Consider the following 72,089-nt stretch of genomic DNA (forward strand, 5'->3'; position numbering starts at 1 on the left):
AAAGAATCTTTATATATATATTTGAACTCAAAAACACATAATAGTTTAGAAATACACTTCTTTACTTTTTACTTACAACACACACACACACACACAATTTTTCTTTCAAGTTTTAAATAGAAAGCAATCTCTATTAACTCTTTAGTACTTGAGTCTACCATCCAGGTAGTTATTTATACTGATATTGTTTTATATTAACATTAAAACTCTGAATAAAAAAGGTAGGTTGTTTTGAGTAGTTGCATTTGTGTTAAAATATGTATTAAAATTGACTGGTAAGGTAAGACAACATAGTATTATTATCCTGTATAAAACAATCTTAACTTTCTAAAGAAACATTGTACCCTATTTGTACATAACTTTTTAAGAGTTTTTCTCCATGGAATATGGTTTGTTATTATAATAACTACATTTTAATAAAAAATTTTTAGCATATCCAACAAAAAGATTACATTATGAATATTTAGGAACATGGTGGAATATTTAAAATTTACCATTCTGCTTCCCCTAAACAATTAAAATGTTTCCTGATTAGTTTTAAACGTCTTGCAGTTTCCGCACAAAATTTTGTAATTATATATTCTATTGCTATTTGTGAAAGCAAACTTTACCTTTTGGTTTCTACCTTTAATCCAGAAAGTTAGATGAAGTAAAGATAGAAATATCATTGAGGAAAGAAAGGGTGATGCCAAAGTATTGAAAATACACCAGCATTATAATTTTAAAATAAGTTAAGGGGATCTTTATTGAATCCATACTCTATGTTCTATTAAAATATACATTTTATATGGTTTTTGGTTGTTACACCCCTCTCCTTTTAAAATATGCATATATATATATGTATATATATATATATATATACATATATATATATGAGTTTTCTATCTCAAGCTGATAGAAATTGATTCCTTTTCCAATAAAAATTATTTCTTTCTTTAGGAACAATTACACAGAGAGGGATATTAACCATTCTCAAGTTGTCATTTTAATCATGCCCTCTTTTCTCATCTTCTCAGCAAATACATCAGTGTTCTCTAAAGAGGAAAGGATAGCAGATGTGGACTGCTGCACAGTTGTCTCTGCAAATATAAGAAGGTGGCTGGGAAACCATTTTGGCAAATTATATTCCAAATTATTCAGCCCCACCAAATTAGTTAACAAGAAAAAAGATAAATTTTCATTTTGACATGTTGAAGGATACATTTTTATGACACAATAAAGTAGAAAATAAACAGTACCCAGCTATTTTGACAGGTAAATGTTGCTAATGTCCAGAATTCCTCACAGGATACAAGGCTCATTGTTGTAAAAAATTTCAGGTCTAGGATTTCATGATGACAGAGATGTTCTGGTGTCCCAAAAGTTTAATCCCCATCCCCACCCACCAACCCCTGCCACACACACAACCTAAAGTAAATAAGGAATAAAAAATAAAAATGGATGGGAGTAGGCTCTAATTATGGCAATTGTCCCTTTTTTTTTCTCCCCCATTTCCCTAGTAGCTATGGGAGGAGAATCTATTATTCTGAATATATATATACGTGTGTGTGTGTGTGTGTGTACATATAATCTTGGAGATACAAAGAGAAACTTAAATTTATTTATACTCTATTGCCCCTTAAGATAAAAATAAGTCTTTAACAGATTTCTAAATACTCATTTATCATAACTATCTAATGCCTTCAGACCAACACTGAGAAAAGGCCGTGTATATCCCTCAGGATTTTTTCTAAAGCAAAGAAACAAAGAGAGAGAAATAAATTGTTGACTAGCAAAAACTGATGAAGGTTAAAATTTGATGCAGAGTTGGACATAAATATTTGAGAACAAAGCCTTTAATAATTCTTTCAGAATGGGAAAACCTAGAAGCCATTTTATTTGACTGAATTCAACTTTGATGTGCTATGCTAACTAAAATAGATTTATTCTCCTTTACTGTTACTAAAATAATCAAAACCATAAATTATTGGTTCCCATATTTTTGGAGGTCAAGAACTTCTTGCAGCTTTAAAAGTAAGTTTCAATAATTTTTTTTCTTAATGTCGAACGTGAAGGTACATGTACCCTTCAATTTAGGCACAATAAGCAAGCACAGGTGCACTCTGAAATAAGAGTGGTCTTGGATATATAGAATTTGATATTCATGGAGAGGGCTATGATAGAAGAAAAGTAAAAATGTTATATTAATATAATAAAAGAATACAGTTGAGAGATATATTCTAATAGACTATTTTTATTGGTTTTCCTCAAAGGTATAAAGCTTATATATGGTTATAGATTTTATCCTTAACTAGCTTTATTTTCCATGGAGAGAAAAGTTGTTGTTGTTTTTTTTCATCTTTTATAAGTTTAGGATAATGTTAAACTAAGTTTCAAGTCTACCAGTGAAATTGTAACAGATATTATTTAATGATAAAAAAACTGAAACTCAGAGAGTGTAACTCTGAAGTGGGGTACTTAATTAGTGAGAGATCAAGTTGTCTAATCTTAATCTTAGTGATCAAAAGCCTCTTGCTGCCTTTCAAGAAGACATGTTCTAGTAAATATTTTAATGAAATTAATAGAATTTGTCAATAAGGATGGAACCTGAGAAATAAAATGCATAGGAAAGGAAGGGAGGAAGGGATGAAAGAAGAGGGAGAGAAAGAAAGAAAGGAAAGGAAAGAAAGTGCATGCATGTCAGGTTTGGCCACTTAATTACCACAACCATGAATTTCTGAAGTTTCCATTGAGCCAGAACAGCCTTAATAAAGAGAAAAATTCTGGTTAACTACACATCATGTCTAATCATTAAAAGTATTTCAGGTACTTCCTAAGAACTGAGAACATCTGTGACAGTGAGACACAAAAATAAAATTTAGACTCGGTTGCCTAATTAACAAAGAAGAGCTGCAAATTTATAATGCTCTTCCTTCTTTTAAACCAAGCTTTTCCCAAATGGTGCTGTTGATAAGCTGCTTCACTGAATTCTGCTGAAAGCCAAAAGTAACACACATTTATATTGACCCAGGGACTCAGAGAGAGCTCCTGAATGCTCAGTCTGGTAATTTTCTCAGTAAAACAGCCAAAGCAAAAAGAAATAAATGAAATTGGATTTATCATGCAAAGAATCTCTTAATGCACACTACACTGGATTACAATTTTTTACCTCTCTCGGGTCCCCATAAATGAATTCCTTTATAAAACTTCATTGCAGTTCTGTATAAGCTAACAGAATGTTTACAACTTAATGTGTATTTGAGGCAGTAGTTCTCAATGTGTTGATTGAGCACCCTCAAAGTCCCCACAACACTTATAGGGAGTACACAGTGCCAATAGTAAGCTTATAATAGCACAAAGACATTATTGTCTTTTTTTCACTGTTTTGACATTTACATCGCTGGGGCAAAGGCTATGGTGAGTAAAACTTTTAGTGTCCTAGCATAAAGCAAGACAGTGGCACCAAACGGTACTAGTACAATAGTTATTGTATTGTCTGCTTCATTTGTAATTAAATAAATGTTTGCTTTATTTAAGAATGCCTAGATGAAATGGTAAAAATTATTAACTGTATTGTCTCCATTTGGAGTATACATCTTTTTAAAATACTTTGTGACAGAATGGTATGAGCTGCAGACCAAAATATGATTGCCAACAATAAAATGCATTTAGTAGATCATTTGAGTTACAAACAATTTCATAGGATATGATTTTTATCAAAGGAAACTTGGTAGACAAATTATAGTTATTCAAATTTGAGTATCTGGCAAACTCTTATTTTTTAACAATCAAAGCGATATTTTCTCTTAAAAGTAAACAACCAGCACTCTTTTAAATTAATGGTAAAATTAAAACTTCCAAAAAAGATTAGAATTTAGAAAAACCTGTACCTTCTACCATGGATACCCAATACTTAAATTATTCTGATGAAATTGATTGCAGTATTAACAAATGTGATTTTTTGATACTGGACCATTTTTAAGGGTCTGTGTCCCTTCAAGAGTCAGATTTTGAACTGGTAACTTTCATTAACTCAGAATAGACTGTATTTGGAGATAGGGTCTTTAAAGATGTCAAGTTAAATAAAGTCAATAGGCTAGACCCCCAAATCATCATCTAATGTACTTATAAGAAGAGATTAGGACATGAACACGCACAGCAGAAGGGAAATGTGGAGACACAGGAAGAAGACAGACATCTAAAAGCCAAGGAGAGAGGCCTCAGAAAAATATCATTCCAGCACTTTTTTTGATCTTGCCCTTCTAACCTCCATAATTATGAAAAAATAAATTTCTGTTATTTAAACCACACAGTTATGTGGTACTTTTTTATGACAGTCCTAGCAAACTATAAACGTAGTGAAATGTGTCAACATTTGGAAGATCTACAAGTCTCAGTGAATCAATATTTTCCAATAAAACCTACTAACATTATATGATTCATAAATCAATAAATTTTAATGTAACAGGGTATGAAATATTTATTGATATTGCTTCAGTTTAGTTTCCTCACTAGCATGCAACTAAAAGTTTGTTAGATTGCAGCTAACGTTTTAGAAACTGTTCAGTTTTTGTGCGACTATCAAGAAAAGAATATCGACCCATTAAAAAAAGGTTACTAATACATCGTATCCTTTTCCATTTTTGCCTCTGGCTAATGTCATATTTTCTTCACAAAATTACAACAATTAAAACATATCACAGAAGGTTGCTTTTAAAAATTATTTTGGAAATATGCTAACTTTATAACAAATATTATTTATTAATATTTGTTTAATCTGTTTATTGTTATTTCAAATGAATTAATATATAAATACAATATGTTCTCAACTTTAAAATATATCAAATGCTATAATTCACATAAACGCAATTTTTTACTTCTCAGTATCTTTAATACTGGAAACAGTTATTGAGAGCAAAAAGTTCAAGAATTGCTGATTTGAGAAAGAAAAACAATAAGTAGCATTATCTATCAATGTGGAATTTGTACTAATATGCCAGCTACTTGCTAAAAATGTCACATTTGCTTTCTCAGTTTCTCAGCACAAATATTCACAAGGCTCACATAATTATCTCTCTTGAGAGATAAGGATTTTGAAATTCTATATAATTTCACATTAAAAAAAAAAAATTAAAACCAGTATGTGTCCCATATTGAAAAACCCAGATTATAGAATTCCAAAGCCAAGAATATCTGACACATTAGACCAAACAATCATTTAATAAACAAAGGAGACTTTAAAGGAGTTATTTTGGCAATAACAAATCAGGTGAGGAGTTTTGAGGATTTCTGCAAGAGATTTAGAAACCAGTAGCCACCGAGTCTCTTGTCTGTCTCATCCATCTCTTGGGTCAGTTTTGGTGAAGTAACAGTGCTTTTCAGTATGCTTCACCAAATATTTCTCTACACTAGAAAATTTTATCTTTTAACTGTGATTCTCAAAGACATTCTGTAACAAACGAGTGTTAAGTAGATTTAAGTAGACAGGAGATATAAACATTTCTCCTTTCTAATAATTAAATTGTGTAGACTCTCTTTTATTGCTTAATTTCACTCTTAAACTAAATATTACAAAATATACCCATATTTGGCAGATTTTTCTCAGGATTATTCAAGCTAGCACAAAGCTTATTGAAAATGTATCTCTGTAAAAAGGATTTTGAACAAAAGAATAGTAGAGTAATTTGAGATGATGAATGATTATTCATCTCAAAAATTAATTGTAACTATTATTAATATTTTACTTCCTACCTACTGTTTCCTATTTACCTTTCAACAGAAGATAGAATATGTTTTAAAACAACTGTGGTATCAATTTGACCAAGGAAAGATGAAAGCAAAATGCCTGAATAATAATACACAAATGCTGGAAAGTTGAGGATTATTAAAAAGTATATCCTATACTTATTAATTACATAAATGTTAGTTATCTTCCGACATTTCTTGCATGCAATCAGTTGATGTTTCTTGAGTTTCATGAATCTGTGCCAATCATAGTTTTCATTATAAATTTATAGTTTTACTTATTGTCCTATATGCCAAGTGCTTTCACTAAATTGAAATATAATGTTGAGAAAAAATGATCTAAATTTGATTTATGTTGTTGATTTAATTATGTTTTCAATATCTTCTTTTATTTGGGAAGATTTTTAAAAGAAGTTTAAGTGTGAACAGTAAAAATTTATAGAACTTTGAAATTTCTAAAACTATTTTTAAAAATTTAAAAAATAATTCTGCTTTATGCCACAGAGTATTGAAAAATAATCAAATTTTGCAGTATGAATTTAAAATCATTATAATAATATTTTAGGCACAAAACAATGATGGTCATCCATAATTAAAATTAAAACAATTGCTTTTTTGCAAAGGGAATGTGAGAGTGGGAAACAGTAAAGAACAGAAAATTTTCACACTGAAATTATATTTGTAGTGGAGAGACTTCAAATGGATATTACATAAGAGCGAATGTTTCTGTATTTTTGAACCTAAAATATTAGTTTAAATTGATGTATAAATCAATCCAAATTATAAAATTGTATTCTAGAAGTTCACAAGTCAGAGTGTATTATCACACTAACTTTAAACTTTCATGATTTGACAAGATTTATGTAAATATTTTAAGCACAAAATTGATTAAAATTTTAATCATAATGTATATTTTATTGTTATAGGATTAAAAATCTAACACATATTATTACACTTAGATAACTATAACCATGTATATATTTCTTTTTTTTCCAATCTATGCACATGAAATATTTATTTAGGTCTTCTAAAATTTCTTTCATTTACCTTATATAAATTTCCAACTAAAAATTTTACATATTTTAATGTACTTACCTCAGTATTTAATTTTTTATTTTTTGGTTTTTCAATTACAGCTGTCCCATTTTTTCCCCATTGCTCAGCCCACCCAGCCCACCCCTTCTCCCACAGTCATATCCCTCCCCATTGTCCATGTCCGTGAGTCATTTATACACGTTCCTTGACTAAACCCTTCCCTTACTTATCCCCCTTCTCTCCTTCCGTCTCCCTCCTCCCCCCTAATAACTAATTCTGTTCTTAAATCTTACTTTTTAATAGGTAACAAATAATCCATATGCCATAGTCTTATTAACTTAAGCTGCTAGAAGTACTGCCTGCCTATAATTCATCTACCTGCATATTGGTTTTCAATTGATTAAAGGTTATGTCTATAGCAGTTGTTTTCTGTTGTTTTGTTTTTTTAACTGAAGCAAGATGGGTTGAGATTATATGTAAGGAAGAACTTTCAGGCAATGAAATTTATAGCACAATGACCTAACTGTGAGGGAGATTATAAAATATTTTTGAGAAAGCTTTTAATAAGAGGCTTAGTTATTTACCATATTTTCCTCTCTAGATAGCATCTTGCCTTGAAGAGAGGGGTTGGAGCTAGTTTAGTGAGTTCCAAATGTTAATGGGCCAACTTTACAAGATTTCCTATGTCTGAGTGACATAGAAATGTTTACCCAAGATACTCCTTCAAGTTGATTTATTTTAACTTTAGCTTTTAGTCATTTTAAGCAATTATACTCTCAGTAAAATCATAGTTTGATGGGCTAACTATATTTTATTGGTGTGCACTAAAATATACTATAAAAATAACATTCATTTTTGGTGTATCTTCTAAAAAAGTATATGTTCAAGCCCTAATCTTTTGTACATGTAAATGGGATCTTCTTTAGAAATAAGGTCTTTGCTTGCAGAAGTAAGCAAGTTAACACAGGTCATGCTGGATAATGGGTCCTAATCCAATGACCAATGTCCTTATAGAAGAAGGAAATTTGGATACAGACACAGATACACAGGGAGATTTCCATGTGACAATGGAGGCATTGATTAGAGTGACATGTGTACAGCAAAAGAACACGAGGATTATCTGCTACCACTCTACCTAGGCAGAGGCGAAAGGAAATCCTGTCTTAGAGTCTTCAGAGAGAGTATGGCCTTTCTGTCACCTTGATTTCAGACATCTTGTCTCCAGAACTATTGAGGGTATACATTTTTGTTCTTTTAAGCCACCAAAATTTGTGGTAATTTCTGCAGCTTTAGAAAAATAATACACTAAAGTAACACCTAAACTCATTCCCTGTTCCAGCAATGGGATGCATTTAACACTTGGAGAATGCTGAGCTGGGAGTTCTGTAAGGGTCCTTTTCAGTAGTACTCTGGTTGAAAGACGATTTACAGGTTTCCCTTGCTATCTAAAAGTAGAGCAATTCTGTGAAACCTTTTGTAAGCCCAAATAGCATAGAGCAAAGAAGCAATAACCATTAATTTACATGTAAAAGTGTTTGTATTCCCAGACCCAACATTCAACAAAAAATGTCTTTATTTTATTCACCATGATTAAAATAATTACATCCAGTTTTCTGCCAATGGTAACACATTTACGAGCTCTGGCTTAAGGCTTTTCTGATACCTTAAGATACATTTTGCTAATAGATGAACAAAATAAATCAAGATAAAGCACAGATGCTCAAAGACACAGTTCAAAGCCCTGGCTAATTCATGCTGAGATGCGCAGTGTAGTTCCAGGGAATTAGCTTGGCAGCGCCACCCTTGCTGCTAGAGGTGCACACTGCGCCTATAATGGCTTGATGAGAAACAAAATCGGTATGCTATTTTCTCTTTTTGCATTTTCTTGTAAAAGCAAGAGTCCTCGTTTCTTTTGGTTAGCAAAAATAAATCATAACGTAGGTACGTTGTAAAAGCAAAATGGCGTAACGTGTACTTCTGAAAAGAGGGGGATACCTGTGTCAGACATATTTACATTGTTATGATGTAAGTGTAAATCCCCTTATTTATAAAGGTGAAGAAAAAGCTGTTTTAATTGAGTTTGAACGAATTGATCTCATCAGTTCTGAAAGGCATGCTAGTATGTGCTCCTGAATGCTCTGCATTCACTCAGAGCCTTCCTCTTATCTACAGGAGCTGCAAAGCCACGGCTGAGGCTTAGTGAACTGTTTCAGTGGTTGTCCACCAGGGCAGTCTTGGGAATCACTGGTGTACCTTAAATCTTTTTAAAAAGTATTTCTTTACAGCTTCAATATTAAAATACTATTTTCATAATTCAAACTTTTGATTTATTTTGTAAATAATGTAACATTTTACTCTTTATTGAATGTTAGGTATGCAGAAGCCAATTTTGCACACCTCAGAAGAAGAAAAGAATTTCCCATCTGGAAGTGAATGAAGGTTTCTTTTTCTTCACAACTTTGCTAACACTCATTGTTACTTTCTTGTTAATGATAACTGTTCTAACAGGTATGAGGTGGTACCTCATTGTAGTTTTGATTTGCATTTCCCTAATAGCTAGTGAAGTTAAGCATCTTTTCATAAATCTGTTGGACATTTTTATATCTTTTTGGGAGTAGTATATGTTCAGGTCCTCTGCCTATTTTTTAATTGCATTGTTTGTGTTTCTGTTGTTATTGCTGTTCTTGTTGAGTTGTAGGAGTTCTTTCTATACTGTAGTTATTAACCCATACTGGAGTTGTTCTTTGCAACTATCTTCTCCCATTTGTTTGGTTGTCTTTCATTTTGTTGACAGTTTCTTTTGCAGAAGCTTTTTAGTTTGATACAGTGCCATTCATTTATTTTTGATTTTGCTTCCCTTGACTTTGAGGTCAAATTTATAATAATTCTCTCTAAGACCAAGGTCCATATGTTTAGCACCTGTATTTTCTCCTATGTAATATGAAAAGTAGCATGGAGCTTCCTTTAAAAATTAGATGGTTGGATAAAGAAAATGTGGTGTATATATATACAATGGAATACTACTCATCCTTAAAGATGAAACAACATGAATAGATCTTGAGAATGTTATGCTGAGTGAAATAAGACAGAAAAAGTTAAAAATCATATGACTTCACTCATATATGGAATATAAAATAGAAAAGAACAAATGAATAAAATACAAACAAAATCTCATAGATGCAGACAATAGTATGGTGCTTATTAGTGGGGACAGGGATGGGAGGGAGGTAGGAAAGGGCAAAGGGGGTCAAATATATTGTGATGGAAGGTAATTTGACTTGGTGTTAAACACACAATGCAATACACAGATGATGTATTATAGAATTCCACACTTGAAACCTATATAATTTTATTGATCAGTATCAGCCAAATAAATTTAATAAAAACTTACCCTAATTTTGTAACAATTTGGGAATTTTTATCAACCCTAAAACAAATAACATTTTATAATAGAAAAGCAGATATGTGTTATTTAGAACTATGTTTCAAAACTATATGGAGGAAAGAATACTTGTTTCCCAATTTTTTTCTCCCTACAATTAAATAATAATTGACACACGAACAATGCAGGAGTTAGGAAATCCAACCCCTGACACAGTAGAATATCCACATGTAACTTTTGATTTCCCAAAACTTTACCGCTAAATAGCCTATAGTTAACTGGAATTCAGCCAATAACATAATCAGTTGATTAATGCATATTATGTGTTATATGTATTATATACAGTATTCTCACAATAAAATATGCTAGAGAGAACATTTTATTAAAAACCATGAGGAAGAATGAGTACCTATATAATATTTTTTTAAATCACATTTAAGTGGGTCATCACACTTCAAACCCATGCTGTTCAATGGTCAGCTATAACTATAGATACATTACTATTGCAGACATTTTGTATACTTTTCATTTTTTATAATATAAAATGGAAAAATATCTCTTAGACATCATTAATAAACACTAAAATGGGTGTTTTTATTTTTAAAAAATTTAAAAAAATATTATATGTTTTATTATAAAAATCATGGCTCTTCACTTAAGTATAGCTTTCCTTACCCTAGAGAATGTGGCCACAGAGTCATGGAAATTAATAGGGATTTTTGCTTTTTAATACAATACTTTCTTTTTTTAGACCTATAGTTTAGAAGATGTCAGGGTTTATAATACATTATCATTTAGGAATCCCTTATCCTTTAATTAAAATAGTAAATTGTGTTCTCATATTCTATGCCACCAAATAAGGTTAATAGATGATACTTGAACAGAATTCTACAATTTTATTTGATTGGTAATATCAAAACCTTTATCTTTGAGAGTTATCTATACTCAGTTTTACAGATGAACCTCTAAAAATTTATTATGTAAAGTATGCTATGTTTTACATTGAAAATTTTTATAAATTAAAGAGTGAAAATATTACCCTTGCAAATGCATTAGTCATTACTATTCAATATAATATATTCACCATCTGTTTAGATGACTTCATAATACCAGTTACAAAGGCTGTAACGGGCTTGACCTCTCATGTTATGTGATCCTAACAAAGTTTGAATTGAAACTTCAGATGCACAATGATCCTTTGATTGATTTGAATTCTAGCTTTACTATGGTTATTCATACTAGTAATTTAATAAACTCTAGAAATTTGCCTTCATGGGTATGATATTTTAAGGACAAAATCCTTCTATATTTGCAAGTCTTAACCTATACCTCATCTCTCCTGAAAATGAAAAAAAATACATTACTTAGAATTTGTAATACAAATCAGATTATTAAAAATCTTAATGGCAAAGAAATATATAACTGTGCATTCCTAATGGCCTAATTTAATATGAAAACTCTCTTAATTTTGGAGAGTCTAGGTCCCAATTTTTATATACTCTTTTGTTGTTTGTTAATATTTATGGTACGCCTGTGAGGTCCATAAAATAGAAGTAAGTTATTAGAAAATGAAGAAAATATACAACCCTTTCTCTCAACTGCTTACAATTTAGCAAAAGCCAGATGATAAAGGAAACCATGATAATGAATAACATAATGCAGAGAGATAGGTCGCAGTGGGTTTTATGGTTTATAAAAGTTCTGATACATAAAAAGGATTATTGGAAAAATAATTAGAAATAAAACTTTTCAGGGCCCTACCAAGTATTGCAAGTGTCTGTGATATTTAGTGAATGTTATTGATTTTCCATCTATATACTGTAGATAAGAATACATCAATTTTCTTCGAAATCATGGCAAAGTTAATTTCTGCAGTTATATTAATTTAGGTTTTGTAAACAGGCCATAGATAATTGTCTGTATAAAACCTATTCATCTCAACAAACATTGTTAAAGACTCTTTTCCACTCTCAAGCTGCCCTTCCAAATGTAATTTAAAACACAGAGTAGTAGTATATCATGGATGCATTTCTAGAATAAGGTAATAAGAAGAGTAGTTTCACAAATAGAAGCAAAAGCTTTCAGATATTGGGATACGTTAAACCTGGGTGGAGAGACAAGGATAACAGTGGTGAGAGCAGATACCAGGTTAGTTCAGGTAAGAGGTAACATTTACTACAGGTCTATTTCATGACCAAAAGAAGGTAAAACAAAATAAAAAACCTACAAATAGCTTTGGCTAGTGATAGCTGAAATTTGCAGTGGAAAAGTGAAGAGTTGTAGAAAAGAGCGTCTTAGTTTAGTTGAAATGGAATGAATGAATTTGAGGTAATTTCAAATAATTAGTAAATGAATATGTATTGAATATATAATTTTATGTATTTTTAAGAGAGACAGAATTTGCAGTTGGGAAATTTAACCCAGATATTTCTTCTTTCCTTGTTCTGATCTTACTATTCAACATTTGAAATATCTATGTGTGTTAATTTTTTAAATTTTATCTCTTTTAGTGGACTATAAAATTAGCATGGGTTTAAGTCATACTAATCTTTTCATCTTTCTCCTAAATCGATTTAAAGATTTCCATCCTTCTCCTCATTTCTCAATTTAAGAAGAATAAATAAGGCCAACTTCCAACTACATCTTACCAAAGACTTTCTTAAAAATAAGTTTTAAATGGGAATAGACTTTTAAAAGGTGAAATGTCTTTATCCCATTAATTGCATTTTAATGTCTACAGCCTGGCAAGCCTTGGTTGGATATGAAAACTTAAGTTACTAAGCAAAGATTGTGTAAACAAGTCTTTATTTACTTAAACTTTATTTAATCTAAAGAATTTTATTATGTCTCCAGGGCATGTAAAATATGAAACATAAGAATATAGAATGTTATTATTGAGGTGTTGTTGAAAATCTCTTAATTGTGAATCTAAAAGCAGAAGGAAAAGTCATTATACCAGCTCCTCCTGATTTTTTTTCCTACCTATGGAACTATACACCATGGATCTTTAGTTATCTGAATCTAGAATCAATCATTAATGTTTCAGCAATGAATGTTTTATCTGTGTATTTAACTCATCCAGATAAAATGGTAATTATGAAGTTGTGTCAGGGTTAAGTAGAGTGCTATTTTGAGTCATATTAAAATCCTTAGTACACAAATTGACTTAATATGTACCTTTATTTAGTTTGTACTAAATTCAAGATATTGTGCTAGTCTTCTGGTATGTAGAAAAATAAGATGTAATTCTTGTTCTCAAAGGGTTTTAAATCTAGAGAGGCAAACAGACATATGAAGAATTAACTATAACAATGGCTAACTTTAATAGGTCCTAAATAAAAATTGCTAATAAAATGTCTTGGGAGTTCAGAGGACTAACAAAATAATATTGATTTAAAATTACTTCCATCAGGGTCAAAGTGTAAATAAAGTGACAAATAAAGATTACTCCTCAATTCCCCATGTTTTCTTTGCATTGTAAATCCTTGCTTAACTTCCTTACAACATAAAATGAATACATGTGTTTATATTCTCTCAGTTAGTCTCAGCTCTTTAAATTTTTTATCCTGGAGAGGTTTTGTTTGTAATATTACAGAGGTATGACATCATAGTTATATAATTTAATTTAGAACTTTTAAGAAGTCAGGACCTAGATTTTTTATTATTTTCAGCCACTTGGATATTTTAACTGTCCATCTGGTAATAGAAATTTAAATCTTGTAATTTGCTTTTAGCTTTTTTATCAACCCTGTACTGTAGTGTCAGTTATCAAATTTTGCTGTCTGGCAAATAAAAGAATCAACAGAGACATATTTTTTACTTGTTCTTATCTATCTCATATATTAGTTGCACTATTTAAATTTTGGTGAGTCTAAATTGTGTACAATTTAAGCTAGTGAGTCTAAATTGTATACAAAATAATGCCATCACTAAAGCCATGCTAATCTATTTTGTGTTCACCTGATTGCTATTCAATACACAAGTGTTATCATTTGTGAATTCTATCATTATTTTAAAATTTATTTTTGTATGTAAAAAGAAAATCTTTTGTTAAGATAGAATGTGTTCTAAAAACTAATGTGGCCTGCCCTGGCCTGTGGCTCAGTTGGTTGGAGTATCATCCATACAACAAAAGGTTGCAGGTTTAATCCCTGGTCAGGGTACATACCAGGTTGTGGGTAAGACCCCTAGGGATATGGGAGACAACTGATCAATGTTTCTCTCTCTTGTCTGTGTTCCTCTCTCTCTCTCTCCATTCCGTCTTCTCTAAAATCAGAAAACATATCCTTGGGTGAGGACTAAAAAAGTTTAATGTGGCCCATTTGGAGAGGGGACTAAAAAAAATTAATGTGGCCCATTTGGAGAGGGGGATAGAAAGAGAGAGAGGACCAGAGATACTTACCTTGGTTGAGTTGGCAGTACAACACATTAATTATCAGTCAACGCCTATAATTGTCACAGTACAGTGATTTTTACCTGTAGGCAAAAGTATTTAATCACTTAATTATGTCTTCTTGTGTAATAATGACTGAGAGTTTAAACACTGAAATGTGCATTATTTCATAGAAAATTATTTTTCTTTGTTCCTTTATAGAATAATTAAAGCATAATTTTGACCTTTTTATACTATGGGACTAGGTAGACTATTTTATCTATGATTTTTATGTTTGGGTATTATAATGTATGTATTTTAAAAAGGTTTTAAGTCTGCCAAAGAATTCTCTGCAATTCATATTCATGTATGTAGTACAGAGCTTGGGGAAAGGAAATATTCTGTACCTGTGTTTGAATTTGTTGTTGTTGATATGATTGCCCCATGGAAGTTGACTCTCTTCGAACTCACCCTTATCCCTGCTAAGTTTATATTAACTTTCCCTTCTTCCTAGATTTATTAGCAACCAAATGGCCATGTGGTCACCCTGATCATATCCAAACAGACTGCACAGGTCAAGTCTTATAGTCAATAAGGATAAACAAGCATATGATTTGATTAGTGTCTTTTAGTACTGAAATGTTTAAGGAGATATGGTAGTACATTAATCCTTTCAGAAAGGTCAAAGATCAAGACTCAACAATTCAAGATGACTTTGAAAAATTATTTGGAGTTCTTAATTTATAGATTGACTGAGTTATTCCCTGTCACATTCCAACAAAGTATATATCTCAGTTGAAAAACTATAGCTGTCATGAAAGTGTGCTCATCCTATGCTCTTCTAGAGAGAACTTGCCAATCAGTTGCTTTTAGGATACACCAGAACATTTGTGTTTAAGTTATACTATTTCTGGGTAGTTGCATTTCCCAGCCAAAAACAGAGCATAGTGGAGATAATTTCTGCCCAATGTAACACTTCATATAAGGCAAACTTCATGTCAGAGCTACTCTTTGGGCTATAGTTGTACAGTAATCCTTCTTCCTTCCTCTCCTCCTTTGAATAAAAGAGGTCAGATCTGCATCTTTTCCTTGTTTATTTTTTGCAGGCATAATCCCCAGTAAATCTCTTACATACTATCTACTTTCAGGAAGATTCAACTAGCCCAATAACAATGACTGAAAATCTTCCATTAAAATAGCATATACAGCAGTAAGGAAGCTTAACAGAACAAGATTTGTAAGAAGCTTCTGAAAAGTCACTTTGATCAAAACCTAAGTATAGTTTTGAAAAATAGGACTAAAAAGTTAGGGTTAAATTATTTTTAAAGTAACTTTTGGTCAAATGATTTTTATGTAATTCAAAAGTATATGGAGCACTATTTAAAAAATTTAATGTGATACTATAATTAGATGATAAGAATTACGTTTAAAGAGGACAGGATTTTCAATGTGTGATTTTGGGTTAAGTTATAGTGCTATGAAATAAGAAATCAAGAGATTAATTATGAGTATATAAATGCTTATAGATCAAAATGGTGATGCATTGACATAAGGCATTGCTTGCACGTGAATAGTTGAGAAAGTAAAATCAATATGATGAGGATCAATTAGTTCATGGAAGAAGGAGTTTTGGTGTCATAGGGAGGCATAATGAATTAATGGTCCCAATTGTAACCTGGTGAATTATGTCTAATGTTTCTAGTCACTAAGAGTTGGATATTTGGAGAGAAGTTGACCTGCTTTGTGGGGAAATTGGACGTTCCAACACATGAGTATATAGAGATGCAAAAAGAAGAATGAATCAAGGATAAAAATTTATTATTGGAAAAATTACCATTTTTTTTTTAAGTTGGTAGTAGAAACTATTCATGGAGACCAATATCACTGTTTTCTGCGGGCCATTTTCAAGCTGTTTATTGTAGTTAATTTGATCAGAGCAAGATGAGATAAGGGGCATTATTGAAAATATATTAAACATTTTAATATGATGACAATTGATCATTAAATAAAGGATGAAGGCCTCCCAAACCTAGGGTTCTATGTGAATAAATAGGTCTCATGCCCATGAAGCCAGCACATGAGTTCCCCTGTACTCAAAGATTTTCATACACCATAGGACAATGATTTTCAACTCTACCAGACCCAACATATCTTCTATATGACAAATATCACTGAATGTTTTCAAGACTAATAAATGGAATTACAGATAAAATAATTATATAGAAATGTGTACAATTAAAAATAATTACTATGATGTCTCAAGTAATATATAAAAGTAAAAATAATTTATAATTATACAAAGAATGTTTAATTATAAATAAATTAGATGATATAATGAAATAACCAGATAATTACACTCATTTAAAATAAGTTTAGCTTTAAGAGAAAAAAGAAAAAGCCATTTCATAGAAAAGTTACAGATAACTGAGAGAATTGTATTATGGATGGAGGACATTAAAGTAAAAACAGGTGATATGTTTGATGTAGTCCCATTTGTTTTTCTTTTGTTTTCCTTGCCCCAGGAGATGCATCAGAAGAAAATATTGCTATGAGAACTATCTGTGATTTTACCACCTATATTATCTTCTAGGAATTTTATGGCTTTGAGTTAATATTTCAGTCTTTAATTCATTTTGAATTTACTCTTGTGTATGTTGTAAGAAGGTGGTCAAGTTATATTGTTTGCATTTATTTATCTGTCCAATTATCCCAACAGCACTTACTGAATAGACTGTCTTTACCCCATTGTGTGTTTTTGCCTCCTTTGTCAAATATTAATTAACCATATAGGTGTGGGTTTATTTCTACATCAAACTAAAAAGTTTTTGCACAGCAAAGAAAACCATCAACAAAATGAAAAGACAACCTATTTAATAGGAGAAGATATTCACCAATGATACATCTGCTAAGAGGTTAATATCCCAACTTTACAAAGAACTCAAAAACTTACCAGGAAAGCAAAAACAAATTAAATATGGGCAGAAAACTTGAGTATAAACTTTTCCAAGATATATAGATGACCAATAGACATTACTAATTATCAGAAAAATGAAAATCAAAACAATGAGGTACCACCTCACACCTGTCAGAATGACTGTCATCAATAAATTGAAAAAGAAGTGTTGGCAAGGATGTGGGAAAAAACAGGAACCCTACTGCACTGTTGCTGGGAATGTAGATTGGTGCAACCACTATGGAAACACAGTGTGGATTTCCTAAAAAATTTAAAAATGAAATTGCCATATGACCTAGCATTTTTACTTCTGGGAACATATCCTAAGAAACTCAGAACACTAATTCAAAAGTATATATGCACCCCTATGTTCATTTCAGTGTTATTTACAATAGCCAAGATTGGAAGCACTCAAGTGACCATCAGGAGATGAGTAGATAAAAAAGCTGTGGTACATTTACACAATGGAATATGACTTGGCCATAAAAAGATGGCATCTTACCACTTGCGACTACATGGATGGACCTAGAGGATATTATGCTAAGTGAAATAAGTCAGAAAAATTCAAAATCGTATGGTTTCACTGATATGTGGAATGTAATGAACAAAATAAACAAGCAAGACAGAAACAGACTCATAGATACAGAGAAAAGACTGACAGCTGTCATAAGGGAGTGGGGTCAGGGGGCTGGGTGAAAAGGTGAAGAGATTAAATAGTACACATTTATAGTTGCACAATCGCCATAGACATGCACATTGCAACATGGTGAATATAATCAATAATGTCGAGAAAACTGGGTATGGGGCCAAGTGGGTGCTTGGGGGAACACTGCATAGTATATCATTTTCTGGCCACTTCAGTGTATATCTGTAACTGATACAAAATGATATTGAATGTAAACTGTGGTTGAAAAAATAAATATAAAAAAAAAGAAAAAAATGGAAAAAGTGAGTCTTTTGAATTAAGTTAAGCAGGAATAGTCAGAGTTAGGAGGTGTATAATGAAGTAGTGTTTTACCATATCAGTGATTTTATGTTTAAATGGGAAACTGGAAAATATAAATAGAAGGAAATAAATTAATAAACATGTTGTTGTGGTAGACTAGAAGAGGAGGAAAAAATTAGTTTTGAAACCCAGAGTTTCTTGTCACCGTGTGAATAACTTGAAAATTATGATTGTGACGAATACTTTTAAATAGAGTTGGTCAAGATCTCCTGGATACACATACAGGAACACAGATCTTGAATTTTTTATTTAAAGTTTTATCAATAGAAGACTATAAATCTGCAATGTTGGCATCAAACAGATATAATATTAAAATAATTATAGATTACATACCACAGGCATGTTGTATTACATATGCAATATTTAAAATTTATCAGTCTAGGATATTTTAACTGAATAAATAATGAATCAATATCCATCATAATTATATTTAATACTTACCCAATGTAGTTTTTTCAATCTTCTAAAATGCCATGGAGAACAATAAATTTATTTCATCTATCAAGATTTATTTTTGACTCTTGTCTCCTTAATTAAGTTAAATAATCTTCAAAGATAAAGAATAGAACAAGTGAGACTAACTGACCTAAGATCAAAGTTAGAATCATAACTATTTTAAGGACTGTAAGGTTACATAGGCTAAATTTTTACTCAGGATTGAAATAAAATGTCATTTCCTAATGCCAAAATTTCCTCTTTATAAAAATTAATGTGCCTACTTCCACCCATAATCACATGTATGAGAAGGAAGCAATTTAAAAAAGAGAGGGACTTTAGGATGCAGGAGTAGTTGAAAAGAGGACCAAGAGCTAAGAAGCCCACAATGAGGTCTATTAGTATAAAAAAAGAAATGAGAGATAATTATCTTCCAAATACATATTTTAAAAACAATAGAACATATATTAGTATCAGATTAGGACAACCTGGAATGAAATTTTTTTAATGTTTGATCAAATTTTCAGAAAGTGAGTTAGGAACAATAGTTGATAGGTTTTCTTGTCAGAATTGGGAATCGATACATCTCAAATAACATAGCAGTAAAACTAACATGATTAAATGTAATGCATGCAAACATACATCCTGCAGCCAAACTAGAAGTGAAGACAAATGTGTATAGTTTTACTAGTCAACATCAAAAGACTGGAGAAATATTCTGAGAAATATTCTTGGACCTTGCAAGAAAAATGGCTGTAATCATCAATGTTAGCTATGTAGGCTGGTAGGGGGCAATGATGGTAGCTTGCTATGTTGTTTTATTCCTGATTTTAAAAATACAAGATATGTAAAACTTAGTTTAACAGTAAATAATTTAAAAAAGCAAATAAACATACAAGCAACAATAACAACAATAGAAATATTATAATTGTAACCACAAGCACAGTGAAAGTTAACAGTCCAATGAGACTCACAAATTAAATAAAATATTGACTTTCATTAATAGAAATATATCTCCAGAATATACTTCAATTGTTTTGTTTGCTGCTTACCAGCTGTTTAATTGTGTGCTCTATATTTTGAAGAAAATAGAGATATGACTGTAATAAATATCCTTTGCGAAATAGTTTTTGCCCTGAAAAAAGTTATTTGTTGGTGTGTTTATACTGGGAACATGAAGACTTGGAAGCTCAAAATAGCTACTTGCAAGTATTATGAAGCAAAGGATGAGACTGATTTTGTATCCTCACAGGGACAGAGCCAGAGTTAATAGATGGAAGTTAAAAATTAGAGTTTGAGCCTTAAAGTCCCTTCTAGCCATCTTTCAGTAAAGCAACCTTCATTCCTTCCCTGGAAAGATTGCCATGGACCACACAACCAACCAAGGTACCAGGACTTTTTTCTTGTGGGCTTTTATTATCTTTGAAAGTCAATCCCAGTTCCTCAGGGCTTTTTGGTAACAACCAGAGCCCAAGCATGTCTCCTTTAGGCATGACATCCAGTCAAAGTCATCAACAAAACCTCTATTAACAACTGGTCCTATTATTAGTTTTATGCAAAGAACCTTATGTCATTACTTACTTCTTTAGAATGCCAAATTCTGGAGAGATCAGATAGGGAGAAAAATATACAGTGTGAAGGAAAATCCTTGTCCTTCTATTATTCACTAAAGTTGCATCTCCATACTTTAGGTTTTCTTTTGTTCACTTTTCTAAATGTGAGGTATTTTTGGGGGTGGGGAGGGATTTGCTGGCTCATTCATTAATTTATTTTGCTTTCATTTTCTTTCCCCCACTAAAATTTTTTGTCTGTTTTTCTATTACAGCTGTCCCATTTTTCCCCTATTGCTTCCCAGCAACCGGCCCATCCTTTCTCCCACAGTCAGTCCCCACCCAGTTGTCCATGTCCATGGGTCATTATACATGTTCTTTGACTAGACCCTTCCCCTTCTTACCCCTTTCTCTCTCTCTCCCCTTTCCCCCTTGTCACTGTTAGTCTACACCTTGTTTACATACCTCTGGTTCAATTTTGCTCATTTGTTTGTGTTGTTCATCAGAGGTCTGAGAGAGGGAAAACCTAAAATATTTCCCTCAGCCTAAGCTAAGAATAATGGACAAAGGGTTTTGGACAGGTGAGATGTGCCTGGCACACCTTCCTCCAAAGAAGCCCTTCTTTTTTCCCTAACTGGGGACACTGAAAAATTAATACCTGCCTTTTGTCATCTAGTGGTTATAGACTGAAAGATGTCTTTTAACCCTGTTGCCAAATTTGTTGCCTCTAGAATACAACAAGGACACCAGCCTGTTAAATCAAGCACGCTGCTGTCCGGGAACAGCCAACTGACCTGGAGTCTGCACTATCCTTCCCCATGTGGGAAGGCCACCCTCCCCCCCACACCCCCACTCTTATTAGGGAATTATGGACCCAAGGGTATGTAGACGATGACCACACCCAGCTTGAAGCAGCTAGAGGAGCATGAGACCTTCACCCATTGTCCTTTATAAGATTATAAATGGTCTTAAGTCTGAGAGGGGTAATTGTTATTTTTTTATTGTTATAAAAAATTAATTAATTAAAATTTAAAAATAATTAGAGTTTGAATTTGTTGTCATTATATATTTATTGAGAGACCGCAATATGTGAGGACAGAATATCTAATAAATATAGGGGGTCAGCTGTTCAACAATAACTTGTAATTTCTTGGAATAAGTGAGGTCTCTCTTCCATTCAAGAGATTTGTATAACCTTCTTCAGGGTATTCCTCTACTGCATGGAAGTTGGTTTTTAAGATAACTTCCATGCCTAAAATTAAATTATTGTAAAGCTCTATTTATTAAATATAAAAAGATATTTATATAATATATAAATATAATATAAATATGGCTATATGTTTATGATACATGTTTATGAATCACTGTGACAATTTAGGTGTTTTAAAGTAAAATATGTATATATATATGAAATGGTTTTAAATTTCATCAGTAATCTTTTTAAAAATTATACTTGACATACAATATTAGTTTCTGGTGTCCAATATAGTAATTCAACATTTATATACCTTACAAACTAATTCCAATAGTAAATTTAGTACCATCTGTCATTGTACAATTATTACAATATTAGTACTATATTTCCTGAGCTGTATATTTTAATCCTATGACTTATTTTATAATTGGAAGATTATACTTCTAAATCCCCTTCCCCTTTTTTAATATAATATTTTAAAATTGATTTCAGAGAGCAAAGAAGGGAAAGAAAAAGAGAGACATTGATTTGTTATTTCACTTACTCATTCATAGGTTGATTTTTATATGTGCCCTAACTGGAGATTGAACCCACAATTTTGACATATTGGTATGATGGCCCTAACAAATGGGGCTACCCACTGAGGGCTCCCCTTTCCCTTTTCTGGCCATCTCTCCACTTCCTTTTCCTCTGGAAACCATTGGTTTGTTCTCTGCATCTAAGAATTTGTTTCTGTTTTGTATTTTCCCCATTGCATATTCTTGTCTCTTTTATTGTAGATCTCGATGGTGTTGCATATCTGACATCACTAAATTCTTATGTTTGTATGAAGTATTTGACCTTACTTTCAATGGATTCTATATATCATATTCATAGTAGACAGGTTTCTTAGCTTCATTTCCAAAAAAACAGTAAAGAATGAGATGGATATAACATTGCAAAAATATTTTAAAATAGCCACTTTATAGTTTCTTGAAAAAAACAAAACAAAACAAAACTAAGCTTCTAGGGTTTTACTGTCCAAGAACAGATGTGGAAAACAGAATTTAAGACAGCTACACATAATAAATATCTGGATAAGTCCAGGCAAAAGTTATTGTCGATTTATTTGGGAGTTTTTGGCCTGAAACACCATCTCAATCCTCTTTCTCACTTGGGCTGTCAAAATAGTATTTGCGGTTTATCTCCACAACGCCAAGCCACTTCTTAGATAGCAACTGTAAACGTCAATGGAGTGTCTGCGAAACTGGTTGTTTGGCTAAAATTAACTCACATTGGAATAAAACAATCAGCTCAATTCTACTTGAATTATAATAAAGGATACATTTTTGTTACTAGAAAACTCATTAAAGTAGAATCAAATCATCATTAAAATTATATATTTAAAGTCATTTTACTAGTTTGCAAATTTTGAAATTCATGTTATACATCTCAAACCAGAATAATTTAGAAAATTCATCTTTTAAGTTTAACTATAAATTGAATTTGCAAGTGCCATATTTAGAATTAATATTCATTTTAACCCAATTTAAGCACTATGTTTATCTATATTTTATTTTATTTGTTGACACCACTATGTTAGGCAATAGAAATAAATTTAAGAATAAGTCATATTCCTGCTTTTGAGGAATTTATAGTTTTACACAGCTGTTAATTTAGAGAAAATATTTTTATATAAAAGTGATCCATTGAACTTTATTTTTAAGATTTTTCATTTTTTAATTTTAATTACACTATCACTACCACTACCTGCAAAACACCCAGAATTATGTCATGGTTTGTTTCTTTCTCCAAAGGTGTTATATAACACTTGTTATTTTCTGTAGTTCAAGGGGTGGGAGGTGAAATGGAACAAGTTGTATGTACATATTTTTCTATTGAGTTCACCTAAAGACAGAGACAGGATATGCAGATTTATAAATTGTGTGGAGCATGATTGCCAAGCAACAACATCATCCGAGCCTTATGGGAATTAAATACTATAGTAGAAACACAGATTCCAGATACACTGTAATCCATCTCTACTACAAGAGCCAACTCGGAAAATGTTGGTATTTATTATGTTAACAACATTAATCTTCTGATGATTTTTTTCAGTAAGAAAATTGTAGAACTGGAGGAAAGCAAGAGGACATTAGTTAACAGTTTAAACCATGACAATGTCTTTTTAGATAGTTTTCTAACACTCTGGGGTGCTTCCAAGTTCACTGGGTTAACTTTTAATTGACTTTGAAATTTTATTTAACTTAATAATTAATTAAAATTATTTTATTGTATTTTTTTCATCTTTTCCCAAGAGGTAAGCCCATTGATTTTATTTTATATTTTTAGTATATATGTATTTTTAAATTATTTATTTATTTGTTTGTTGTTTTGTTTATTTATTTTTAGAGAGAGGGGAAAGGAGAAAGAGAGGGAGAGAAATGTCACTGTGTGGCTGCCTCTCATTTGCGCCCCCAACTGGGAACCTGATGTGCAACCGAGTTATGTGCCCTGACTGGGAATCGAACCAGCAACACTTGGCTCGCAGGCCGACGCTCAATCCACTGGGCCACAGCAGCCAGGGTTAGTATATTTTTTATTATGCTATTACAGTTGTCCCAATTTTTCTTTTTTGCCCCTCCATTTGGGACCCTCCTCCTTTCCATGAATCCTCTCCCTAGTTCATGGCCATGGGTTATGCATATAAGTTCTTTGGCTTCTCCATTTCCTTTACTATACTAAACATCACCCTGTCTATTTGTACCTACCAATTATGCCTCTTGATCCCTGCACTTTTTCCCCCTTTCTTGCCCTTCCCCCACTCCATTGATAACCTTCCATATGGTCTCCATATCTATGATTCTGATCTTATTCTAGTTGTTTGCTTGGTTTTGTTTTGCTTTTTATATTCAGTTGTTGATAGTTGCGAGTTTCTTGTCATTTTACTGTTCATAATTTTGATTTTTTTTTCTTAAATAAGTCCCTTTAACATTTTTTATTATAAGGACTTGGTGATGATGAACTCTTTTAGCTTTACCTTGTCTGGGAAACACTTTTATCTGCCCTTCCTTTCTAAATGATATTGTTGCTAGATAGAGTAATCTTGGTTGTAGTTCCTTGCTTTTCATCACATTGAATATTTCTTGCCGGTCCCTTCTTGCCTGCAAAGTTTCTTCTGAGAAATCAGCTGATAGTCTTATAGGAACTCCTTTGTAGGTAACTCTCTTCTTTTCTCTTGCTGCCTTTAAGGTTCTCTCATTATCTTTAACCTTTAGCATTTTACTTATGGTGTGGTTTGGTGTGGTCCTCTTTGCGTCCAACTTGTTTGGGACTCACTATGCTCCCTGGACTTGTATGTCTATTTCCTTTGCCAAATTAGAGAAGTTTTCTTTCATTGTTTTTTCAAATAATTTTTTAATTTCTTGCTCTTCCTCTTCTTCTTCTGGCATCCCTGGTTCAGATGTTGTCACTTTTGGAGATGTTCCCAAGTCTTCTTATTCTCTCCTCATTTTTTTTTTTTGAATGATTCTTTCTTCATTCTGTACTGGTTGACTATTTATTTATTCTTTATGTTCCAATTTATTGATTTGAACCCTGACTTCACTTTGCTATTGGTTTCCTGTGGATTTTTCTTTATTTCACCTAATGTAACTTTTGTTTATTCCCTTATGCTTTTGCCGTATTCAATGAGTTCTCTGAGCATCCTTATCAACAGTGGTTTAAATTCTGTATCTGATAGGTTGACTATTTCCATTGCATTTAGTTCTTTTATTGGAGTTTGGATCTGTTCTTTCATTTGTGTGATATTTCTTTGCCTCCTCAATTTGGCGGCCTCCCTGTGTTTGTTTCTGTGTATTAGGTAGAGCGGCTTTGACTTTCTGTCTGGGTGCACCTGTTACATTGTAAAGGGTGGACTCTTAAGTACTTGTCAATGCAAGGCAACCTGCTTCAGTGCTTTGTGGTGCTGTATATGGGGGAGGGATCAGAGAGGGAACAATGTTACTTACTCTGTACTCACCCCATTTCCAGTCACTTCACTCTCTTCCTGCCTGCACTGGCACCTCTAACTACTGCCTTGGTGGTTGTTCCCAGGGTGGGTGGGCTTATGTATGCACTTCCCTGAGAGATAGGCAGTATCTTCTGCAGTCCTAATCCCCACTGGTTTTCACAGCCAGAATCTATAAGACTTTATTTTCCTGGCGCTGGAATCCTGGGCTGTGTGGTCTGGCTTAGGGCTGGGATTGCTCCTCAGGTGTCCCTCGCAGCTTTTATCCACCACATGTGAACATGGGACCACGCATTCTACCAGCTGCCATCACTGCCTTGCTGCCTTGCTACCACCACACTGCATCATCTCCATCTCAGCTCCCTGTCTCTGCCCCTCCTATACACCTGGATGAATATTTCTTTAAATCCTTGGTTGTCAGACTCCATACAGTTTGATTTCTGACACTTCTGTTTGTTTTTGTTTTGAGGTTACTTCTGATCCTTCTTATGGTTGTGCAGGGAGGAGAATCATGTCTACCTATGCCTTCATCTTGTCCATAATTAATTAAAATTTATTTTCTATCTTAAATGCCTTTCCTTTGCTAATGTCTATGATTACAAAAAAAATATGTAAAGGCTCTCAGACATTTATTTCTTTTCTGCCTTTTATTTGTATTGAGCATGAAGATTCCTTAATACTTGGCTGATAGTCATAAAAACTAAGGCTGACTATACTTCACATGTTCTATATAATGTTAGGAAAGTAATTTTGTCTTGCTATATTTCAGTTTCATCATTTTTAAAAGGAAGATAATAACTTACCTGACCTTCATAATCTAAGAGCATTTAGGGTAAAATAAAAGGAAGATGAAAAACTTTAACCCATGTACATAAAAGTTCTCCCATAAAACAAGATCTTTTAAAAAGTTTTAAAAACCTACTTCCAAATGGGAAACCTCTTGGAGCTCTAGATTAAAAACTAACTCCTTATATCATCTAGTCATTTTTTCCAGACCTCATTGAATAGTCTCACCTCTAATCTCTGGCACCATTCAACACTCAAAGCACTTAATTTTAAGAAAATAAACGATTTTCATTTTTTGGAAGAAAATATAGAAAACTGCTATAAAGTTTTATACACACACACACACACACACATATCCTAAAAATTTAAATAGGTAATGATAATATTAATTTTTTTTAAATGCAGCCAACCAGTAGACCATAACCTTTATAATCATTTTGAATGCCTGATTAATTTTCCTTTAAATGGATGAACTAAACTTTATTTAAATCATTTTTAATGAGACAAATGTTGTTTTTGATTATTTGTTGTAAGGAATTTAGTGATAAACATTTAAATATGAATCTTTTCACATATTCTCATGTTCTTAAAATAAAATTCTAGAAATGGAATCCCTAGTTCAATTGGTAGGCATTTTAAAGACCTTTCTGTTCCTATTTATAACTAACTGCAAGCTATGAAAGTACAATTTGTGGGACTTCCGGCCAAGATGGAGGCTTAGACGGACATGCTCGGTCTCCCTCTACAACTAGAAAGGAATACAACTACTTCAAAACAAAAGATAACTGGAAATTCCAGAAAATAAAACTACACGGAAGCCTAATGTACGAAGTTATAAACCAGCGGCGCCCTTTGGGCAGGTAAGAGCGAAAGGGGGCGGTGCTGTTTGCGGTCGCACCTGGGACAGCAGCAGGGAGAACGATCCCAGCGGCAGGGAGGACAATCCCAGCTGCAGTCGAACCCCGGCGGCTCGTGACCCCAACGCTGGGAGAAGAAGCCACCACATCGCCTCGAATAGTGAGGCCCAGTGGGTGGGAGGATGGATCCCAGTCTCCTAGCGGAATAACTGTGTGAATCCATCTTGGACCCCCGCCCCCACACAAAGCGCCACAGCGCTGCAAAATAGGTTGCGGATAGGTGCCAGTTGCTGGGTTGTGACCACAAAGCACCACAGCGCAGCGAGAAAGGTTGCTGGACCACCGCCGGTCGCTGGGTTGTGACGACAAAGGGCCACAGCGCGGCGAAAAAGGTTGCGGATTGCTGCAGGTAGCTGGGTCGTGACGAGTACACAGGCACTGCCCCCTATAGCCGGCCCAAGAAAACAAAACGCATCTGTCAAAATGAGGCAGACAACTATAGAAATCCCGGTGGCACAGCTCACCAGGCAACAGATGAAGAACCTGACAGATGAACAAATAAGAAACCTGTCAGAGGCTCAGTTCAGGGCCATTGTTATCAGGTGGCTTACAGAATTAACAAAAGATCTGGAAAAAGATGAGAAAGAATCGAAAAACACTCATAATGAAAGGAACAAAACCACATACGAGACAGATGGTGAGGAAATAAAATCCAGAGTTCAAATCAACAAACCAGAACACAGAGAAGGAACAAACAGTCAACCAGTGCAGAGAGAAAAAAACGGGAAGCAAGGAAAATGATGAGAGGATCAGAAACCTCTGGGACAGCTATAAAAGGCCCAACATAAGAATCATTGGTTTGCCAGAGGGCAAAAAAGATGAACTAGAAATTGAAAAATTAAGTGAAAATATAATAAAGCAGAACTTCCCAAACTTGGGGAAGGAAATAGACTTACAGGTCCAGGAAGCACAGAGAGTTCCAAAACAACTGGACCCAGGGAGAACCACTCCAAGACACATTATAATCAAAATGTCAAAAGTTAAAGATAAAGAGAGAATCTTAAAAGCAGCAAGAGAGAAGAAAAGAATCATGTACAAAGGGGTCCCAATTAGACTATCAGCTGACTTCTCAAGGGAGACCCTGCAGGCAAGAAGGGACTGGCAAGAAATATTCAAAGTAATGAAAAGCAAAAACCTACAACCACGAATACTCTATCCAGCGAAAATGTCATTCAGAATAGAAGGGCAGAGAAAGTGCTTCCAGGACAAAACAAAACTGAAAGAGTTCATTAGATCCAAACCACTGTTATATGAGATGTTAAAGGGACCAGTTTAGAAAAAGGAGGATCAAAACTATGAACATTAAAATGAAAACTGTATCACAAGAAACAACAGAAGCTAGGGAATTGAAACAAAGGCAAACTAAATAGGCAATGAGAGTGGAAAAGAACTATAGGTATGGGGAACATATTGGGGGGAGGTCAGCAGGGAGGAGGAAGGGGGAGAGGGAGGGAGATGATATAAGAATTAAGGATCATGGTAGGAGGGAATGGAATAGACAGAGAGAGGTTGAGAAGAACTATATGCACAACTAATGGACATGGTCTAAAAGGGGGGGACAACTGGAGGGAGGGAGGCCACCGGGTGGAGGGGAGAAGAGGAAAGGGAAATTGGGACAAATGTAACATTATAATCAATAAAACACATTAAAAGAAAAAAGAAAGTACAATTTGTGGACAAAGTTATATCATTAGTATATCAATTTGCATTATTTATTAAGTTGAAACTTTTATGTACTTTTTCCTACACACTGTCATATTATGGCCTTTGCTTGATAATTCTGGAGGGAAAGATTTCTCAAAAAAGCAAAATAACAACAATGAATGGTAATTTCCTTTGCAGAACATTTGGTCCTATTTAAAATGTCCACCGAGAAATTTGATCCACAACAAAAAGTCCTTGCCATTTTATCCTGTCCAAAACATCCATAGAGATATGTGGTCCATGCTGATCCATCTACCAAACACATGTGCTATGACAAGCTCGGCTGTTAAAGCAAGAAGGGTTATTACTGACAATACAGTCTCAACACAATTATTGAGCCAATGAAGCATGACAGCATTTTTTAGGTAGTAATCCTCTAAACTAAAAGTGTAAGTAAGTTATATGGGCTGTTTGAAACTAGGAATGTTTCCTAAGCATGGACTTGTTTATAGATTTTATTTATTTATTTTTAGAGAGAGAAAGGGAGGGAGAAAGAGAGGGAGACATTGATTAGTTGTCTCTCATAAATGCCCTGACTGGGGATGGAACCCGCAACCCAAGTATATGCCCTGACCCTGACTGGGAATCCAGTGGAATGACACCCAACCAATTGAACGACACCAGTAAGGGCTAAGGATGGATTTTTTTTGACAGAACGAAATATCAAGGACCATTTGGTATGGACCAAATGGCTCCATGGCCATTTTGAACAGAACTAAATGTTCACAAATCGTTAATTTCTTCTTATGTGTAGCCACCAAAAAGACCAAGTAGATCTGAGAGAGGTGTATTAAATTTTTTTTCTCTTGTGATGAAAACTTTGCCCTGGTTATTATTCCTAGAATAAAAGGTTATGACTTGTGTTCACAGTAGATATAGCAGTTCGATTTAGTTTTGATGCTTCATCATGTTTCTGAAAAATAGAAATAAGACTTCCTTCTGAGAGTTTAGAAAGAGCAATATCCCTTCCTCCTTGAACCTTTGTTCAAATACCCGTACTTTATGAGTCTCAGTTTTCACATCTCTGAAATGACCAGGTGTTGAAGGGTAAGTAGGACAAGGTTAATTTCAATGATTTTTAGATTGTAAGTTCCAAAGGGGCTGAGATCACATTTATTTTCACGCATTCATTCAAGAATGGAAATAAACACTTAAACTATGTACCAGCTACTGCGCAAGGTGCTAGGGGCACCAGATAGTTGGTGGATGGGTTGAGAAAGAAAGAGAGAAAGGAAGGAAGGAAGGAAGGAAGGAAGGAATGAAGCAAGGAAGAAAGGAAGGAAGGAAGCAAGGAAGAAAGGAAGGAAGGAAGGAAGGAAGGAAGGGAGGAAGGAAGAAAGGAAAAGAGAGAGGGAGGGAGGGAGGGAAGGAGGGAGGAAGGAAGAGAAGGAAGATCCTTGAATGCTAGTAACTGTAATTATGGTAAAATTATATTAAAATTAGAGATTGAATCAAAATATCTTCTCATTAACAAATTGAAAATCATAACAACCAATGTCCACTCTCTCTAAGCAGGCCATTCCTAAACCAAGCAACTGAGTGACTCTCTGTATTGTGTTAAAGGTTTCTAAAGATTCCTATACCACTGTTGACTCATTCTTAAAGCTGACAATTTTTCCTAACATATGGCATATATTGTAGATTGTTTCATTTGTTTAGCACTATTCAGTATTCAGTTCCTTCACTTTTGCCATGCTTCTCTATAGGTAAACTGTAGTAGGTTGAATAATAGTCCCCAAAGATATCAGCTTCTATTAACTGGAACCTTTAACTTTACGTTATTTGAAAAAAATATATATTGGTCTTGGAAGATGTGATTAAATTGAGGATCTTCAGCTGGGGTGATGATCCTGGATTGGTGTGAGGACCCTAAATGTCATGTATCTTTACAAGAGAGAGGCAGAAGGGGATTTGATGCATACACACAAAATAGGAGTCATTGTGAAAACAGGCAAAGATTGACATGATATGGCTGCAAGTCAAAGAAGGCTGGCAGCCACCAAAAGCTGGAAGAGGTAAGGAACAGCTTCACTGCCAAAGCCGCTGGAGGGAGTGCTGCTTGGCTAAAATGTCTTGATTTCAGCCCAGTGACTAAAATTTGGGATGGGCTATAGAATTTTGAGGAAATTGACTTGTGTTATTTTAAGCCATCCAGTTTGTGGTCATTTGTTACAGCAGTCATAGCAAACTAATACATAAACTATATTTTCCTGCCTCATTGATTTTGGACTTTGCCATGTAACCTGCTTTGGCCAATGGAATATGAACAAGTAGTATAGCTTTCATGTTTAAGCAAACACTTTAACTGCATGCTTCAGCAGTCCATCTTGCTCCTGTCTTCCTCTATTAACATGTCTCACATAGAAGCTACTCCTTCAGCCTAGGTTCCAGACTCAAGCCCAACAAAGCAGTCAAGTAGAGCCAAACTCAACCAAGTGAAGCCAAGCTTAGCTGGGCCCAAAAGTACTGAAATAAATGTTACAAATCATTGAGATCTTGGGGGTTTTGTTGTTCAAGTCAAAGATGAATGATAATGCACACAGAGAGCCACTGGTGAATATTTTACCCACTCTTATTACCTCCTTTCTTTTGATTTTTAACTACTATTATTTATTCTATTTGCCTTAAACTACAGAGAGGTATTTCTTCTACTTACATGTTGTTGTTGTTATTGTTTTAATTCTCTAGGAAGATGAATATTCAGAATTCTCAGGATAAGCCCCTGGGTGGTGAAGAGGACCTATAATCATTTCTTAGTCTTTCCTTCTTTATCATAACTGATGTCAACTTTTTCAATGTTTCCTAATTTAAGCAATACTCAACTATTCTGATATTCTGAGAATGTAATAGCCTTTTGGAAATGTGAAATCTCCCCTATCAAATCTGTGATCATAATCAGCTCAGTTCCTGTTCAAGGATATCTTAAAGACATTAGATGAAGCATGTCTACACTCCATGTCGCTTACTCTTCTCCCTTCATTTTTTTGTCCAATCCCTATTTTTCTCCTTCAGATTCCTATATTTAACATCTTGCTACATTTTAATGTCAATTTTCTTGTCCATCAAAATTGCATTTTTATTCCTGGGGTTGATTCCAAGTGCATAATTCTATTTTTACTCCTAAATTTCCAAAGTAAAACCATTAATCTTTTGTTGATTAATGTGCCTCATGAAATATCTGACTTTTATTGAACTAATTTCTACTGAGCTGTGGCATCTTTAATAGAGGAATTATGTGTAACTGTGGGTAATTATTTTTAAAATTATCACACAGGTATATTGACTGTGTATAGATTGCAACCAGGGAAGACCAGTTTCAGAAATCTGAACAAGGTATCAGGGATATCACACAGGGTTGTGCAGCTCATCTTCTGTATAAGAGCACCCAGCCAAAAGGGGAAAGGGAAGGCTTAAATTCAGGCTGCCTGCCATTTACCAAGCCCTAAAACATTACCATGAAGTAGCAACCATGTGATGGGAAAAGAGGTATACTTTTCGATTTTGCATCTGTGCAGTCACCAAGATGTGCCTCTGTGGACTGCATCCACCTGCCTGGAATAGGTGCCAGAGAGAGCAGTTAAGAAGCAAGGCTCTGTAAGCCAGGTCAGACCTACTTCCCTCTGACTCCCTAAGTTAGAATGTATAAGACTGACACCATTGAATTGGTCTGTTGGCTCAGAATAGCTAATATTGGCTTGTTCATTACATTTTCTTCCAGATGCTGGTGTTCCACTTTCATAGGCATTCATTATAGATTCAGTCAAAGCCCATTGAGTCTTGGTTAAAACTGAAGCAGAAATAGTAATTCTAGGGTGCTCTCTGGTTTTCAGTGCCTGCTGCTCACCATGGTCTTCTATTAATCAAGCATTATTTTTCTGGCCAGAGATTTCATTATAGTGTCCCTCTTCATTGACCTGGGCTTAGCCTCAAGGACTATTGCTAAAATTCACAAAACTAGATCTCTCAGAGACTACCCTGCTCAGGTCTTTCTCAAGCACCTTCAGGGGCCCATACTCTTTCTTTAGGAGAGGCTAAGTCAATGCATGACCATTGCAATAAACACCAGGGAAGAGGTTAGTCTCTTTCCTTCCTGAAAGCCAAATGGCCTCCAAGGCCTGCAAGGGTTATCCAACAGTGCAGTCTCTAAAGCTTAGATGTTCCAAGTTAGAGACCTGAGAAGCATTACTTTAAGGGGCTATTCCATTATTTAGCCACAGACAGAAAATTTCCACCTAAGTCAGGAAAGCCCAGAAATCAGATACATGGAATTGGGTTATAACAACTACATTTGTTTTTTCCTTGTTAATAAGAAGTCAACATATTCAATACATTAATAATAATGATAATAATAATAGCATTATGCCCCATTAATTAACAAAACTGCTGAAGAATAGAAGAATAAAAAATTATTTTTGAAATAGGCTTTTGTAATGATGTGTGTGTGAGTATGTATGTTTGGGTTTGGAAAACACTGCGTCTGTAATTGGGATTTAGAATTTTTTGAGAGTCTGCCAAACAAATAAATTTAGTTCTGTGACACAACTCAGCTTTTGTTCCAAATTAAATTTAAAAGCAAGAGCTTGATAATATACTAGGCGTGTTAACCAAAATAGTTAGCTTCCTTTGAATTCTGTTGCAATGCTAAACCTCAGCAATTTAAAAATTTGCCATTTTGCACTGTGGAAGCTTAAAATGTTTTCATAAGTTTCTAGGAATAGGAGGGTGGCTGAATTTAAGAAATTTCATAGTATACCCATATTAAATTTCACTAGAGTATGCATTGGATTTATCACTGGTGTTTGCTAAATTCAATAATGTGTTCACTGAGTAAAACCAGTGATTTAACCTTGAGTCAGTGGCGGGCCAGACTGGGAGTGGCCAGGTGCTGAATATTAATAGATCACTTGGGAGCTGATGGTGGATACAGGTGGTCAGGACAGGTTTCAACAGCAGCAAGTACAAGGCATTTCAATAAGAACAGCATGTTCTGTGAGTGGTGGGCTGGGTCTTGGTGAATGGGACAAGGGTAATGGGTGGTAGTGGGCTTTAGCAATCAGTTTCAGAAGTCCAGACAATATGTTCTTATTACTGAGAAAATAAAAATAGCAATAATTTATCTTACTATCTTCAAAGAATACTGAAATTACTAAAACCCAATAAAGTTTGTGTGATTATTACCATTTTATAGATGAGGAAATTAAGATTCACACAAGTAAAGCAACTCCCTTAATACGCACAAGTACTCAAAGAGTGGATTTATGCTTCTAACTTAGGCTGAACCCTTGGAATACAGTGGGCTAAAGACACAAGGGGACTAAGATAGCAGGCAAGAAATCAATTAAGGAAGTCGAGTATAAATGTATAAGGTAGGGTGTGGTTGCCACAAAGTACAGGGGACAAGTGTTATAAATTCCAAGGCTTTTTCTGCTAAGCGTGTTTCAAGTTATTTTTCTAGCCAACCAGGCTCATTTGTCCTTTCCTCCCTGAGGAAATTTGTTATATATAAAGTTCACATCTTTCCTCATTGTTGTATTCATTCAGCGTACAAATACAAATACTACTGACTCAACTTGTGCCTTTAGGGAGGTCCTTTTCAGGTAGATGCCCCACACTAAGTGCAGAGAGAGATTCTCCTCAGCTTTTCTCTCCTCCCCCTTTCCTCCAGCAGGGTATGCTACTTTTATACAAGCGTACAGGTTCCTTTCAGTCTTACTGTTATAGAAACAGATGCAAGAGCAATTATGGCTAAGCTACGTACCCTGTGGAGTTCTTAAAATCTGTGTTTCCTGAGTATGTTTTAATAAGGTATGTGTGAGCACGCCATATCGTATTCTTACTCCCGAGTGGGATGCGTCAAACAGCTTGTCTTCTGAACCATTTGAGTAAGGGCTGCGGCAGCCTCTGCTCATTTAACTGCACTGAAAGTGCAAATCAGGGTGTAAGAAAAGAGTTAGGCTCACAGCAGCACATTGGCATCACTGAAAACCTCAACCCAGGCCCAATGGAGATTAGCTCTGCACTCTACCTCCACTCCATTGAATGACCCAAGGCACATTCCTCACTTCAATGGAAGGGACATGATGGTCAGACAGGAACCTGTCCTCATTTGTTTTTGCCATGTGCTTGGCCTGAGGCAGGACTGAAACTGCAGGTGGAATTCAAGTGCCCCCAGATGCAAATGCTGGGGGGGCTGGAGGGGCCGGGAGCCAGGCCGGTCATTACACTTAGGATCCTACAGTTTTCTGGTATAGTCTTAATTGCTACAGATTTCCTTCCCAATTAATGTATGGAGAAGTTTTTCAAAAATGTGAATTTTTTATAACAATGTATATAGTTAAATGAAATGTTTTATAGAAAGAACATTTTAGGAACATTATAGGGTGAAACCTATTTCACATGAGTGTAATGACAGTATAATTTCATCCTTTTTTTTTCCCCCTCAAGCTTTTTAGAGCGACTAACCATTGGATAATTAACTCATCCAACTAACATCTCTTCAGGTGGTGTCTCCCATTTGAACACCTACTTTTATTTATTATGTTCTCATAGATCTGAAGTTTTCTTTACATTTTTAAAGTACTTATTTAGAAACCTTTCAGAATAAGCATTTTTAAACCCTGATTGATTAGATTGTTTAATGTTATAGCATTGTGGACTGCAAACTTCCAAAACATTATTTTGTGGTATGCCTTATGTCTCGTCTCTAGATAAGTAACAAAGGAAACTGACATTTATATACACTTATTTGTGCTACCTTAGTTGTTATATTTGTAGATTTAAATTAATTAGAATTTTCAGAACAGGCTGGTATATAGTAAATCAATGGCAAACAGTGAAAGGACTTACTTTTTAAAACAAGTTAGTTTGTTTTATTCTCACATATTTTATATTTTATTCTCACAACCACTAAGCTTCAGATAGGCTAAATGATTTATATTAGAACAGATAGCTAGCAGATATCACAACTGGAGTTCAAAGCACATCTTCTGGGTCTGTGCCTATTATTTATTTTAGTGTAAGCATTTTTAATGCTACCAACTGGTAAGTACTTGGATACAAAATGACCTAACATGATTGTTCTCTGATGAAGCAGAAGGGAGTGGGGAGTAGGTAGGAGTAGAATGGGCATCCCATGGGATGAAAACCCTGATCATGGAGTTAGTTTCTTCATGATACAGATGCTCACATGACTCACAATGCTTTGAAGTTACCAGGACACTATGCATTCTTCCTCTCAGACTGGGGTAAATCATCCTCTTTGAGTATTCCACCAGGTGCCAGGGGACAAGCAATGCCATAGGATATAAATTAATAAAGGACACAAATAGGTAATTTATCAAAAAATATATGTAATGGCTTTTGAACTTATCAAATAACACATAAATTATAGCAATAATGAAGTGTTGTCATTGAGATTGGGGAAGCCAAAATTTTTCTAAAGCATTATTGGCAAAATATAAGGAAATCATTAGTGTAATATGACAAACTATCTTTGAAAGAATTGGTAATATTAGTCAGAGTATTAAGAACACTTACTATTTGCATTTAACTTCTGGAAATATATACCATAATATATGAACATCTGCAAAAAATGACATAGAGAAAATATTTACAACAGTACCAGTATATTTTTATGAATACAGATTAAAATAATTTATGGTGCATCTGCTCAATGGAATAATATTACAAACACACACACACACACACTCCTATATGGTAGATATGCATGTACTGCTAATAATACATTTTAGAGATTTTTAAATGAAAAAATAAAACAATGTGAAAAATAGTGTTTAGCACACAGATGGATAGAATACTCTGTAAGCATATATAAGAATCTTTAAAAATATTGTTGCAAAGACTGGGAAAGATACCAAAAGTAGTGGTAATGGAGATATTTATATTACATTATTTGTCTTCTTTCCTTTTCTTTTACATTTACATGTATTTTAATAAAAAAAACAATAGCCAATGCCAAAAATATTTAAAATGAGCAAATATTTATTGCTGTACTAGCTAGGGTTCTAATATGGTCTCCAAGACCTTACTTCCTGGTGCACGTGCCCTGTATAATCACAGGTGATGCCTATCAATATGACAGATTTTATTCCTGTAATTAGGTTATATTATATGGTAAAGGTAAAGGAGTTTTACAGATGTAATCAAAGTCCCTAATCAGATGACTAAGTTAATCAAACATGAGATTTCTTGAGTAGGTCTGACTTAATCAAGTGTGCCCTTTAAAAATGGATTTAGAGGTCATAAAGATATTTCTGCTGGCTTTGAGGGGCCCGTGTGACTCGAACTTGAGAGCAGCCTTTATCTACTGACAGTGATCCCTGGCTCACATATCGGTTGCACCCTTGTGATACTGACAAGAGAACCCATTTTAGCTTCGTTGGACTCTTGGCCCATGGAAATTATGAGAAATGCATTGGTGTGGTTTTGATTCACTAAGTCTCTGGTAATTTTTAATGCTATTATAAACAATGAATACAACTGAGTAGTTACTATGCACCAGGCAAATAGATGTAAGCACAACATGGTAAAGAAATTTTTCTCTTCTACAGGTAAGGAGAATCGAAGTTCATGAACTAAATTCTCATACTACAGCATCCATGCACGGGGATATGGAGATGGCCATAGCATGTGTCAAAATAGAGAGTGGGCAGTGAGAGAGCAACCTTGCCCTGCATATTGCCATACAGATTGGTTGAATTTAACCTCTCAGAGAACATTTACTTTGATGCTGTCAGCTTAGCTGATACTGTAGAAAACACCTCCACTTGTGGGGGCCTGTTTTGACAGACAGGCAGCAAAAAGGAAGGGAGTCAGTCTTACTCTTAGAGCCGTCATGACCTGGAAAAATAAATAAGGACCAGAGTAAGTGATAGCAGCTGTGAAAAAGTAAAACTGTAAAAATGAAGCCACAGAGTCATAGTTCTAAAACTTACAACTTTATCATCTGATACACTTTAAAAAGCATAGTTTTTTCAATTCTAAACAATCCCAGTCAGTGTGAATAAGATCTAGAATGAGGCACAGGAACTAGCATTTTAAACAAGAATGTTAGGTGATTCTGATGCAGGGGTCTAGGGACCACAATATGAGCAGCACCTTATTAGCGCTATGGGTCTCATCCATTGGTTACAATCTATCAGTGGAACATGTACCCAGATAGACTGAAATAAAGAAAAGGAAGTAAGTCTACATTGCTTTGCGAAAAGAGACTCTAGGGAGTTCAATAAAGGAATTATTCTCTCTAAACTAAGGGAATTTTATTTGGAAGATATACCTATAAATACTGTTCTCCCCTAAATTTAATAAAGGTACTATGAATAATAAAATGTAATGAAATGTATGCAGAGTTTGGGAGAGAAAGATTTTTTTTTGATCAATAAAAGATCATTGTTATAATAACATTTTAAGTTATGTAGTATTATACAACTACCTTAAAATGTGACTTCCCCCCTATGGCTTTGACATTTCATGGTTAGATAACACCTTTATGCACACAGAACCATTATTTATCCTCAACAACAAGAATAATTGGCTTATTATTTACTTGAAGGTTAGTACTGTACCTATATGAGCCTAAATAAATTGAATAATTAAAAGAGTTATTTTTGTGTGTGTGTGCTTTGTTCATACACAGGTGGTAAGAACATAGTATGTGCCAAGCACACCAAGAGACTTGACAGCAAAGTATTGCACAGGTATCTAAGAATGTATAGAAACTATATGTATAAACCTTAAAGGCACAAAAGAAATGTGAATTCTAAAGGATTGGCAATTAAAAGAAGTCCTCACAGAGGGAGTGAATATTAGCAAAGTTAAGGTATATAATAGTAAAGACATGCCTCTTAAGAGTTATGGGAATTTGTTTCAATTAGAATGCTTTTGATGGCAAAGAACAGAAGACCCATCTAAAATTGTCTTAAATAATGTGAAAACTGTCAGCCCTTATAATAAGATTGGAGGTAGTCAGTCCAGATTTAATTCAGTGACTTGAGGACATCATGAAAGAGCCAAGTTTTTCTTTTGACTTTGAGTTCTTCCCCTAAAAGTGTTTAGAATATCACACCTCCCAAGTAACTAATAGTAGGAACAGAGGGAAATTCCTGTCTCTGCAAAACTGTCTTCTCAGGCAGGAGGATAGGCTAGGAGAGGAGTGAAACAATGTACTGGGCTCAGACTTACCATGTTTATCTCTGAGAGCTGTGGAGGCACCTGGTGCCCAGGCTCAACTCCAAGTATTCAAATGCTGTGTGGAGGAAAGAAAAAGAAAGAAAGAAAGGGAGGAAGAAAGGAAGGAAGGAAGGAAGGAAGGAAGGAAGGAAGGAAGGAAGGAAGGAAGGAAGGAAGGAAGGAAGGAAAAAATTAGATGTTCATTTTTCAAGGAAAAAGAGGCTGAGGATAATAACTGTTAGAGTCAAACAGAAGTTTCAAACAATGTGTAAATGAATGCAACCATTAAGAAGTATGCACATTTGGAAAACAGCAACTAATTCAATATAACTGGCTCATATGGACCAAGCCCAGCTTGGCAGGGCACGGGTCAAGGAGAGTCTCACATTTATCCTAAAGCAAACAAGGAGCCAGGAAATGCCATGCTAAAATTTGTTCTCTAGAAAGACCACTCTGGAAAGCAGGCCAACAGGAGAACATTATGAAATGAATTTCAGGTGAAGGGCTATGCCCTCAAATATTGGCAGTATTTATAGAGACAAAAATGTCTGAGGTCTGGTTCCAGAGATACTTGAGAGATAAAATTAATAGAATTTAGTTACTCATTATGTGCTGGGTGGGATGATAATTAAGTCTAATCAAAAGTACTATTGAGTCTCTTTGTTTTATCTACTTGTACATTAAAAATGTACAGAAAGAGGTAAAAACAAATTTATCCTATGTAGAACTAACAAAATACTGATTTAATGAAATAAACTTGTTTCAGAGATGATAATGGATAAATGTATTTAATGTTTGTGGCATAGATAAGTCACACATTTCTAAAAGTTGCCACATATAAATATAATCTTAAAATATTCTTCTAAAACTATTGATTGATTCTTTGTTGAGCATCCTAACTTTAATGTCTTTGACCAGAAATATTTTACTTATTCTCAGCCTTAGAAAAGTCTAGTCAAAAATGAGAAAAAACTTGGACATGGACAACAGTGTGGTAATTTTGGGGGTGAGTGGGGTGGGTAGAGGTTGAATCAAGTATGGGAGGAAATGGTAATAGAAATATTAATTAATTAGTTAACTCTAGCACAACTTAGAAAAACACAACTTTCAAATATGTATTCTAGTTAAAATTTTTGAAATTTTTCAAGGTAGATTTTTATTATTAATAATTATTTTTCTATAAAGTGCTAAATGCAATAGAACCTCATTTTCTTTGTAATTGCTTGTCTTTATATTTTGGCAAAAATTATTTGATGCTGAAAATAATTTATGTTGTTCATTGGAGACCCATCAATTCCTTAGAGAGCCTGGTCCCTTTTATGGGAATAGCCTCACACTCGGAGCTCAGCTAGCACTAGTAAAAACAAAGCTGTAATCCACGTATTTCTAATAGAGCTTTCTGTGTGCGAAGCAAAGTAATCTGTTCAAAAATCAAATTCATGACCTTTGACTCACTAGAGCAAGCTCCAACTAGCCTAGCACCTGAATGCAGAATGGTAAATTCCTTCACAAATGCCTGCTTTACAGCTTGCTCCAGCAAAAAATACATGCTGGCTGCCTGAGCTGGAACTTGCTCCCTATGAGAGATCAGTTAAGTCACATGAATTGTATTTTGTGAAAATCCGCCTCTCTAAATTCTCAGAAACAAAAATCCTTTTGATAAACAAGGCAGTCAAACAAGACCTACAAGTAGAAATCCAGTCATTTATCAGGGCAGTTATATACAGCTGATTTCTTTCAAGGTTCCTTAACTTGCTACATTGCTATGGCCTCTTTTTCTCCTCTTGAAATGTTTAGAAGGAGAATCACCTTTTCATTCCCTATTTCTGGAATTTTAGAAAATGTCCAGTTACTATGTAAACATCACGGCAACTATTTAGATTACTCAGAACATATTTCCGTAATAGAGTCACTGATTCACATCAGTACTTGCTGAGATTATTGAAAGTGAGTATTTTGCAGGGAAGATGCTCTGCATTAACAAACTGCTCTACAGTTTTCACAGACTTCACTCCCTACAACCAACAGCACATTTGTGAAACAGTTTTTTGAAACCTCATGTATATAAAAGAAGCTAGTGAAAAGAGTAAAACCGTAGACAGTAGCTAAAAGTTTAGAAACAGAGAAGGTATTTGTATTAAATATTGAACTGTAACTGCTTCTATATTTTGATCTAGAGGTTTGCTTTAAAGTCAGTGCTGGAGACCAAGACAATAGCTGAGCTATTATCTTTATGTTTACAGTTACCTTGTACAACACTGTGTATCAAACAGTTCTTAAGTTTGCTGAGAAGCTGACATGACAAAGAAGGAACCAATTATGCCTTTATCTTCAAAAACATTTTAAAGAATATTTTTCTGAAATAGAGGCCCAAATTATGTCAACTTATTGGAAACATCTGATTTTGTATACTCTACATTATTTTGACTTTCCTAACACAGTTTAATCCATTTTCCCACCTTTGGATTAGACTATTATGCTGATTGTAACAATATCTTAAATTTTACCTCCAATATGCTACCAAACAACATTTAGTGAGTAAAAGAAAGGTATGTTATTTTCGTGGCTTTGCTATTTCTTGTGCTATAATAAAGGACTGTTTTCCCCAGTTTAATGAAAAAGAAACTTGGAAGTCTACATTAGTACATAGCTGAGTAGAATACAATTTTATATCTTATAATAATATAGTTTAAAAATTATAAAAGAGTATAAACATTACTTGGGAACTACAACATTTTAAACTTTCTATTCTTGATATGTTTTAATTATACCATTTCTAGGATCATTTTCATTTTGTCAGAATTAGCCTTTAACTTTTACAATTAGATAAAATCTCTCTTCTCTAAAGGGTTTGATTCTGACTTCTGAGGAACAGATTTTATATATAATCCCAGATATGAAAATGCATATAATACATAATATTGCCTTAAAATTTATACAATTTCTATACTTCCTTGGGAAAACATGAAGAAGAAAAGATAGACGTTTATAATCATGACTTAGTGTCAGATGGAGTTTGAAGCTAGGCTTTACCACTTGACTTCATTAAGAAGGATTATTCAAGTTCTCCAAATTGTGTTTCTACATCAAAAATTGGGAAAACAATCCTTACCTTAAAATCTCGTAGGTATACAAAAGGGGTAGGAAGAATTCTGTACAAAATAATGACTATTTAAAGGGTATCGGAGTACTTGGTATATATTAAGACATGATAACTATTCATGTGCATGTTCCACATAGGAAAATTATTAATGCTCAAATTTAATCAAATCTAATGTTTAGATAGTTGGATATTCACAAGGACAAGTATGTTATTATTTAATCTTAAAACAGGACTGTGCATCTAGGGATTATATAAACAATATTAATTTAACCATTGCTTTTATACAATAGACAAGAGGGTCTGAAATACCTAGGTTTGTGAAAGGCCTCTCCTATCTTTTGCCCTAATTGCCATGTCTAAGTGCTGTTTATATTGAAAGAAACCCTCAATATCAGGAGCTTGGAATTCACAGAAGGCCTGAAGTTCCAGGGGATCATATATTCAGAAAAGATGGCACCGCGTTGGAGAATAAGCTTTATGTACAGTTTTTAGAGGATATGAAAAATGATGTCTGTAAACTTTCTGCACTTTAAGGGGAAAGAAAAGTCACAAAAATAAATCTATTCTCTTAAGCAAGTCCTTGATAATATGTATAGTTAACATACATTAGCTCTGTGGGGGACATTTTGCTAAGAATTACCAAAAACAAAGTTAGGCAACAATGCTTTTCTCTCTGAGTAGTGATCTCACTTTGCTTTCACCTCAACAGGAGAGCATAGTCATTGTTACTTGCAAGAATGTGGCTTCATGCCACAGATATAGTATTGACTGAAAAAAGCCAGACAAAAAGGTGTATAGACTATCTAATGTCACTTATAATGAGTCAAGAACCAACAAAACTAATCTTAGTGATTGAAGACAGAAAAGTGGTTATTTTTTGTGGAGAGGACTGGAGAATCAAAAAGAGCCTTCTAGGGACTGGCAGTGTGGTAGTTACAAAGGTGTGTACATAAATAAAAATTCACCAAGCTATAGACTTAAGATCTATGCACTTTAATGTTGTGTATGTTACACATTAAAAGGTTTAGTCTTAAAGTGCTTGGAGCATTCTTTACCATGTGATATGACTTCTTTGACAGCAGGATAACTTTTATTGCTGATTGCATTTTTTAGTGTATATATAAATGTGATTATTTTCTCCATGGAATAAAAAATAATTAAGGTGCTTGAAAAAATTAACATATACTACTACATAGATAGCTATTTATTAATGAGATATTTTCTCATGAAGATAGATTTTGTACTACTTTTTCTTATCTTTCTTACCTTAGCTTTTTTCTACCTAAAGGATTCCTTCATTAACTACAATTCTTATTATGTGACCAGAAAAACAAGTAGACAAAGCAACTGATACTTGTATTGTGTTCTAGAGCAGTGTCATCCAATAAAACTTCCTGTAATGATAGAAATATTCTATGCCCATGATGTCCAATATAGTATTCACTAGCCACATGTCACTATTAGTACTTGAAATGTGGTTAGTGTGACTAGGGAACTTAATTTTAAAATTTAAAATTTTATTTTTTTAATTAATTTAAATAGCCAAATATAGCTAATGGCTATCATGTTTATTCTCATGTCTTAGAATAAACTTACACGTATTATGTAGTTTCCAAATGTTAAAACTAAAGCTAAGGGTGTCAAAGGGGTTTGTGAAAGATCACATAAGTACTGAGAAGCAAAATCAGAATTGCAGTTTTTTTATAATATACCTTACAGTGTCTGGTTACTTCTTGTCTCTATTATATTCTTTCCTATCGCTTGGGAAAAAAGTGCATTAAATATCAGCAAAATTCTGTTTCTCCTCTCTGGACTTTCATAATATAGCTAATTACTTGACTTTGGCAAGTATATATCCAATATATGGACAATTATATGGTGAGTCTAAATGTGAATTGTTTCTTGATATGAGTAGTTAACTAATCAGGCATGAGTAATCTTAAAATCATGACACTACACCCTCAAAATAACATTATTTAATTCAAAATTACTCTTAACCCTTCTCCCTCACCTATAAGTACTGGCTTATGTATAAAGATAGTCCTGAAATGTCTGTGCATGATGCCTTTTCTGACTGTCTAGCAAAGGCAATCTCTAATTCCTTTTAATACCACTTTCAAAATTGTGTCTCCTTCTACTTTATATGATTTTTTAATTTTATATATACTGTACTTCTTTTCTCTGAGATGTGTGATATTTTAAGATAGAAATCAAATCTTATTTATTTATTTTTGTACTTCTCTTTAAAACCTCTTGCATAGTGGATTGCACACAAAGGAATTCAGTAAGTATTTGTAAAGATCAATCAATACGTGTCCATAGTGAAGATATGCATGATTAAAGAAATATATTATTATACAAAACATCTTAGGAGTATCAATATTAAAGTTCAGCAAACCGTTTTTAAATTTGTCCAGAAAATGTATTATACGTAAAAGCAAAGTAAAAATTTGCACCTCTTCAAGACATGCCCACTTAATTATCTCAATTACCTCTATATATTCTTAGTACAATGTTGTCTTGACAAGGGATTATTTTAGATTAAAAAAAAACAAAACTTTTTTTGGCTGTTATAGTCCACAACCCTGTTTTTATTTCCATAATAATTAAGATGACAAACCTTGAAGACTTCATTTATTTTGCATTAATATTATACTAACTTGGATCTTTACTTTTTGTTAATGGATTTTACTAACCGAATGTCACTGTGTTTTGTAATAAGTTCCTGTCATCAGTTCCTTTGAAATAAAACAAGTTCATATGCCATAAGAATGATGTTAAGTTCATCAACACTGTAAAATGAAATGTGGTTGCTGTAAACTACATAAGAGATTTTAACAGTAATAGAAAACATCATATTTAATATTACATAGAAGAAAAAGCCAGTAATTTGTCATCTCCAAACTTCAAATGCTTTAATGTCTCTTAGATTGCATCCTAAACCTCTCCAGATGTCTCACAAGCCTCATATTATTAGAATATCATTCATCTCTAGTGCCACACCCCTTTCTTTCTTGGTTGAACTTTGTGAGTGTTGAATCGTTTTCTGGGCTTCTTAGAAGGCATCTTAGAAGAACTTCTCTCAGGACTTAGTATGGCTAACTTCTTGTCTTACTTTAAATGTCACCCCTTTGGAAAGACAGTTCTTAACCAGCCAGTCTAAAGCAAAATTTATACTCACGTGTTCTCCCCACCCCCACCTCTTTGTAATGTAGCAAACATTTATCTGGTTTAATTTGCAGTGTTTCAAATGAGTAATAGAAATTCAGAATTATATTGATTTATACAACTGTGAACACTGGCTTATGTAACTTAATATCCAGAGGCAGATGAAAGTCAGCATCCTTTATCAAGAACCTTGTTCTGTTTTTCTGAGATTCTCTCAGTCATACAGGGATATGGCAGCAGCTCTAGGCATCCCAAACAAAGCAAGAAAGAAGCCATATTTCCCTTTCTCTTAAAAGTGACTCATTTTCCCTAGAGGTTTAGAACAATGTTTTTCTCATGATTCACGGGCTAGAACAGCGTTACATTACCATCCTTGAATTAACATCTAAGGCCAGGTGAATGCAAAGACTGCTTTATTAGGTTTGGGTTTCTCCACCATTGGCTTCCAAGAAATGAAATTACTTTTTGAACAATTGTGTAGTACCTAGTATTACAGGAGACAACAGCTTTCATAAACGTAGATGAGCTACATGGGGAACAAGTAAACCCCTGAAAAACTCAGACCAAGTAGGTGTGGGAGACAAACATAATGTGTACTACAACCCACTTTTATTTCTTCAGAGCATCTAAAGTTATTTACAGATTTTTAAATTAATTTTGCTTGTCTCCCCTCACAGAATGCAATTTCCATGAGAACAGGGATTTAGTATGTTTGATCTACTGCTGTGTCCTCAGAGGCTAAGTTTGATCTATGGCATGTTACTAAATATATCTGTTGTTGAAATAAAGGTCACATTACCATTCCACTTGTGTTTTTTTTCCTAGAGAAATTCTACTCATTATTTGTGTCTTTGACACATCACTTTCTCTACACACCACTCTTTCTACTAAAATTTCACTGATTCACTAGACTTGGTATCACACAGCATCACAATAATTATGTATTTAATAATCTCTGTCTGCCAGGAGACCATTAACTCCAAGACATTGGTCTCCCTTTCTAATTCAGTCACTGTTGCATTGTCAATGTTTAGCATTATTTCTACAAGACAACAAATATTCTCTATATTTTCTGAATAAAGGAATAAATGAGGGAAACAATATGAATAGGTTCTGTTTGAAAGTGTTCTTTCTTTCAATTAATGTTACCATGAGGGAGGGGGGACTATTGGAATTGGTTTAGTATTTCAATGAGGCAAACCTGTTGTGACAGTTTAAGGTGGCAAAAGCCTAGAGTCACCATACATAATACATATAACTTAAGAAATGTGTAGGAAACAAGCAGACGGGTGCCGGTACTGGTATCTACAGGGAAGCCTGCTGAAGTCTGGCCAGACCTCACTAAGTGAAACATAGATTTGGGGATTTGGCAATATGCCTTTAATAAAAGCAGCTTTCAGTGATGAAGAATAAAGAGGTCTTCAGAAAACTTATGCATGTGTGAGAGTTTATTAATTTATGATGACAAATGACTGTGACATAAATCAGAGTAGTGGAAGTCCAAATTATCAGGCACTCTTGCCCTGGGTGGTGCTACAGGGGAAATCAAACATCAGCAGTGTGCTTTGGTAGGTGTAAATTAAAGAAAAATGTATATCTCTATCTATCATCTATCTGCCATAGGTAAGAAATATTAAAATAATTTTCCAGTATGTAGCTATCTTTGCCAATTGTGTGAATATAAATGTAGATTGACCAAGACAAATTTTAGCTAAAATAATTGGGAAATTTTCTCATTATAGAAAAAGCTTTGTCAATTTAATCAGAATAGGTATTTGAATACATATCAAGGATATCACAAAATTTTGCTTTAATATCCACTTGCTTTTTGTTTCATTCTTGTCCCAATAATCCTAAACTTATATTTCACTTTATACTGTTATATATAAGTACCATTTTGAATGTCATAACTTTAATTACCAATGAAGTGAACCTGTTACTACAACAGCTTGCTCGAGTAAAGAGGACATTTTAATCACATTCACACTTTTTGGTTTTGTTTAGTCCTTTAGGGCAAGCTAACTTTTCATTGTATGATTTTGTAGTTAAAACTTTTATGTAACCTTTAAAATATACTTTCTTTGAGCCCAAAAGGAGGAACACTGTAACATTGTATTTCATTTTATTTTCCACACTTGCCTTTATCAAGCTATCTACTCAGGTTTGGAATCCCATAAAACTTTTGATGTCAACTCATGTTACCAGCCATTTTTTCCTTTTGCTTTGTTCAGCTGGACTCCTTGTCAACTTGGACTTCTGACAACTGTGAAAATACTTTCTTTTTTTTTCTCTCTTTGACTAAATTTAAAAGAGGTGGGTTAATTTTGCTTTGTAGTTTTGGGTATTATTATGCCATTCTCAATGTGGCATTGGTCTTGAAATGAATATATTCCTTATTATTTTAATAGAGGCACATGTTGTTTTCCTTTTTACATTTATTTTCCATAGTCATCTTGATGTCATGAGAGAGATTAACTTTATTTCAAATAAACAAATGTGGCATAATCAAAATAACATTGCACAAAGGAATTATTGATTATTTTTCATGAAAACTTAAGATGTTTATATTTCACTTGGGGCTAGAAAGGCATTTTTATTTTAATAAGATGATGTCTTCTCAAATTTAACTAAAAATGAGTTTATTTTTTGAAAATATTGGCAGGGGATAGCATTACTATATTGTATGAAACTTGGTACCAGAATGTAGAAAACAGGGAATTTCCTTATGTCCTTTTTTAGCTTATTAGAATGAATCAGGATGGTCTCCTAAACTATGGCAGGATTGATGAGAACAATTTTCTTTGCATGCTAGCTGGTAGTAATCACCTGAGTCAGAAAGAGTAGAAGGCTTATATCAGAACCTAGTGCACACACATACACACACCACACACACACAAACACACATACAGAGCTGGGCTGTATATTCAGGTCCTATCTGTTGATTTCTATAAATATGCAACGTCCCATGAAAAAGAAGCTGAATCATTAGCACCCCTTAGGGAATTGATTGATAAAACCCTTGTTTTTATCTGTATATGCTTCATTGGCACACCACTGGGGAATGAATGAACCATTGCTGCCACATGAATACGGCTGCTGCTAAGACTGCCGCTTCTCTTCCCTGTGCTCCACCTGTCTTAGACTTCCTGGCACCATGATCATTGTCTCTACCAAAAGTTGAATAAAGGATAACTTAAAATATGACACAAAGACAGAGGAAGAGTATTTGGAGGAGGATAAAAAGGAAGGAAATGAAAAAAGAAAGTTAACTGTAAAACCCTGGCTGCTGTGGCTCAGTGGATTGAGCATCAGCCTGCGAACCAAGTGTCACTGGTTCGATTCCCAGTCAGGGCACATGACTAGGTTGCACGTCAGGTTCCTTTTTCCCTTCTCTCTAAAAATAAACAAACAAACAAATTATTTTTTTAAAAGAAAGTTAACTGTAACTTGATTATCCAGCCAAACAAGACTGTGGGTGCAAATTGAGGCCAAGGTGACATTATTACCCAAACTTTGTTAATTTTTTTTCCATGGCTAAATAACCTCATCACTCCACTTCCAAGTCTTCTCACTGTATGTCATGTCCTTCCATCTAGTCCTGAGTTCTAAAACACATGAAGACAACACTTCACTTCACCATTGCCATGATAGCAGTACTTCCCAGAAGGGTGATTGCCTTAAAGCATCCAATGAGGCAGACTTTATTCTGCTGTTGCCCCCCAAACTGCAAACCACTCAAGGTGAAAGTGACCAAACATTATGTTTTTTGAGTTTTCTATACTGGAAATACAGTCTAGACTCTTCATATTAGTTAGCTGCTAAAGAGCTATAAACGTGGTAGTATATTACCACCCCTTTCTTTTTGCCTTAGAATTGGAAAGATACCTATCACCTCTAGATAGGCTGAGAGCAGCAGTTCAATTTACTTAGTGTCTTCTCTTTCTCTGGGGCTTTTATGTATGTATCTCAATTGGAGCCTTCTCCCTAATGATGAAGAATGCAGCCTTGGTATATTTGAAAATCATACTCTTCTCTCCTGCCAGAGGCATAGTGATGTGAAGGGCCAGTAGACTCATGTTGGCTGCTTGTTGTCTCATGACATCTGGACAGATATCTGTTTTTGCTTCAGAGCCTCCATTACTAAGTAGATGCCAGCTGTTAACAACCACCAGCACCTCAAGACTAATTATTTGGCAAAAAGCACATTCTCTCTTCAGACAGTTTCCTGCTACGTCTGCTACTCTATTCTTCTCATAGATTTCCTATGACTCACCACACACATAGTACCTGAGACTTTTTGATGAATGTCACTCTCTATTAACAGCAATTAAAGATGCAGAAATCCAAGATTACCTGTCTGTATCCAGTCCCATATTTTGTTCCCAGATGTTGGTGGTTCAGTTAAGTGTCGGAGGGAGAAAATAAAAAGTGCCATTTGGCTGCAAGTTCAAGTTACATTCTCTGATTTAATTTACCCTTACTAATGTTGGTTATCTCATTCCTGTACCAACTTCTTGATTGGTTTAAAATCTAAATGGAAGAGCTTGTGAGGAACAAGTTTCTTCAAACTGCAATACATTCTTTTTGTAAGATTGTTGTTCTTTCTCCCATTCTCTCTCCTCAGCGATGCCCCCATCCTATTCTTACTCATTTTCTAAGCAAAGTAGTTTGAAGTACTCCCTTTTTGATCTCATCCCAAGCAATCCCATGAGAATATCCCTTTCAGGCTAAATGGCTTATCATTGTGTTTTTTTAAACAAAGAATTTTGATTTCAATTCTGATTATTTTCTCTTGTCACTGTTAATGGATCTTAGGCTTGTCTTAAACATGTGCTCAATGCATAACCATTAAGTATTGATGCTTTGTTCATTGAAACCTATGAAAGAGTAATTATTCTATAGAATTAGCGAAATATTATCTGAGCTCTGTGGCACTTCAGCTCTTCATTTGGAGAATCTTGTGGGTATATTCTAGAGGAAAACCGGATAAACAAGAATCTAAAACAAAACAAAGCAAAGGAAAACAACTCTCTAGATTTTTCACATTTCTGCCTCAGCTCATTAATTGGGCAACTCTTAGTAGTGGGTAAGTGTCTGCCCTTGTCTCCACATCTCTGCATCTCGTGAGTTCTTTCACATGAGAGAAGAAATGACTTCTTTCATCTGGAAAACCAGGAAGAGTTTCTGGGGAGACATATGCGCCCCAGCGTGTGATTTTCCGTTAGAACCAGCTTACCCACAGGCCACACTTGTTCTTCTCCATGCTGCCGCCAAAGGTAATCTAACCAAGACAACCCTGCCCTCGCTGTGGTGTCACCACTGTCCCGGTCCTCAACCTGTGATCATGGGGTTTAGCTTAATTCAGGAGGGAAGATACAGAAAACCCAATCTGACTTCAAATTCAATCCTAAAGTCCATTTACCACAAATTACGTTGCAAGTTCCCCCATTATCTAATTTATGTCTCTATTGTTGAATTAATACAGAATCTAAATGGGAGAACTGATGAGAAATAAGTATACCCAAACTATAACATTTTTATGTGTGTGTGGGTTGATGTTCTCTCCATGTGTGGTCATGGAGGGGATATTTAAACTCCTTTGTGTTGACTGGATATTTTGTCTGATTAGACAAGCTGAAAATTGATACCTAAGTATTTTTATGTAAGGACACATGTTAATTTTACCTTGCAGTAGTTAGTACAGGAGGCCAAGAGTAGCTTGGAATTATTAGAATTTAGGTCTGTAGACTGAATTGTGTCCCACAAAAATTCCCATGTAGACACCCTAATCCCAATGTGATGGTATTTGGAGATGCGGCCTGTAGGATGTATGTAGATTTAGATGAAGCCATGAGAGTGGGACATCATGGGGTTGGTGCAATTTTAAAAAGAGAAGCCAGAGTGCTTGCTCTTGCTCTGTACTTGCCATGTGAGGACATTAACAAGAAGGTGGTCCACATGCCAGGAATAGAACCCTCACCAGAACTCAACCTGGCTGACATCCTGGTCCTGCCCTTCCAGGCTCCAGAACTGTGAGAAAATAAATGGCAGTTGTTTATGCCACCCAGTGTCCTTTTTTTGTTGTGGCAGCCCAAGATGACTGACGCATTGAATTATTTACATGACATCAACAGAACTTTCCAGCTTCATGGTAGAGAACAAGGAGCTTAAGGCTTTCAAGCTGTTGAGATTTTTATGGAGCAAGTGATTTAGTTTATGCAGAACTTTGGGTTTTTACTTATGTGATACAAAAAGCTTATAGGTGTTTTTCATAAGCAAACGGATGTGATTTGTTATGGTTTAAAGATGAGCTGGAGATGAAATACATCAAGAAAAGTGGGGTAAAAGAGCAAGTCAGATTACCTAAAGTATCAGAATTTCTTTAACAATTGAATGGATACCAGGCTGGGTGGTGGGGAGCAATGGGGGAAAAATGGGACAACTGTAATTGAAAAACCAAATAATAAAAGAAAAAAAAAACTAAAATAATGTTAATTTATTGAATTAAATAACTTCATTTTTTCTTTCTATATCCCCACAATGATGAATGCAACCAATTCAAATCATGTCAGGACCAGTAAGCTTCTCATGAAAAACTGGCTAGCAGGACCATGGATGGTCTCCTTTCTTACTTTGAGTATCCTTAGGCCACAGGCCGCTAGAGATTTCTGGAATAGATTTATCTTTCCTATAATTGATCATTTCTGTGATACATAGATTTTCTTACTTAATGTAGTATATTTTCTATGCTGTGTATTATAGAGTTGAGAAAAGCTTTCCTCTTCCATTGTTATTTTTTCTCTCTGCTTTTTAACATAGTGATGTTAATATCTAACAGTCAGCACTCATAAGTCATAATGTAGCTTCAAGAAGAAATGTAGCTGGAATTTCAAAACATCAAACAGAAGTCAAGTCATCTCAGTTAAATTTCTGTTTCTGTCAGTTGCTGTGTAATTGTAGAGCAGTCCCAATATCAGTGAGTCATATGAGGCTGAAAGTCAAATCCTTAAGCAATCCTCCTCTGTCACTCAATTATCAGGTCTTTTTCCACACTCTGCAATCTAGGAAAGTTAGGAGCTCCAGTATTAGATATAACATGTTCAAACATTGTTTTATGAATGAGAATGGCATGTCAGGGGCTGTGTTCCATTCATTACACATAATATCACATTTAATCCTTATATGATTATTTCTAATTTGTGTATTTATCCCCAGGACTTAGCCTGGGGCTAAGCATATGACAGATGTTCAACAAATGTTTCTTTAACTGAAAACTCAAACCTTCCTGGTTTCAGATCCTTCATGTGTGAGATGATTGTGGTGGCACATATGGTTTACAAGGTACTTCCAAGCTCTGGAAGTTCTATAGCTAAGCACAGGGTGAATTGATTAGTTGTGATCTTATCTCAAAAGATAAAATTACACCTTATACACAATACAAAAAAAGAGATCATGAAGAAAAAACAATATAAGTGCAAGTTGAACATATAATTGCCTCAAAATTATTCTATATATTCTATGAAGAGGCAATTACAGTGCAGATATCAAGAGAATGAGAAATAACTTATTTTTAAACAAAATAGCATAGATAACATTTATGACTACATATGTACAAAAATAGGCAGACAATCACATAGGCTCTTAAAGAAGACTCAGTCCCTGCTATTAAGACATATAATCTAGTTAGGGAGATGAATCATACATGCATGCAAATTGCCAGTATATTTAGAAAATTACATTTTGTTGGATTCTGGTGTGAAGTGACAAAGCTGCTTTAGGACTAGGAGAACAGCCCCAGCACTGTGGCAAGCCCAGTGGTGGAGGGATCTGGCCCTGAACATACCTGCAACCCATTGCAACAAGCCAGGCAGGGCACGGAGTGAGGGGTTCTCTTGAATAAAAGTCTTCTCTGAGTTTACAAGTTGCAAAATGAATTCACTTAAAATCTGCAAGTTGGTGCTATAGGCTGGAATAGTTCTAAGAGTTAAATCTCCATTTGCTTCATCAAGTGGTATTAAATTTCTACTTAGATTTTTAAGTTTCCTGCGTATCCTCACTGTCATCCAATGGCATAGTTTACTTAGTGTAAAACTTAAAAATATTATATATGAAATCAAGAACACTGTTATAGTTTCTTGTTTATATCAAATACACTAAAATGAAGGCAATCTTTGAATTAACAAATACATACAAAGTTTTAGGAAATCTTTTTGGTATCATTACCAAGACTCCTTTGACCTAGCTGGAAAAAAATAATGTAAACATAATATATATGTTACATAAAAATGCCTAAGCAAACTGTTTCTGAAGCCAGTATTTTTCAATGTGTTTGTTCAGTCCAGGAAAATTGAGGAGGATTTTTATATAATATTTTATGAATGTGTACTCTTTATAAGGTATTATTTTCAGTTTGATTGTGTTTGTGTATATTTATATTTTGTTCTTATGATAATTATTTGTGGGATAGATATTATTACCTCTATATAATTGTCTAAGTATCTATTCTCTCCTTCCCTACTGAAAAAACAAAAACAAAAAAAAAGTCTGTTATTTTGTTCTGAGTGGCCATGAATTCAGCTTAAAATGCTAGGCTTCTCAGATTCCTTTGCAGCTAGGAGTAAGCAAGCATTGTCTTGGCAAACAGATGTACATGAAAGCAATTCAGTAGAAAAGTATATTAAAAGGAAAAGATAGCTAGGATGTGACTTGGAGAACTATTGCCTTTCTCCTTTGTTTTTATACTTGAGAAGACAAGTTAAAAAGTGTTCAGTAATACTTTTAGCTCAATAATTATAAAGTGTGTTTTTAAAACTCAGTTTGCATGGCTTCAGAGCCCATATTTTAAACTCTTCAAGACTAGTAGAAGAACAAAATAAAGGGTACTATAATTGTGATTTAATCAAGTGTTGCCAGCATGTAAGGTACCTTCTGAAGGTCTGTTAGGTGTCCAAAATTTGTGCTGGCTCTCTTACTTTTGTCAAAAGACTCATTCTTCTACTTTTAAAAATCTAGAAATATTGTTGCTTATATAATGAATACAAAGAAACAACTGTTATGGCATTTGTTAAGTAGAGTCCTGGACTGTTGAACAGTGAACCATGCACAGTTTAACAATAGACCACAGAGAAATGGAATTAGAGAGGTTTATTCCAGGTCCTGGAGGAAGTATACAGCATGCCTTGGAGGGGCCACATAGGGAGGTCAAGACTGGGTGCAGACAGTGAGAGAGGGGCAGGACCTGAGAACGTGCCTTATAACTGTCCATCAGTGGAGTGCTTTGGGGTATTCAGGCTAAAGCCAGACTGGTCAATTCAAACCAAAAAAAAAAAAAAAAAAAAAGTGGGATTTTGGTAAGATCCATGTAGGTCTTATCTGAAGGACACACAAGGTGAAGGCCAGGGGAGGCAAGGGAGACTGTTGATTACAAGGGCTGTTGGGGAAGTCATATCAGGAAATTACGTTAATTTGTGACTTTACAGGCTATCCTAGGGCATGTGTTTGCATGAGGGATCTTGTGCTAGTTTAAGGCCTCCTGCAGGCCACTTGGCTACACAAAATGGATGCTGAAGCAGCAGGAAAGTGGTGTAGCTAAATTAACCTCTCCACCCCAATTCTGTGTGTGTGTCTGTGTGTGTGTGTGTATGTGTATGCATCTGCAGCTCGCATGCATGCATATATATTAGCATGCAAAGAAATTCTGTTTATAAATCTCTTTAAAAGTGAAACCATCTAATTTTACATTTGTTTTAGAAAAAAATATACTTCAGTAGTTACTCTAGAAATTATTTTTATTAACATACACGATTACCTAATGCATAAAATTGAATAACTTTGAGAGTTAATCTGGACAGTAAGTTACATTAAAAAAATAATGTCATACAAGAATTAGGCTTTGATTGAGATCCAATAATTCACCTAAACTTCTCCAGAATACACTGCTGGTAGACTATAGTTTTAATACACAGAAAAACCGTTTAAAAATTTTCCTTTTCTATCTCAGTGTCTCAACTTACTTTTCCTCCCTCTCCCTTCCTCCCACCATCTCTCTCTCTCTCTCAAATTCCCAATACTAACTTTTTAAATGTTTTCCAAAGCTTTTTCTTACCACTGTCTCCCCATTTTTGTGGCCCTATCCTCCTTTGTTTTATTCTGTCTTGTTCTCCATTTGTTTCAATGTAAAACTCCTACAGAACTCCCTGTTCAATGACTTCTACCTCCACTTTTCGACATACCCCCCAAAAGGCCAGGATTTCAGGGAGAGGATAAAAGCCTACTTTGTGGGACAAATTTCCATTGCCTCCATGGGTATGGGGTGAGAGTCAGTAAATACTTGACTATTTTTGTTCTAGTCAAAGTGAAACCATACATACTTGTATAATATATACATACACAGGATCATCCAGATTCTTTTATAATTAGCTTTTTTTATTTAATAAGTGCATTGTGAGCTTTTTCCTATATTACATATCTATACTATTAGTCTCAATGACTGAATATTTAATTATATGACAGTTCCAAAATTTGTTTATTCCCTTGTATAAGTCTAAGTGTTATTTTCAATTTTTAACTGAACAACATATGTTATTGTTTAAATCTTTGTCTCATGTTTCTGAAAGTAGAAATTTGGATGAAAACATAATTATCTTTTTATTTTTATACATACAATTTCCCTTGTAAAATGTGACTAGTTTTTAATCCCTGTAACACTGTAGGAAAGGATTTTTTTCCCCTCCACTAATAGATATCAATGTTAAATCTATTTTTATTTTTTAATTGCATTTATTTAGTTGTTTGCCAAACTGGTAGGCTTAAACATGATCTCTCATTTTAATTTACATTTATTTGACTATTAGCTGTTATATACCTTAGTTGCTCTGAATCTTGGTTCCCATCATTTTGAAATAGACTCTATAAATTCTATTACTATCGTAGAGTCTACTCCCCATATTTCTGTATATTTATGTTAACAGGTTAGTTGGACTTCATGCTGTTGGTCATTAAAAAATAACAGAAATGATTAAATCTACTCAAATGTGATGCTGCTCTGAGAGATCGCAAACTTCACTGGGTACAAACCTAAAATGCTGCGAAATATTTTTCTGCCAAAACAGGATTTGGGGGAGTGATCTACAGTCTTCAGCTTGTTACGTTGGAGACACTAGCACGGGCAGTTCTAGCACAAGCAGAAATCTTGTGTAGATAAGGCTGTTTACGGAAAATACTAAGTAACCAGGAGATGAAAGCATTTGCATGTTGGCTTATTCCTAAGAACAGCTCCCATGACACAGCATGCCATTTACACAATAAGTATTGCACTGAATTATATAGAAGGGAACTTATGCAAAAGAGATCAAAGTCCAGATCTCTATGGCAGGAGATAGAATCCCTCAGCCAGACTCCCACTTTAAAACATGAAAATCTTCACTGAATTGTATTTGCTTGCCTGTTTTACTTTGCTGTGGATGATTCTCAGATCTCTATTGCTTGTCACATCTCCCCCTGAATCTCCAAATGTGCCCTGAACACTCCCATCTGGTTGTTATCCTTTTGCCCTAATTCATCAAGACAGAAAACAACACCACAACCTCTGGCCTCCACCTCTGATCTGCGCCTCCCCGAGACGTGCCCATTTCTATTCAGCTTTTTGTCTCTTATTCTGGTCCCCAAACCTCTTCATTTCTCCCACACATAATATGTTTTCTATGTTCTTGTGACTGTTGTTGTTGTTGTTTGCCAGTGTTTTTTCCTCTTTTTATCCATCTTTATGATAATTACCTTAATATTGATTGTCATTACCCTACTCCTTCAAAAAAAGAAAGAGTGGAGGGAGGGAGGAAGTGAGGGAGAGAGGGAGGGAGGGAGAAACAAGGGAGGAAGAAACAAAACTCTTAAAACTGGCCTCCCTGCTTCTAGTACATAACCTGCCAATTTTTTTTTGAGTAATTAGTAGGTTTATCTTAAAAACCTAAGCTATTTTTTATCACCTTCTTGAAAATGTGGGGGGAGAGAAAATTATCGGTCCTTCTCCCAGTGGTTGCATCTACCAAATAAAGTTCAAGTCTATGTGGCATGACATTCAGTTCCTTCACAATCTGTTACCAGATCAGTGTTCTATATGGTTTTCTACTGTGTTTCTACATCTACATTAAGCTAACCTGAAATACTATCCAAATTTTTAATGTTTATGTTATTAAACATACCATTCTTTCTGTCTACAATAGCATCCCAATAACCACCCATACCACTGTATTTCATATTTTAAAACTAAATTCAAAATCAATGGCATAAAACATGGTAGGTACTATCATTGGGCAACATGGGGTCATTATTATAGTGACCTGTCTGGTAACCATATGCGAGAACAATAGAATCTAGTCAGCCTCCCTCACCCCGGATGCCCAGGCGTGGGCTGCTAGAGAAAACATTAGATTCACCTGCACAATGCACTTGCAGTGATATAAGCATTAATATAATAGTCTTGGTTAGTAACTGGCTTTGTCTATGTATAATATAAAAAGGGGCAGGAACCCCACGGGAGTGTTCATGTTTGTGTTTGGACAGAGGTCTGGGAGCCAACGCAGAAGCGGCACCTAGCGCCGAGCAAGTAAATGGCGGGGGTGCACGCGTAAATGCTGTAATAATATCTGCAATAAAGGAACTGTCAGGGATTCCAACCTTGCCTCGTATATTTCATCTGATTGCCGGACAAAAGGGCATCTGCATTTGTTGGCATGACACCATATTTCTTTAGCCGCCTACTGACTATTAAAAGAATGCTAAGACTCAGGTATAGCATAAGTGCCTTAAAGCAAGGAATACCCTGATCCCCATGACAGTAAGCATTTTTCATCTAACTTTAGTACCACAGGCCCATGCTCTAGTACATAAGTCTCTCTAAGACTGAAATTCCTATCTATGATGTTATTTCCACAAAGCAAGAAAAAGAAAGGGTATTGGAGCAGGTTGTCTTTAAATACATTTTCCTTTTGAGAAATTCCAAGGAGTAAATGTTTAATTTAAATATCTTCTAACTTTGTATGTATATACAAGTAAAAAAACAATTAAAAATTAAAATTATTTACTGATAAATGGTAACTACTTTTCCAATAAACTGAAGGATTGGAGTTCCAGAAAAATCTAAGAAAGGAATCAGCAATATAACCTAATGTTTCAAGGTTACTCAAGTATCTATGATTTATACATTATTATCAGGATAGTATTTTTTTTAAAAAAAGACATTCTGTAATGCCAGACAGTATCATCTTATTTAACATTTTTTACAGATTTCTCTAGCAATTCCAAACAAAAAAGTGTGGTAAAGAAGTATATTTATATTTATATTCAAATAAAGATTATGTAGCTATAGCTAACAAACCACAAACCATTAAATTTTCATTATTCCACACAAATTATTAAGTCTGGAAAAAAAAACATGAAAAGCAGAAACATTTGCACTCAATATTGCATTTTACTAAAACATTTCTAAGCAGAATATCATTAAAGAATAGTCGATATTTATGTGAATGGGATTTACACCTACAATAGTTATAATATACCATTTAACCGCAGTGTTGACATAGTAACTTGATTTGCCTATACCCCTTTGTAATATGACTTTAGGGCCTGTATTTACATTAGTAACTATCTCATGAAGATCAAGTGAGTCAGGGGATGTAAAATATAGCATGGGGAATAAAGTCAATAATGTAATAATTTTGTATAGTGATAGTTGGTACTAAACTTATTGTGGTGATCATTTTGTAATGCATATAAACACAAAATCACTATGATGTACACCTGAAATTTATAGACTATCATATGCCAATTATAAGTCAATTTAAAAAAAGATCATGTATATGGGAGATACATAAAAAAGACCAAATGGCAAGATACCCCATAAAAAGCAATATAGGATTATAATTTCTAGTTGTCTTTATATTTGGCAATAGAACCAATTGACTGTAAGTTTATGACACAGAGATGTTTTTGAGATAATATGAGGCAGTCAGATACTAAGTTTTCCTATTATTCTCAGGAAGAATCAGATAAATCTTAACGTGTTTTACCAAGAGGACTTTTAAATATATGAACAGCAACACATGTTAAAGTAATACACCATTTGACATATCCTTTGTCAGTCATAAAATGATACCCCAAAACTATACATCCTGGCAAAAAAAATATGGCTAACAAAGATGTCAATATTTTATCTTAAAATTAGATGTCAAATAGCTATCATGCTTTTGAAAGGAAAGAAAAGTGCAAAGGAAAAGTCTGAACTTTACCAGTCCTTGCTGAAGTGTAGAACAGATCTGCTCGAAGTCTTCTCCAAGTTTTCTTCAGTAATAAACATAGCTTGTCTGAGGTTTACAAACAATAACCCTGTATGCAGGGCCTGTCTTTTAGGTGAATGTGATTGAGCATAAAGGGGAACGGTCTCCTCCTACAGAATACATCCTTTTTTTCCTCTCAGTTTTGTTATTAGAGGTACATGACTTACCAACCAAGGTTTCTTCTTTATAAATGCTAACATTATGCATATAAATGTTTTCCCTAATTATGTGTTAGTGTTAGTTTAGGAGATCTTTGAGATGATGTAACCAAGAGATGATCACTAGGTTACATTGAAAAAGAATAAATAAATAAATGAATAAATGAATAATAAATAAATAAATAAATAAATGCAAGCTACTAGAATTCTATTCAAAACATTCCTGCCTCCATTCATCTTGGATAAATACTTTAATACATCACAACCCCTGTGGAGGCTAGCTTGGAAAACAGCTATATTTGGGAATTAAGAGAAGCCCACAGGTCAGCAAATAAGACAGAAAAAAAAGTTCAAAGAAGTAGGGAGGACAATAATGGAATATTAGTATCATGAAGCCAGAAACAAAGGAGCTGATTTTCAAAAGTCATCAAAAATGTTGAGATTAAGTCACAAAGAAAAAAACTGCGACAAAGACCTTTGGAAGACCCTATATGATTTATTTTCAAGTAAATTTCAGAAAGGCAGTGTGATAGAAGCAGGAGTATGAGGTAAAGGAATTACTTGATGCTGAGTAATTTCAAAGATATGAATGTTATGTAGAAATTGAGAGGTAACAGCAAAGTAAGAGATAGGGCAGTATTTAATGAGAAGTTGTTTTAAATTTTGTTTTGCTTTGTTTTCTCTCAATGCACTTGTAGCATTGTATCCCATAAAACTGCTTGCAAAGATAACCAGAAAGCAGATAGTATGGCTGCTAAACTAATGACTATTGGACTAAATATTTTAAACATTCTTTAGAATTAGTATCACTGTTAGCTTAACATAATTGTTCCTCTTCCTTTTCTCATAAATACTTCCTGCCTTCACTTCCTAATGGGAACACTATTTGAGTTTCAAACAAACGCTTATTGCCTTAAAAAAAAAAAAGTCAGTGTAAAGTGTAAGCCTGGTGATGCAAGTGTGATAGAATGTAATTGAGTAATCAATAGTGGAGAAGATGGCAGTAATGCCATCAGTGCAACATGACACATTTTTGAATTTCTAGTTCCTAGAACAATTTATGGCTCAGAACAAAAGTAAGTAAAATGGTTTTTGAATTAATGAGCACAGATATTAGACCAAAGTTGGGAAAACCCTTCTGAAACCATGGAAAATGATAAAATTATAGGCAAACTTATAAAAACAGTCTGGAGGTAACAAGGGCTACAGCATATGCAGGAATTTCAAAGTAAGGAAATTTTCAGCAAACAAGTAGGAGGTGGATCATTTTGTGAGAATGAGTAATGGGGGAAAGGGCGGGAGAGTGATTAGAGCAGAACATTTTTGACATGAACCCCATGGAGAAATAAACAGTGCCAGAGAAGCCAATTCTAAGATGCACTGGCTGATCCAAATGAAATACAAAAGTTCAGTCAGTTATATTCAGAGTAAACTAATGATATTTTTGACAGATCTTTATGATTACATCATTTTCTTTGGAAAATCAGTTTGGCTTCATCTTTAATATTTCACATTATTAATGTTCTTTTGAAGAACTAGTTCTGTCACTTAAGACATTATAGCTGCTATTTAACTTCTGGAATTTGGAAAGATAATACACAGTCACTGTTACTCTTTTATAAATACACTTTTGTGTTTCTGGAAAGCCAAGACAATAAATAGTATTCCATTTATGGACAACTTAATAAATTTAGTCCTTTTAGGTTACATTGTAATTTAAACAAATGGAGAATTATAATTCTACTTCCATATCTAATTTTGGATCAGCTTTTAGTTGAACAGTAATAAGACTAGTTTTTCTGTTGTCAGCACTAGATTGTACCTAACAATGACAGATCAAAGCTATTAGCCTGTCTACAAGATTCGTTTAAATAGGAAATCTCTCATCATCATCCTTGCAACAGCTGTCATTAAATTCCTGCTGCCGAGTGAAAGGCTGGAGCAGCTGGAAATGAAGAAAAGCAGTTAGGTAAACAATTGGGTTTGGGCCAGAAATATTTTCTTACTTTTGTCTGCTCCTTTGACAAGGGGTACTGCAGTGCATACACTGTGTCTAGACCATGAGTTGTCAATGCTTTGTTCTCAATTTTATACTTCTATATTGAATTAATATGCAATGAGAAAGGAGGCAGCTCTGATCTAAATTTGAGCACCATAACATTTAGCTGTGTAGAACAAAAAGCTCTTTTCACTCTTCACCTGAATGCTGAACAAAATTAGTCTTGAGACAGCACCATGGAGTTCATAGAGAAGGATGGTGGATGAAAGTGGGATTTTGTTTTCTTCTAGACTCAACTATCATCTTGAAGTGTGTGATCTAAAGAAAGGTATTTAATCTAGTGTCCTAGTTCATCATCTTTCAAATTCAGGTAATACTAGATATATCATAGGGCTGTTGGGAGGGAGAAATACCACATAAAAGTCACCTAACTCAATATATGACATATCATAGGCACTTAATATATGTATACCTCAAGAATTGCCTTTTTGCATCTATATTTAGAACAAGAAATCAGATTAAGTTAATTAGGTATAAGTTGTTCTGGTTTTGTTGGTATATTTATTTTTCAGCAGAAAAAGACTAACACTGTGTGTTAGGTAGAAATCATCTTAATATGTTACAGAAAGTCGAATTTTGGTGTATGGACATATTGCAATATACTCATGTATAGCCTTATAGGTTAATGCATGTTAAATATTTTACATATTACCCCACCAACTCTTGGAATAGACTTTTTTTTTTTACCTATGAGAAAACCTTAAGGATCTCAGTACTCTACTTTTCAAAACTGACCTATTGTACATTTCAATAACTTGCTTAAACTTGAACTTTTGATGAATGCTAGAATTAAGTGTATTGCTCAAACTTAGAGATTATGCCTAACCAGGGAAAATAGCAAAAACTAAATTTCTTGTTTTAAAACTTAACACTACTGCCCCTGACAGTGTCTCAATTGGTTGAAGCATTGTCTCATACACCCAAAGGTTGCAGGTGAGATCCCTGTCAGAGCACTTACTTAGGTTGTGGTTTCAATCTTGTACATGCAGGAGGCAACTGATCAATGTTTCTATCTCACATTGATGTCTTTCTCTCTTTCTTTCTCTCTCCTCTCCTTTTCCTCCTCTCATTCTAAAATCAATAAACATATCCTTGGGTGAGTAATAAAAAAACACTTTACCTTATGAGGTAAGTTGGCTAAGCTTTTCCATCTGCTTGTATTATAAACTGAATGTTCTATTTATGACATACATCAGGAACCCTAATTACAATTCATTATATCAGAAATAAAACAAGTCTTCAAACACTGAGTCTTCAGTTAAGTTTTGATTTCTGGCAAACCTTGGTGGAGAGAACAATTTTGCTTAATAAAGTACCTATTAAACCTAACATTTATCCATGAGAAAATATACATTCAGAGGATTATGACTTTTGTCAAAAATTATTGTAGGAGACAAATTGTGTTTGGACTACTGAATAGTTGCAATGACCCCTTACCTTTCAACTAGGGGGAAGAGGAAGTTCTTCATTAAACAATCTGTTAGGCAATGCCATGTTTAACTATTTTCACTGTTTGGTTTTAATTACATGTTTGTGTCAGGAAACTGATTCACATAGTCTGAATGCCATCTAAAATTACAGCCTAAAATATAAGTGTATTTGTTGTCAAACACTAAGTAATAGTAGGAATAAAAGGGAAGGTGCCTGCCCACCAGTATCTTTGTCATTGCTTTAAATAGCCTTTGCCTTTTTCAAATGAACTGTTACAGATGAAAATGTAAAGTCACCAGCTCTAGCAGCACTCATAAGGTTTACTGTTCCATGACTATCCCTCAAATTTGCAGTTGCAAATCTACTGTTAACTTGTAGGGAAATAAATCAGATTTGAGAAAAACAGATCTTCGAAAAATGTCTCAATTTGCTTTTTAGGATACACCTTATGTTTTTTAGCTTATTAACTAGCATTTCTCTAGATTAGAACTTTAAAATATCTGCTTTTAATTTATAGTGAATAATATGTTCACATTGTTCAAAAGTCTGAAGTCACCTTGATTATTGCCATTTCAGCCAGTGGAGAGAGGAAAAGAGCAGGTGTCTAGAAGTAGAAGTTTCCTTTTAAGTAATAAAGGTAGAAGGAACATATCACTTCTGCTTATACTTCAAAGCTAGGAGCTTAGTCATATAGCACCAACTCCTACAGTGGCATAGAAACATGTTCTTCCTGGGTGGGGGGCAGCCATGTCCCAGCTTTAATTCTATTACTATGGAAGTAGAAAGAATAATATTGGTGGCCATCAAGAAAAGTTAGCTGTTTTTAGCACAGCATTCACTTACTTTTGGAATACTGAATTTCAGTCCAATAATAATATCACATAAGTTATATTAGGCATAAATTTTATGTAGCAAGCATATAATAATAAGATATTGAAACTGGAAATTAAATTAATTTAGTAATTCAATGAGCCTGTTCAGTCAATAATATCTGCCCTAATTACTCTGCTAAGTGCCATCCTAGCCATTGCTGAAAGGAGACATTACTTTATGAGGTTTAACACACTGTATTTATAGGGCAGCCCTTTCCATAGTTTGATGCCTCTGATTGAAATGCTCTTCCCTAATCTAACAAAGTCTTTTCCTTTTAACATTTTATCAGTAGCTTTAGTTTATGCCTTCTAGAGCTGTGTTGTCCTAGATACCACTAAAGCCACATGGCGATATATATTTAAATTTCAACTGATTAACTTTTTTTTTTTTAATGAAAATTCAGTTCTTCAGCCACACTCGAGTTTACTTTAAGTGTTCAAAAGTCATATGTGGCTAGTGACTACAATACCAGATGGTGTATAGAACATTTAAATTATCACGAAAAGTTTTATGGCAAGATACTAAGAAGTTAGGAAAACTCCTTGACAAGTGGAATGGGGAAACTGAGACAGATAGCTGATTCAAAGTGCTCCATCCAACACCTAACCCACTTCCTTCCTTCTCCCTTGCAGGACCACTTCTTAAGCATTAAGTCTTCAGGACAATGAGGTTCTTCAGCATTAAATAATAATCTTAGAAACAAAGCCTCAGGTCTGTTGACCATGAAGACAGAGTTTAGGTCAAACCAGAGATAACATCTAGGCCTCAGTGCTATTTCAGCTCTAGGCCCAGAAAAGCAGCTAAACCAGATTAAGTAGCTCCATGGCTGACCTTAGGACCAGCTGCGTTCAAAAATGACCCACTCCTAGTGCAGACCAATCAGTAGAGACCATATGATCCTAAAAGAACACACCTGGGAAGCTGATGAAGATTTTACTGAGACCCTCTGCTAAGACCTTTCCTAAAATCCCTGCTTTAAAGAAACAGATAAGAAAACCTTACAGCAAGGGACCCAGTGCATGGTCTGTCACTCTAGAGCCATATGTGCACCTTTCCCCTACCTGCTTTCTTTCATTAGACACATAACCTTTGATTTTTTTCTCTTAAGCTACAAGCGCCCTTCTTTTGCCTCTGGAACTTGTTACTGAGTCCACGCAGCCCAGCTCTCTTACTTCTGCCTCTGTGACAATCTTTCTAAAAAGTTAACAAACTTCTTGCACTAGAGTTCTTGGCTCTGAATTCTTTGTTTGCTGAACTCGAGAACCATGGTCTAACACTGCAGGGGATGGGGTAAAGTGTAAGAGTTGAAGTGTAAGGTTAGATTTATGACTTCATATGGTTTATAAAATTATTTCCTGCCTTATTATCATCCTGAATTTCCATTGTATCCTCTACTTGGCACAATCCCGTTTAATAGTATTCCTCTTAAAATGTAGTTCCAAGAATAGACATAATACCCCAGATGATGTGACAAGAGAAGTACATAAGACAATTATGACTCAGCATAGGAACACTGTTTCTAATGACACATTTTAAGAGTTTGTTAGATATTTTTAATTAGTAGCATCTTTTAAGGTTTTGATCAAATTAAATCCCCTCATAATTTTATTAAATCTGTTAACAAAAGTTTCCCAAATTATGTAATTTGTTATTTTGAAATTAAGTGCCAATCTTATTACACTTATCCTTCCAAATTTTATCATAGTGTTTTTGACTCCGTGTTTCATTAGAAATTTTCCTGCTTTATTTAATGTTTAAATACAGTATTAGTTTTATACTTTCGCTCAAATTATCAATACTCTTCTTGATAATATAGGAACAAGAACAGAGCACTCTGGCATTTCACTGCTTAGGATTTCCATTAAGCTAGAAAAGATGATAACTTGGGTGAAAGAATAGAAATAATACTCACTTTGAAAGTTAGTATTTAAGTATTAATTCTCATTGACTACAATTCAAACAATTTTAAAATTACTATGTTTACTATGAATAAAATATATAGAGAACTCGTCAAAACCTTTAAAATACCCATAAATCCCTATTCACTCCTCCCCAAGCATTACTTCTATGGTTGTATCTATTACTCATCCCTCTATGTCTGTTCTTGCTACTCAGGACTCTGTTATCTCCCTCATACACTGTTCCTCCTCAGGACCTATGCATATACTGTTCCTTTTCCATAATACTGTTCCCTGACTAGATATCTGTACTGATTATCCCCAAACTGACTTTAAATGTTTCTTTAAGTATCATCTCTTACAGAGGCCTTCACATTCTACTCTATATAATATTGCAATATGCCTCAAGATTTTCTATTTCCTTGCCCATTTTATTTTTCTTTTACTAATTTACATTTAAAATACAATATAATATCATTTGTCTATTTTTTGTCCCTTGTAACTTGTTCATATGATCCATAAGATAGCAATTTCTGTTTGCTTTATTTCAAGTATTTAAAATTATGTTTTGCATATAACGGGCAATCATTAAATATACGTTCAGTGAATAAGTTATTCCATCTTCTGGGATTACTTCTTTAAACAATTTAATTTGATTTATTATCTGTGGAAACCAAAAAAGAAAAATTAGTGAAAAAAATCACTAAAGCCTCATATAATTTTTAAATTAAGCCAAAGAATGTAATTGGTTCAAGAATTGCAGTTAATTTGTCACCACAAAAATCCAACTTTGTCCAGGTAGTAAATATAAATCATGAATACAATGAAAGACAGTCTTCACTCTTAATTTAACTGTATATTTCATATTGTTTACCCATAAACATTGTATCAGATATTAATTTGATTGAAATTCATTTATTCGATTGTTTTCTCATATCTCTGGTTTACTTTATTTGAAATACTAAAGGGCATGGAAATACAGCCTGAAAAACACAAAAATTGAATAATCATTTGGTATGTAATTTAAGTTAAATTGTATTGAGAAAAAATTTTTATAAAGCAATTTAATATTCACTGTTAATCTGACTGGAGCTTTGGTGGTAAAAGGTGTGGTGATAGGGAGAGTCTACATTTGAGAATAGAGGTCAATTACCAGATCAAAATCTTTTAATAAATAAAAGTCAGACATACTTTTCTGGTAATTAATTACAACCCTGGTCTTTGGACAGTTAACTAGTTCTTCCAAGAAAAACATATCAGTCTCACTCATGAATGCCAAATACAGGGAGGGGCAAAAGTAGGTTGACAGTTGTGAGTACAGAAAATAAGAGTTTACACTCTTGTACTGTTATTTATTGTTGTATTATTTTCCATATGAACAACTGCAAACCTACTTTTGCCTGACTCTGTATAGTATAAATGTGATTTGGACAGAAACAGATAATTTTATACAAGTTAATACTTTCTCTTTTGAATTTCAGACACTAGAAACTAAAAGCCATTGTTTAATGATCTGCAATCTTATGACCAATGCAAAAGTTTCTGCTTTCAGTCTAATTTTATTGATATTGGGTGGATAGCTCCTTTATTTATCAAGAATACTAACAATCCATATTTTGTTAATCTGAAGTACTAATAGTTAGGAATGTCCAAATCTTAGGAAGCTCTAACTAAACATTAAAATATTGATATTGGGATTATTCTATTTCCTAGTTGGATTTTTTTTTGTATTTTAATAACTTCAATATTAATTTACTTCATTTACAACATAAAAAGTGATGAGGAGAATGAAAATGAAGTAAATTAGTGCAAAGAATTTGTGTATTTGATGGCATGTATGTTTACTTAGCTTTTATTTATGTAGGCATCAACAAAATATCTTTTGAATAAACTAAAAAATATTTTAATATATAAATATAAGCTTATTTATCTGTATTTGATAGTAGTAATAAGGATATAATTTGTTTAACATATATCAATGAATTGAAGATTAAACTACAATAATAAATAGCCATAATCTTGTACCTTCAAATACACATTAATAGGATCCAGATCAAAGTATTTAGTGTAATAAAATCATATAATTGAAACTACATTTACAAAAGAAGCCCATGAAAATAATAATTTCAAGGATTGGTTCTATATCTGCTTTACTGCAAAGTTTAAAATTAATTCTTCTACTCTACATAGCAATATTTTCACATTTTAACTAAGGATTTTGAAGCACACAGAGCTATTTAGTTGCATTTAGACATATCTATCTAGTATGAAATAAAATAAATTTTTATCACACACTTTGATACTTGATGTGAATGACGATTGAGTATTTGAAAATAAATGGATGATTTAGTTTTCTCTTTGGCATCATGTAAAACCACTGACATTCTGAATTTTATACAGACAGATGTATATGTAGCAGAACTTGTTGAATCAGGGTATAAATTACCATGCAGTCACTTGGGAATTTATTTAAGTATATAATAAATTTGGTATGAGTTTTATTAACTATTACTGGAAGCTACAGTTACTGAATAGTAAATTGCACTTACTTTTTCTGGCTTTCCAAGTCCTCACAACATATGACAGCAAAGTAGGGAGCTTATGTTTTTTGACTGTGAGACATACATCAAAGAAACCAAAAAATGCACTTGAAAAGTCATGCACATCTTGATGCTCACTAAAGTGGTGGAAAAAGTTAAATTCAATTTCCAAATATAAATTTTTTTAAATGGTTTTCAGTTGAAAAACATATTTTTCTCTCTGGCTTAAAGCAACTTGGGTAAAATGTGCAATTAAAGACATCAGTGAAATATTAAAAGGAAGAAAGCAATCTCACTGATAATGATAAACCAAAAAAAACGGTCAACAAAATTTCTCAAACAGTATAAAAGGATATTTTGCAATAACACACGTATCTATTTGAAAGAACATCCTTTGAGAGTAGAGGATCTGCTACATTTCAGGAGTTTAATAAACATTTGGAGAGTAAAAGAATGACTGAATGAATGAAGTTTAAAAGAACTTCATCTTCCCTGGCTGGGTGGCTAGGTTGGTTGGAGTGTCATCCTGTGCACCAGAATGGTTGCAGATTCTACCCCTTGTCAGAGCACCTATGAGAGATAACCAACCAATGTCTCCCTCTCTCTTTCTCTCTCTGTCTCTCTCTGTCTCTCTCTGTCTCTCTCTCCCCCCTCTCTCTGAAATCAATGTACATATCCTCTGAAAACAATTACAAAAAGTGAACTTAATATGCTTTAAAAATTCTCATCTTTTGTTCTCTCATGAATTAACACAAGGAAGATAAAATTGATATGCTGTGCATGCCTTGGAAATCTGGTTACATTAATGTATACAACAGAGACAAATAGATCTAAAGAAGGTATACAGCATTACCTGAAAGGTTCACAGTCATTTAGAAGTTTAAAAGTCTAAACTGTAACCTGATGGAATACACTATTATATATAAATAAATTATTTATTTACTATTTTTGTGTGTTTCACAATAAAACTTCACTTACAAAAATAGCAAGCAAGCTAGGGCTGAAGTTAGCTAAACTCTGCTCTCATCTAAAGAAAATAACACATCAGGAGGATCACTCAGTAAAGAGCATGATTTTCTACCAAAATGCTGTACATCTGTAGTTAATACAGAATAATATCGAATGTAAACTGTAATTGAAAATTTTTTCTGAAACAGGTGAAACTTATTGCTTTAAGTTCTCTGAGCAACTTGCTATTTTTCTTTTTAGTACTTTTCACCTGTTTTGAAGGCATGGATTCTATTTTGTTTATCACTATACATATGCCTAGCATTTGTGCCTCAATAAGTATTTTAATCAATCTCAAGTGCTCTAAATTAATTTTAGATATTTAATAAGTAGGGGCTTAAGGAAATACAACTACATCTATATCAATACCTATATCTAATCTATATTTATGTCTATATGTTTGAGACAGAGAGAGTTGAAAGAGTGATGGAGAGTGAAAGTATTAGAAACATGAAAGGTTTCTTTTCCTATCATGCCTAGCATATATTATGTGTTCTTTACAAGTTTTGTATAAATATATCTTCTTTTTTCATTAAATGCTTTCATGGCTTTGGAGTAGATATACAATAAATGAACATCTACAGTCACTCATATGGAACATTTACACTGTGCTAGGCACAGTGAGATGGAAAAGGATCACAGGTGGAGGGCACACAATGCAATACACAGATGAAGTATAATAAAACTGTACCCTTGGAACCTGTATAACTTCATTAATTATGTCACCCCAATATATTTAAAATATTTTTAAAAGAAACAAAAGGATCTGAGGTATTATAAACACCTGCAGAAACAAAATTTAAAAAAAGGAAAATCACAATAGAAAACACTGAAAATTCTCAACACATTACGAGATAGTGAGATTACCTTTCTAAGAGGTAATTCCTAAAAGATAGCTGTAACATTAACCATGTAAAATTTTAGTCACAGAAATAACTCCCTTGTTCACTTTTGTATTTATAATTCTGAATTTTGGAAAGTTTAGGTTTCTCACATAAACTCAGGGAAGAATGATCTATCTACTTATAAATAAATTTAATATTATAAATGGATAATTTGATTTAAAAAATATTTTCCTCTTATTTACTTTATTAAAAAATACTTCCAAGTTATTCTTTAAAAGACTTTACCTGTTCCCACTAGATATATATAAGAGGTCCAGTTATTCCACGGATGCTTGGTATTAGCAGACTTAATTATTCTAATGGGTGAGTAGAGGTATTTCACTGTGGTTTTGACTTGCATTTCTCTAGTAAATAATGAAGATGTTGAACATCTTTTCATGTGTTTATTTGCAATCCATATTTTCTTTGGCTAAATGGTCAACTTTTGCCCATGTTTTCATTGGGTTGTCTGCCCTCTTTATATAAGTTAGAAGAGGTTTTATTTATTTATTTATTTTTGTGTGTGTTTGTTTCATAAACACTGGATACAATTTCTTCATCAGAACTGTTTTAAAAAAATATTTTCTCTCAATCTGTGCTTTACCATTTCATTTTCTTAAGGGTATCTTTTGAAGATCAAACATTTTAATTTTGACAAATACCAAATTTATCACATTTTATTTTATACATTGTGGGAAAACTATGTCCTATTTTAATATGATTTCCCTAATCAAAGGTCACTAAGATTTTTCTCCGATAGTTTTATCTTAACATTTTTTATTTTTTAGTTCTCAAATTTATCTCTTTTAATTCAGTCTTATGTATTTCTGTTACAATTAACAAAATGGTAGGAGAAAAGTTTCTAAGTTTACATAAAGTTTTTCTAGCCCTGCTTGTTGAAAAGATTATCCTCTTGCATTGACTTGAGTTGGAAACTTAGTCACAATACAGTTGACCATGCATGTATGTGTATGTATTCTATTTTGTTCTTCTCTATGTTTATTGTCATGTCAATATAAGACTATCTTGATTACTATAGCTTCATATAAAGACTTGAAGTCAAGTAGTTGAAGTCCTTAAACTTTGCTCTATAATTGATTTTTATATATTGACTTAATATCCTATGACCAGTTATTAGTTTGTTTCCCTCTGTTAATTCCTTAGGATTTTCTATGTAGATGATCATGTTGTCTATAAATAAAACCAATTTTATTTTTTCCTTTTTAATTCATTTGCCTTAAATTTCTTTTTTCTTCCTGGATTGTGCTAATACAAAGTGACATAAAATGGGTAAGAATATATATCCTTACCTTCTTTCCAACTTAGGGGGAAAACATTAAATTTTTCACCTTTTTATATCATGTTAGCTTTAAAACTGTCTTACATGTTTTTACTCTAG

Source organism: Furipterus horrens, unplaced genomic scaffold, assembly GCF_987537825.1.
Source record: "Furipterus horrens unplaced genomic scaffold, mFurHor1.1.pri manual_scaffold_9, whole genome shotgun sequence".
In the NCBI taxonomy this organism is placed as follows: domain Eukaryota; kingdom Metazoa; phylum Chordata; class Mammalia; order Chiroptera; family Furipteridae; genus Furipterus; species Furipterus horrens.